Below are 66,079 nucleotides of genomic sequence, written 5' to 3' on the forward strand. Positions count from 1 at the left end.
CAGAATACATTAAAGTACCGATCAATCAATCAATCAATCAATCAATCAATCAATCAATCAATCAATCAATCAATCAATCAATCCATGATCTACTGAAACAAATCATTGATCAATGACATTCTATCTGTGTCTTGCTTGTAACCCGTCCAACGAGGGATTTCAGGACATCATAATAATTACCAACATCACTCAGAAATATATGAACTGTGTCAAAGACCCTCAGGTCAATGCACACTGTGGGGGGCTGTCAGCGCGTGGTTGGGGTGCGTTCCATTCCTGATGTGAGGCTCCAGCAGCTGACAGATGTAATGTAACCCCTCCCCCCAAAACCTCTACCTTTCTACAGTCATTGTTCAGCCAATCCCACCGGATTACAGCCATCCCTAAATATTCTCTCTGCCTGAGCGCTCTGCACACAAGCTGTGACCCGAGATCCACCGGGTTCTCAGGGAACGGACGGCCCGTTTTCAGGAGAACTGATTGGTCAGTAGGTGGGGCTGTTACACCTGCTGAGCTCTGATTGGTCAGTAGGTGGGGCTGTTATACCTGCTGAGCTCTGATTGGTCAGTAGGTGGGGCTGTTATACCTGCTGAGCTCTTTTCCTGAACTTATCCTGCTCCGGAGCAGGTCAGGTGTTCAGCATAGGTTACCGCGACAATGTAGCCCGATAGAAAGTCAGCCACCTTTATGGTACCGAAAAGCCAGGGTTAAGCCTGAAGTTATCTGGCTAAACCGTAATCCAGCTTTAGGGTACAGGCCTCTGGGCTCCCTTGCAAAAGAGATCTGTAATCTCAATGGGACTCACCTGGATAAATAAAGGTTAAACAAATAAAAATAAAAATACTAAAGTAATGTCATTACTACACTAAGTACTAAAGTAATATCAAATTCTACTGTAAATACTAAAGTAATGTCAGTACTACTCTAAATGCTAAAGTTCTATTCCCTCAGAATGACCAGAAACAATTCCAGGACATTAAAACATCCCATAATAATAAAAATACAGGTTCAGGTCGTTTAGAAAACCACTAGAATTATTAACTGAAAACCTGTTATAAGCTCATAATATCATGTTACTGTACAAGAATTCATTAAAAAAATGTAATATAAATACGTGTGTATAGTTCCACTAGCTACTGTTAAGCGTCACTTGAGATTCACGTTATCACTTTAATCCAGATTAGTTTACGGTAAACTTTGTGTGGCAGAAAGAAGAACTGCAGGATGATAGTCGGGTATGGTGAAGCGCATTTGTTCATAGCTATGAATGTTTGTAAGTTGAGGACTAGCCATAGTTATGAAAACGTAGGAACCAAAAGTAGACTCTGAACAGCACACGGCTGGTTTCTACCAGAACAGAAAAGGGTTGTTGGTTCAGTTCCCCGAGTAAACAGGTGTGTTTGTGTGGTTTTGACCATATTTAGTGACCGTGAGTTTTGACGTGTGTAACTCCGCCCACTCCACCTGACACCGAGGTGACTGGCGCCCGTCACCGCTTTACTCATCCTGGGACAATCTGAGGAAATGGACGTGATGTTTGACCGAAACAAAAACACTCCTTATAAGGCGTCCTGCTGCTGCGTCCCACTCGTCTGTCCGCCTGTGATGTCACCGGAAAAGAATTCCCCACCGGCGAGACGGCGGTTAATAACTGACAGAACGTGACCAGGATCAACTCAACCTGCGGCCCTCACAGACCTGTTTCTGGCTCCGCCCACTGGCCTCAATCTACAGTAGACCATAAAAAACTTTATGGAGGCGTGAGAAACCTGTAAAAACACCTGGAGGGAACGTCTACAGGTGATTAGTTCTACAAGCATAGCGTCTGTAGACGGCGTCTGTAGATGCGTCTGTAGGCGCATCTATAGATGCGTCTGTAGATGTGTCTCTAGACGGCGTCTGTAGGTGTGTCTGTAGATGTGTCTGTAGATGTGTCTGTAGGCGCATCTATAGATGTGTCTGTAGGTGTGTCTGTAGATGTGTCTGTAGGCGCATCTATAGATGTGTCTGTAGGTGTGTCTGTAGGCGCATCTATAGATGTGTCTGTAGATGTGTCTGTAGGCGCATCTATAGATGTGTCTGTAGGTGTGTCTGTAGGCGCATCTATAGATGCGTCTGTAGATGTGTCTGTAGGCGCATCTATAGATGTGTCTGTAGGTGTGTCTGTAGGCGCATCTATAGATGTGTCTGTAGATGCGTCTGTAGATGTGTCTCTAGACGGCGTCTGTAGGCGCATCTATAGATGTGTCTGTAGATGTGTCTGTAGGCGCATCTATAGATGTGTCTGTAGGTGTGTCTGTAGGCGCATCTATAGATGTGTCTGTAGATGCGTCTGTAGATGTGTCTCTAGACGGCGTCTGTAGGCGCATCTATAGATGTGTCTGTAGATGTGTCTGTAGATGTGTCTGTGGGTTGGCTTCTGTAGGTGTGTCTGTAGACACGTCTGTAGATGCATCTACCGTGTCTGGATCTGAATCCGGCATCAGATTAGACCGACGGCACGCTGCGGCCACACGGGTCAGCGGGGCTTAATCTCCGCCCCACGGGTCAGGGCTCAGATTATAATCTGTGCCACGCCGCGGTGATGTCATCGCCAGCCTGACGTGTGACCTACATCACCAACACCCCGATTCTTCCCACTTGTCAACAGACATCCTTCTCCTCCTTTGAATTGTTGGGTTGATGGAGGCGTGGCTTCACGCCAGAGGACAGGAAGTGGGTCGCTCCATGGAAAGTGTTCAGATTGGAATTTTTTTTTATTTTTAATTTCATACCAGTTTTTCTTTTTTTTTTCTGCGTGGAAAATCTAAAACAATAAGTTAGAAATTCTGGATGTGCTAAAAGCTAAAAGCTAACAGCACAGTAAGCATGAAATTACATGGAAAAAGGAACCTGATTTATATAAATATAATTTGAAAATTTGAATAAATATTTTCAAATTTTTTTTGGCATCCAAATGCAAACTCACCAGAACTCACTAAAACTCCTGGATGATGTCACTTCCTGTCAGTGGTGTCACTGACAGGAAGTGGATTTCATTTTGCCGTAAAGTTACATGAGTGTGACGAGGTGGGGCATGGAATTGATGGAATCAGATACGTCGTGATATTTTAAACTAAAATAGTTCATTATAATGAATTAATGAATTAATAACAAACACATTTCCTATAAAATAGAAAATATTTTGAACGATTAGAACAAATAAATACAGATTTATTTGATATTTTCTAGTTTTACATAACATAAAGGACAAAAATGCTCAGGGGTGACATGAGAAAATGATTGTTTAACACAAAAAGTTAAAAATGTGGAACGATTTCTTTGTTAAATGTGTTTTGAAAACTTTAATTTTATTTGAACCAGGCAGGAAAAGGGAAACTCCGTCCTGTCGATCACATTCTGCGTCGCCTTCCTGACGGGAAGCGTTTGCTTTGTTTAGAAAAATCAGCTTCAAATCGCCGGGATTGTCCTTCATCTATGGGGGAAACCCCGACGACCATATATGGTCATCACGGTGAAGGAGTGGGCGTGGTGATGTGGTGGATAGAAGCTATTATGGCTGATTGGGTAGAAGAAGAAAAAAAACAGTTGTCATGGCAACTTATAATAAGGTTTATTTATTTCAATGTTGAATCTCAGCAGGTTGCGGGATTATTATGGGATGATCTGTCATGGGGTGTAAACACGCCTCAGGTGGAACCCAGATCCAGATTTAAATTCTCACCAGAATTATGTCATGAAATATTTAGTGAATGTGACCCAGAATTAATGGAACGCCCCCCGGAGCCGGATCGGGGCGGGTTCTTTAAGGAAAGCCGCCCCAACTCCACATGACCTGGACAATCTAGATCTAGATCTGGATCCAAATCTGGATTTGGGTCTGGATCTGGATCTGAATCCGGATGTGGATCTAGGTCTGGATCTGGATTTGGATCTAGGTCTGGATCTGGATCAGGATCTGGATCTGGGTGTAGGTCTGGATCAGAATCTGGATCTTGATCTTGATCTAGATCTTGATCTAGATCTAGGTTTGGAATTGGATCTGAGCCTGGATCTAGGTCTGGATCAGGATCTGGACCTGAATTTGGATCCGGCTCTGGATCTAGGTTTGGAATTGGATCTGAGTCTGGATCTAGGTCTGGATCTGGATCTGGTTACGGGTCTGGATCTTAATCTGGATCTGTGTCTCGATCTGAATATGGATCTGGATCTGGATCTGGGTTCAGATTTGGATCTGGATCATGATCTGGATCTATGTCCGGATTTGGATCTGGATACAAACTGTGCAATTTCCTCCAGGATTTAATGAAGCATACATCTATCTGGATCTGGGTCTGGATCTAGGTTTGGAATTGGATATGAATCTGGATCTAGCTCTGGATTTGGATCTAGATCTGGATCTAGATCTGGGTCCAGATTTGGATTTGGACCAAAATCTGGGTCTGGATCTTGGTCCAGATTTGGATCCGGATCCGGATCTGGATCTGGATTACATCACGTCAGGAAACACACCTGCAGGAGAACACCGACTGATGGAGTCACCTTGCGCCGCACAGTCGTGAGTCAGCAAGAGTCACCGTCTGGAGGCGTGTCTTAACCCCCCCCATGTTCTGTCCAAACACAAACACCCCCCACCCCCACCCCCACCCCACCCCCCTGTTTGTGCACACATTTCACTCTCGCTCTATTTTTGATCGCATTCCAACGCCGTGACTTCAGGCCACAAATGGGGAGACTGGAGTGGTGTGTGTGTGTGTGTGTGTGTGTGTGTGTGTGTGTGTGTGTGTGTGTGTGTGTGTGTGTGTGTGTGTGTGTGTGTGTGTGTGTGTGTGTGTGTGTGTGTGTGTGTGTGTGTGTGTGTGTGTGTGTTTGGCCTCAGGAGTGATGAGCTTGTCGACTTTATGGACTCTTCATTGTTGAGCGTCTCATGATGGAGTGTGTGTGTTGCCCCCCACACCCCACCCCCAGCCAGAGGAAACTGCTGCATAATGATAACAGACTCTGAGACAATGGCTTAGACACACACACACACACACACACACACACACACACACACACACACATTGTGCTGCTGATCTCCAGACCTTCTGAAATTATTTATCAAATATGGACGACTCCGGACATTCCAGCCGTATTTCTGACCCCCCCCCCCACCTCCCGCATTGCCGGGTAATGGGGTCACACAGGGTTTATTTGGGGTGTTAGGGTTAAATATTAATATTAATATTAATATAAAATACTAGACCCTCATTCCAGCACTGGGGTGATAAAGTTTGGTTTGATTTTGATCCAGATTTGATTTATTCTGTTCCTGAGGGCCTCCTCAGCTGGTGTGGATTCAATCCACGGTCCAATGGCGCCTCCCTGCGTTATTAGGTTGGAATTGCAGCTGAGGAAACGAGCAGAATTTGCCTCTAGAGGGCGCCCTTTAGTCTGTTATGAACCATAACGAGACCGGAAGCTGTTCGTTAGTGGTGTGACAGAGGAAGTTGTGTTGATAAAACCCCTTCCTGCTGGGGAAACTTTATTATCGGTCATAATAAATCAATATTTAATAACTCAGTTGTCTAAAATTGGAAGATTTTGTCTGATATTTATTTTCCATTTCCTATCAACACACATCTATTCAGTTATCAATACATTTGTCCTTGTGCTGGTGGAAACAGACAATCTATCCCAGCCAATGTTTCCACAGGTAGCTTCAAGCAGCTGCAGCTGATCCAGGTCTCATCAGTCGTTAGCATGTTTCAGCTATCAGACGCTAGCAGGAGAGCTTCATGGAGCAGATGAACCCCATCAGGGGCTTAGATGGAAGTCTGAACAGTTTCTGGTGGTGATGGTAGTTTAGATAAGGTGTTGTGCATCAGAGTGAAGGTTCCTGTGTGTTGTTGGTTCTCGCCCGTCTCCAGCGGGGCGAAGCGACATCTTCTGGATTTCTCTGGTTCGGTTGGAGGTTGTTTGATGTAGTTTCATATTTTTGTCGTCTATCAGCGTTTTTTTTGCTTTTGGTCTTGCAGAAATTACTTTCCGATTTGACTTTCACCTTCCTCTTCACTATCTTCCTCATCAGCGTTCTTCAGCTTTGGTGACCGACCAGCAGATATCGCTGATATCCCTTCACCCTCACTTTGACGTCTGCCTCACTTCCTGGTCTTTAATGCTGTTAGAGTTTGTTGATTGGCTGGAACGGCTGCAGCTCTTGTGGTTGATGTGGTTGATCTCTGCAGCCTGAGCGTCAGGTCCAGGAATGCATGGGGGGGTTTGAAATATTCAACCCCCTTATCTGGTTTCATGTCCGTGAGAGTTTGTGTTGATTGACTGATTTGGTGTAAATGTCGGTGTTGTGTGGAGTCATCTGCGTACATAGAGAGTCGAGGAACCACCAGGAAGATCGACTCGTTGGTCAGCAGGTGTGAAACCCCCCACCAACAGATCTCTACAGTTTACTGGTTATCATCACCTTCATCAACCCAGACTGGAACGTTCATCAGAACCTCCTCATGTTGACGTCTGGCAGGAGGAAGTTAAGGAGCCCACCAGGAAGTAGGCGGAGCTCTGATAGAAAACACTGACCACGAACAAACAGGACAGGAGTTTGTCTTCTCGTTGTTTTACAATCATTTATTCATCAGGTTCCATCAACCACCAATCAGAACGAAGGTTTAAACTTCACATCATTTCAAATCCATCTCTTTGTTCCTCCGATGGAGTTGTGTGTTTCATTTCTCTACATTCTACATTTCATTGAGTTTTCTATTGATTGATGATCATTTTTTGGTCAAATCCATCATGTAGAAGAAGAGAAGGTCATTGGAGATAGAGTCAGATTGGAGATAAAGTCAGAGAGGCCAGACTGAGATGGTTTGGACATGTCCAGAGGAGAGATAGTGAATATATTGGTAGAAGGATGCTGAGTTTTGAACTGCCAGGCAGGAGGCCTAGAGGAAGACCAAAGAGGAGGTTTATGGATGTAATGAGGGAAGACATGAAGGTAGTTGGTGTGAGAGAAGAGGATGCAGAAGACAGGGTTAGATGGAGGACACTGATTGGCTGTGGAGACCCTGAAGGGAGAAGCAGAAAGGAGAAGAAGAAGTAGAAGAAGAGAAGGTCGTTTCCATGAGCTGCTGCTGTTAACGTGGATCTTTCTCACAAACCCAGCGCAGTCTTTGTCCACAGGGGGTGGGCAACACAAGGTATCCATTTATCCTGAAGTCATCGATTCTCACACAGTCCCCTCTGACATCGTCTCTGACCTCTGGTGTGAACCTGAACACAGAACAGTCAGTTTGGTTGGACTCAACCTGTCCTACAGAACAATTTGTCTTGACTCTGAATTCTTACCCGGGGTCTGGGATCGATCCATCCACCCACTGGAGGGTCCCTGTTGTGTTACTCAGACCGATCCAGAACTCCACAGACAGAACGTGAAGGAACACGAACTGATTGAGAAGAGAGAGAAGAGACTTTAAAGTTCTCCTTCAGCTCCCAGAAGGAGGTCCAGGAACTCCTCCAGTCCTCCTTACCACCTCCTCCAGGCTGTTGAACACCACCAGATCAGCTCCGTCTGCCTGACAGGACCTCCTGCTCTCCTGCCAGGACCTCCTCTCATTGGACAGGAAGTAACATCGTCTCTCGATCATCACCCATCCAGAAGGACACGACGGAGAAGACCTGACCTCTGGACCATGACATGAACACACCCTCCATCAGATGAAATGACATGTGGACCATCATGTCCCTGAAACTCTCTTCATCAGCTGTTTGAAATCAACCAATCAAAAACGAGCGTTTTCCACCACTAAAGTCTCTAAATGATGGAACTCAGTCCAGAGCTTCATGGATCCACTTCAGCAGCAGAGTCCAAAGGGGTTTCTGTTCAGGACTGGGTCTCCATCAGCTCCCAGACCTCCACCACTGCTGAGCCAGAAGAACCAGCAGCTCAGAACCATCTGGATCAGACCCAGAAGGTCTGGATGCTGTTCTGTGGAGCCGTGGAACCAAAGCGGACCTTCTGGGTCCTCTGGATCAGCAGAACGTCTGGAGGAGGACTGAAGCAGGAACATTCCAGAACTGGAGGAACGCTGGAGTCTGGATCTGGATCAGGTTAAAGGGTTTCTAGAAGAACTGGACCTTCAGAGACTGCAGTCAGGAAAACACTGCTGCGTTGATCTGATTGCAAACAGCTGATCAAAAGTAGATTTGATCAATAAATGAAACATTCAGAGGCTGTGGGAGAATTGTGCGTCCGCTCTTAGATGGAGTTTCATCAGTTCATGTTCAGACCAGCAGACAGGCAGATGTTTCCTCACCGCCCAGCATCTTCTCCAGGTTCTTCTTCTCGTTCTCCAGGTTCTTCGTCTTGTTCTCCAGGTTCTTCGTCTTGTTCTCCAGGTTCCTGATGGTGTTCTGAAGGTCTGTGATTTGGTTTCTCAGCAGGTCCGTCTCTCCGCTCAGGTTGTTGTTGCAGCTCAAACTGGTGGATTCTCTGCTTCCTGACAAAAACAGCATCAGAACAAAAGATTCATTTAAATGAAATAAAGACAAAAATCTGAAACATTCTTGGTTCACATTGTTGTTTTTTCACAACATCCAACATTCTGGGATGTTGTGTGTTCTGTTTGGTCAAGCTGACAGTTACACAAAGCGTCGACTGAACTCACGAGAGAGACGTAGAGAAACGTTGAGAACAGCTTGGATGATGCACAACAGGCCGAAGCTGATGAAGATGAAGTCCAACATCTTCTCTGTGGAAGCAGCACAGAGTCAGAGGTGTTAGCATTCTGATGTTAGCATGCTAACTCATATTCTACGACCGTAATCGTCTCGTCTCCAGACGCCGGTCCACCTTGTGGGTCACGGTTCTGCTGGAGCCCATCTCAGCTGGATACAGGTGAGAGGCAGGGGACACCCCGGATGAGACGCCAGGTCGTCATGGGGCAGAAATAATTAAACTTCTCTGAAAAACTCATAACTCGTTTGAAAAATGCCTACAAAGCAACCCCGCCCCGTTGTAGGATCACATCCTGTCCTCTACTGGACTACAAGAACCCACAGAGGACTACACAACTTACTGGAGGTCACACAATCAGGTGACTTTAAAATCTGACAAACGGCCTGAGAACTCTAGAGTCTCTCTATCAGCTCGTGTGTCGTTAGAGTTCATCACATGGAGTTCTGACCCTTCTGAAGCAGTCTTCTGTCTATTCTTCTGGGTTCCTGCTCAGGCTGTGGTTCATTGATATAATCGATCGTCTCCATCCCTCTGGCTGCTGATCTGATCTGATCGCTGGACGCCGTCAGAAGTGAGCAGAGACGCTCTTCACCTCCTGGTTGATGGATTCAGAGGAGGAGGAGCCTGTGAGAGGAGGTTCTAACGTCTGTTAGAGGATAATGTAGAAGAACAGGAAGTGATGGGATGGCTATTAAGAGAAAACAGTTTTCTTGATTCTAATCATGACTTCCTGTAGATTAGATTCCAGGAACAAGAGTACGTGATACTAAATCCTGTTTAAAGGAAGTTCAATCAATCAAACTTTATTTCTACATGACTTTTCAGAAAGAGTGGAACGTGATGAAAACAATCACTGATCAATGAAGAGAAATCCAAAGGATGAAGGTGATTCTCCTGTAAAAACCTTCATTTCTCTGAGCTTCTAGAGAGAATTTCCACAATATTCAAGAGGGTTGATGGGAGACATTTGTGAGGTCAGATACTGGTTTTGGACAAGGATGTCCAACATCATGGTTTTGGTCTCCGTAGTAACGCCATCCAAGGTGATGACATCAGTAGACACTGCATCGCTTACAGTCTTTGGATCGAGCACAAAAACAAACAGCAGAAAGTTGTTGGTCATCTAATCTTTAATCTCTTTAATGCTCCTGTAGTTCGACCAGCTGACTGGTTTCTTCAGGGTTCAGAAATATGTCATCAGCATAACAATGAAAGTTATGGAATGACCTGAAGGAATCATGTAGACGATAAACAGTGATGGTCCAAGAAGCGAGCCTTGAGGAGCTCCATAGCTAACTAGTGGAGTGGGAGGAGTCACTACTATCGCTAACAAACTGGAAACCATCAGTTAGATCAAACCTAAACCACACAAAGTCAAAAATTAATTCCACTTACCTTCTGTGTTCTTTGTTCCCTCGAAGTCCAACGTGTTGAAATTGGTGGAAATTCGGAAATTCGCAAGTTGAAATTCGGAAATTCGCAAGTGAAATGCCCGGAAATCGCTTTTGTTTGAAGTTGTTTGTTGGGTTTGAGAAGCTTCTTGTTTGTGTTTGACCCCGCCCACACACACACAGGTTGTCCTACCTGCTGCCCAGGGTAGGATTGGATCCAGCGTCTCCTGGCATGGAGTCTCCGTCTTTATCCACTGAGCCATCTTCAGCGCTGAGGAGCGATGAAGACCAGAGAGAGGAAGAGCTGTCTGAAGGAGCGCCTGCAGGAAAAGGTTTTCACCCGTCTGGTGTCTGACGAGGCGCTGAGGCCCATAATTTGATGCTGAATGGAGGTGAGACTGGACTTTTCTTGCCAGTGTTACACTATTAAATTATTATCATTATTATTATTGTTATAGAGATAATGCTGTGGTTGGTTGCTCCTCTGGCAGGGCGGGGCTGGAGGTGATCCAGGTCATCATGATCATCATCACCTGGATCTCCAACCGTAAGAGTTGGGTTTCACAGAGACATCATTTGGGTCTTTATTGGGGACCAGACTCTCATTCTGCCACTGAGATTATTAGATTATTATTTGATTTGATTTATTTATGTTCGTGAGGGCCTCCTCAGCTGGTGTGGATTTAATCCATGGTCCGATGGCGCCTCCCTGCGTTATTAGGTTGGAATTGCAGCTGATATTTATTTTCCATTTCCTATCAACACATTTATTCAGTCATCAATACATTTGTCCTTGTACTTAAATTAATTAATGATTAAAATCAATCCACCATCATTCTAACCACACTCCGCTGGTCTTTTTATTACCATGACCTTTACAGTCACACAACATGATTCATATGATTTGTATGTTTTTTACGGTCAGAGCGTTTTGATTGTATATTAAAGCACTGGGATTTCAAAATACATCACCAATACATCCTTTATTGATCCTTTACTCACCAGATTCACATCGGTTGTGTGAGTTGTCTTCATGTGGAGATGTTTCTGGATTCAGTTCAGGTTCTTGTTATTTCCAGTGACTTATCACCACCTGCAGTACTAAGGAAATACCAGCAGGGGGCGGTGTCGCCCTTGCCAACATCTGATCAGATAGATAGATAGATACTTTAATAATCCCGGAGGAGATCATTCAAAAAAACTCATTTTTTAATTTTCTTTTGTAAGATTTGCTCATTTACAATTCCTTAAGGGTTAAAAACTCTGCAGCCAGCTCCTGATCAATCAAATCTTTTATTGATCATGAATTAAACATTAATTCATGAATTAAGCATTACATTAATTCAAATTAATGTAGCCACAAGAGGACACAACCAGTGTCTTATTGAGCCGGTCCCAAGCCCGGATAAATACAGAGGGTTGCATCAGGAAGGGCATCCGGCATAAAACTTTTGCCAAATCAAAGATGCAAATCAAACCTATGACTTCCATACCGGATCGGTCGAGGCCCGGGTTAACAACAACCGCCATCGGTGCTGTTGACCTACAGGGTGCCAGTGGAAATTAGATTACTGTTGGTCGAAGAAGGAGAGGAGGAAAGTGTGTTCGCTCGAAGAAAGAGAAGAGGAACGCCAAGAGTATAGGACTGAGAGTAGGGACGTTGAATGTTGGGACTATGACAGGAAAAGGTAGAGAGTTGGTTGACATGATGCAGAGGAGGAAGGTAGACATACTGTGTGTACAGGAGACCAGGTGGAAAGGTAGCAAGGCTAGAAGTTTAGGAGCAGGGTTCAAGTTGTTCTATCTAACACCCAGAGATGGAACTGGAAAACTTTGCAACCATTGGGAAGATATTGTGCATGTTGTGGTTCGAAAGATGGGTGAAGAAATCCCGGTGTATGAGGTTAAACCTGAGCAGGGAAGGGGACGATTGAGAGTCCTACATCGAAATCTGTTGTCACCGTGTGATTACTTACCTTTTGAAGTCGACATCCAGACAAAGACAAAAAGAAAGACAAAACCATCAGCAGTTCCGACAGTAGAGGCAGATACAGTAGAAGAAGATGAGGGGGAAGAATTTGGATTTTTTTCTTGCACCTGTAAACCATCCTCACATAGGACCATTTTTAAGAACAAGGGAGACCTGCAGACTTGTGGCAACTACAGGGGAATAAAGCTGATGAGCCACACAATGAAGTTTAAAAAGTGTAAAAAGAATTTCCCCAAGAGGGACAATTAAAGTACTGGTTATTATTATTATTATTATTATTATTATTATTATTATTATTATTATTATTATTAATGAAGTTATGGGAAAGAGTAGTGGAAGCTAATATTTGTAAAAAGTAGTAATATTATAAGTCTCATTACCCTTATTATGTACTGAAATAAATAAATTAATCAATTACTTTTAATTAATTAATCAATTAATCAATAATACATTTTCTGACAGTCTGAATGATCACGATGTGGAACTTTATTTTTGTAACACCAACCGGAAGTCGTAATTTTTCTTCTTCGTGTTTTTCTTCTTCGTCTGTGCTTCTCATTAATAATGCTCTGGCTTTTGATTTGTTTTTATTCTAAATACTATCAATAACCAAATTAAAGCCAATCAGTGTAAAACAAACGTCAAACCAAAACTACAGTCAGAGACGACTTCCGGGGTGGAGCCTTATTTTTACAGGAAACCGGAAGTGCTCCTCGCCTTTATTTGGGCATACTTGGATCAGCGTCCGTCGCCGTGAGGAGCAGCGAACCCTCCGCGCCGTCAGACCCGCGGTCGAGTCCGCGGTGAAGGGGCCGGGGTCCGGTGGGAGCCGCCACGACACCGACACCGGTCGCGTTCCCTTCTGGGTTCGAGTGGAGCTTCTTGTTCCGGTCAGAGTTAGTTGGGAACGCTGACGTCACCGATAACGAGGTAAGATCAACAGCACCACCTGTAACTACCTGTAACTACCTGTAACTAACTGTAACTACCTGTAACTACCTGTAACTACCTGTAACTAACTGTAACTAACTCAGATACTCGTTAGCTCAGCTGTGACGTGACTAGTTGTGGAGCCGTGACGTCCACCCGGTCAGCGTGATGAGTTCTGACGTTGGTAGTGGTTGGTGGTGTGACGTCATCGTGCTGCTAACATGCTTGTGTTGGGTTGTTTCAACTAACAGCTCCCAGAATAAACAAGTGTGTGCGCAAAGTTAACAACTAGTTAGCAACTTAGACTTTAGGCGTTTTATTGAATTAGAAAAAATCTAATTTATATTAATGCACTTTTTTGTTTTTTTTTTGTTAAATATGAGTAAATGGGTTTTTTTTTATAATAAATGTAAACAATTTTTAAATGCTAGTTAATGTTGTTTACATTATGTAAATATTGTTTTTTTTCTAATTCAGGCACTAAGAATCTATAGATAAGTTTACATAACTTTAGATATCTGTATTAAATTAATTTTTTACTTCAAAAGGTATTTTTAAAAAGTGTTCATTATGTATAAGTATTAACAGCATTGTATAAAACAGCCTTTTAAAGTGAATTTAGGAGTTCATTTTTACTAAAATAGCCTTTTTGAGTATATTTAGGACTTAAGTTTGAATAAAAATAGCCTCTTTAAGTAAATTTGTGAGATAATTTTTACTGAAACATTTTTTTCAAGTGAATTTAGGAGTTAATTTTTAAATAAAAACAGCCTTTTTGAGTGAATTTAGGAGTTACTTTAGCTGAGATGGAGATGATGTCAGGTTTCTCTTTTGCCTGCAGACATCAGTCGTTTTATTCTCGTCTGTCTTCTGGACGCTGATTGGAGGAAACAGGAAATCAATTGTAATTAAACGTTTGGTAGTAAAATCATTCTGATGGTTTGAGTTTTGGCGTTGGAGGAGCTGAACGGTTTGTGTTGGGCGGTGGAGGCGTAGATGGAGCAGGACGTCTGGTTCCGGCTGATAGAATCCGTCGCCGTGGTGTCGTCCTCCACTCTGATGACTCATCAACTCAGGACAGCTGAGTCATGTTTCACCGGCAGCGTCCTAAACTTAGCCACAGCTTTCAAACGCCGCGTTCCTTCTCTAGTTTCCTTTTCTAGTTTTTCTCTCCTTTATTTTCACTCTGGAAACATTTGGGGTCGTGAACCCACAGGAGCGTCCCGCAGACATCTGAAATGCTAATCTAGGCTACACCATCTAGAGCAAGGGGCGGGGGTGGGATTGGAGGGAATTATGGGTACAAACGGCTCCTTTCTCAGCTCCCTGAGGAAAATCCGCTCGGCATGCTGGGAAGAAAGAACCGCCGATTGTGGATTAGTGATGTTTGTCGCTCGTGATCCAGGAGATGAAGCGACTTGTTGTTCAGGGAAACAAACTTGTGTTAAAAGCTCTGGTCTGGACCAATCAGAGCTCACGTAGTTCTGTTTTTGCTCCATGTTTACAGTAAACAGAGAAGCCGTCTCCGTTAGCAACCGCTAAAGTGCCTCAACGCCCGGGTTGATGGCACTTCCTGTGTGCTGTCAGGCTGACTTCCTGTTCTAGAAGAAGTTAACACTCAGCCTCGTCCGTCTCCCTGAGGAACACCTCGTGTTTGCGTCGCTCTTAGCGTCTGTTAGCTTCAGTCTGCAGCAGCTCGGCTAATGTAGATTAGCTGGATTAGAGACTACAGCAGAGATTAACCAAGAGAGCATCTGTCAGAGACTTCCTGTTAGCACCTCAACCGCAACTGCTAGTGGGTCCTTCCCTGAACTGGTAACATCTTTAAGCTAACGCCGCTACCTCTGCAGCTACATTACCAATGCTACATAGCTACGGCTAACTGAAGTACGACATTCTGCTTTTATCATAGCTACGTCAGCTGCTAATGCTAGTGGGCGTGTGGGTGTATTCACACACACTCCTGCAGTAGCGTTGTGTTTTTGCTGCCCACAGGGTCGCCTGACCGGCTGCTGTAACCTCTGTTGTGTCTGCTGTGCCCTCAGTCATGTCTCGCAGGAGTTCTCGCCTGGCGTCCGGCGGCTACTATCACTCAGAAGACGAGTCGGACTCGAGCAGCGTGACGAACATAACCTACCGGGAAAACCCCGTCAAGTATGTGTGTGTGTGTGTGTGTGTGTGTGTGTGTGTGTGTGTGTGTGTGTGTGTGTGTGTGTGTGTGTGTGTGGGCGCACAATTGTGTGTATTCATGTGTTGGATTGTCGTCATCAGCAACAATTTGCAGACTGTAAGTCAAGTCATTGTTGTCCTTCTCTGTGTGTGTGTGTGTGTGTGTGTGCGTGTGTGTGTGTGTGTGTGTGTGTGTGTGCGTGTGTGTGTGTGTGTCAGGGTTTTCAAAAAGAAGGCGGGGACCCGTAAGGTCGACCCCCGTACATCCAGCAGAGCCAACAGTGATGCTAATTCTGCTAATGCTAAGACGTCCGTCGCCGCAGACGAGTGTGAAGGTAAAACAGACACACCCGACATCACACCCGACATCACACCCGACATCACACCCGACATCACACCCGACATCACACCCGACATCACACCCGACATCACACCCGACATCACACCCGACATCACATCCGTCATTACTGTATTTTCTGCACTATGAGGCGCACCTAAAAGCCTAAAAGGTGAATAAAGACCCTCAAAACTGAACTTCCAGCCTTTTCTGAGATTCCAAGAGCAGTCACTGCTGGACAAAGGTGTCAGGTGTGCTGCATTGATTTACAAAGGTAGCTGATAGATGTGGGGGGGCAGAGGGTCGATCGAAACAATATTTAATTAATAAACGAAGACGAACGTCGGAGCTTAAATATCTGCTTCGAACTTCAGATCAGGAAATAATCCGCTCTGTTCGCACTGACTGCACTCGTAATGAATTTGACCAGTTTTTATGTCAGGTTTTTTAACATGTGTGTTGACTTCTGTCTAAGATGGCAAAGTGATCAAGTGATCAGGTTTCATTGATGAGCCTCAGAATGGTTTATTGACATAACAACAGGGGCCATTCAGAGGTAGTCAGGAAGTCATGAATGCAGTCATGACTGTCTGAGCAGCGCTGCTCCATCTAGTGGACGGATTGGGTAACTACAGCCGGTGCAGTTTATCAAATACATTTATTTATTTTTATTGTGTGCGACTTATAATCCGGTGCGCCTTATATATGAAATAAATGATAAAACAAACTGATTATTGAGGGTGCGCCTTATAGTCCAGTGCGCCTTATAGTGCGGAAAATACTGTACATCCTTCATCACATCCGACATCACATCAGTCACCACATCCAACATGACATCCGACATCACAGACATCGTTGTTTCTTCTTCTGACTCCCCAGGGATGACCCCTCCCCCCGCCCCCAGTCGAACCCTCACCTACGTTCCCTCTGTGGTCACCCCCCGTCCTGCCCTGACCCCATCCTCCATCCGTGGTCACACACCCTCACGCTGCCCCCCGGTGCCCCAGGCTGGGCCCCGCCCCCCCGTCAGACCGGGACCACCCCCCACCCCCACCCACCAGGAGCCAAGTCAGCGCGGCGTGGACAGCTCTGGGTACTCGTCCTCTGAGGGGCCCCACAGGAAACCCCCCACCGCCACCACCAGCAGGAGCAGCGGGCCCCCCAGCACAGTCACCGTGTGTGTGTGTGTGTGTGTGTGTGTGTGTGTGTGTGTGTGTGTGTGTGTGTGTGTGTGTGTGTGTGTGTGTGTGTGTGTGTGTGTGTGTGTTCGTCGCTCACCTTACTTCCTGTTCTTGTCTCAGACTCCGTCTCATCGCTCGCCGTCCGGACGCGCAAAAAATTGACACACCTGGCAGGTACGCATCCGACCTGCATCCGACCTGCATCCGATCCCCATCCGATCCCCATCCGATCTCGTCCCTCATCGGTTTCTCTCCTCCCTGCAGCGAGTTCTCCGTCCATCGGGACGGTGATGAAGATCAGCGGGCTCCTCCTCCTCCTCCTCCTCGTCGTCACTCTCAGTAAGTCTCTGATTGGCTGTCTTTGACTTAGCCACGCCCACCTCCAGCGAGCCTCCACCCCCCCACAAATAAAAACATCAACGTGACAAAGTGATGAAATGTTTAAGACAAAACAGGAAGTCATTTTTGACGGCAGCGAGAAGGCGGGGCTTAAGTGGCGCCACACGTCACTCATGTGATGTCACTGTTCCCCTCAGGCGTCTGGCTCCTCCCCCCGTTGACCTCCCCCGCCTCCAGTTCGGATGTTCCAGACCCCCCGACTCAGAGCGGACCCGTTGCCCCGACGACTCCTCCTCCTCTGGATGCCGTGCATCCCGTTGCCGTGGTGATACGCCGTTTGTGAGCGCGTGAGGAGGTCGTGTTTGGCTCCGCCCCCTCTGACCGTCTGTTCCCCTCCAGGATCCCACCGTCGTCTCGGCCGCCGTCGACGCCAAGCTGCAGGGCGTTCTGGTGAGAGACGCTAAACCACGCCCCCTGGTGTGACATCATGACCGCGTGACAGAAGGGGCGGGGCTAACAGAGGGGGGGTGCTCTGTTCCTGCTGCAGGAGGAGCTGCGGCGGCGGCAGGAGGAGCTTCTGTCTCAGGTGAAGGAGAGCCTGCAGCGCCACCTGCTGGACGTGGAGGCCAAGCTGGGGGGCGTGGCCCAGGACGGGCGGACGCGTCTGGAGGCGGAGCTTAGGGAGTTGAGCGAGCAGCTGGAGGATCGCCGGGCGGAAAGCCGCTCCGCTGCCGCGGACCTCAGCCGCCGGGTCGGAACGCTGGAGGTCCAGAACGCCAAGGTGCCCCCCACCCCTAACCCCCCCCAGCGGACCGACTTCCCTGAGTGGGTGTGTCTCTAACCCCACTTCCTGTTTCCTGCAGCTGTTGGACGAGTTGTCGTCCGTCCAGCCGACGCCCCCCTGTCCCGAGGCGAGCGTTGGCCCCGCCCCCGACCGGCTCACCCCAGAGCTCCGAGTCGCCATGGAGACGTGGTTCACTGAGCACATGAAGGTGGGCTGGGGGGGGGGGCTCAGGTGTGTTCTGAGGGCGTGTCCTTCACTGACCCCTCCCCTGTCGTGTTCAGGAGCGGGACGCCGTCCTCCTCGCCAGCGGGGGGCGCTGCTCCGACCCGGGGGGCCCCGCCGCCGACAGGATGGCCGACTTTGCTCTGGAGACGCAAGGTGGGCCACGCCCCCGACAAACGGGCCGGACGCCCCCCAGGATGGCTGTGTAACGTGTGTGTGTGTGTGTGTGTGTGTGTGTGTGTGTGTGTATATGTGTGTGTGTGTGTGTGTGTGTGTGTGTGTGTGTGTGTGTGTGTGTGTATATGTGTGTGTGTGTGTGTGTGTGTATATGTGTGTGTGTGTGTGTGTATATGTGTGTGTGTGTGTGTGTGTGTGTGTGTGTGTGTGTGTATATGTGTGTGTGTGTGTGTGTGTGTGTGTGTGTGTGTGTGTGTGTGTGTGTGTGTGTGTGCAGGAGCCAGTGTGATCAGCACCAGGTGTTCAGAGACGTACCGCAGTCGTTCGGCGTGTGTCTCCCTGTTCGGGGTTCCTCTGTGGTATCCGTACGAAAGCCCCCGCACCGTCATCCAGGTGTGTGACCTTTACCCCCCCCCACATCTCTTGTTACCCCCCCCAGTCTCTTTTTACCCCGGTTCTTCCATCTATGCTGATGACGACTGACTTTCCGTCTCTCTGCGTTTGTGGCGTTAACTTCCTGACTCCTCCCCCTCCTTCCTGACTCCTCCCCCTCCTTCCTGACTCCTCCCCCCCAGGGCCACCCGGTGCTGCTCCCGGGTAAATGCTGGGCGTTCCACGGCGTCCAGGGGACTCTGGTGATCTCTCTGTCCCACCCAATCAGAATCAGCCACGTGACTCTGGACCACCTCCCCCGCTGCAATTCGCCCACCGGCCGCATCGACTCCGCCCCCAAAGATTTCGAGGTTTACGTGAGTACTTCCTGCTTCCTGTTTCCTGTGAGCCCGCCGCTCCGGTCTGATCCAATCAGAACCGCTCAAACTGTTTTGTTTTTTCTCCAGGGGATGAAGAACGACACGGTGGAGGGGGCGCTGCTGGGGGGGTTCACCTATGACCAGGACGGACCGCCCACGCAGACGTTCCAACTTCCTGTGAGTCGGTCGGTCCACTTCCTGTCGGCGTCGCCGTCCGGACGCGATTCTCACGCCCTGTGTTTGTTCTTCCTCCCGATCAGAACCCGAGCGGCGCCGTCCATCGGCTCGTGGAGCTGCGTGTTCTCACCAACTGGGGTCACGTGGAATACACGTGTGTGTACCGCTTCCGTGTCCACGGACAGATCCCCCCCACGTGACTCCGGCTCGCCGTTTGGAGGGACGCCGGACGGATCGAACGCTAACGGAACCAGAGGTTCTGTAAAAGTTCTGGAAACTTTTTGGCTGAAGCCACAGAATCTTCTTCCAGCTTCGATGTCAGGATTTCACCGACCGGCTGGAGACAGACTGACATCAAAGGGTTAAAGGTTTGAACTCCACGATCAACGAAATTCGAATCTGAAGATTTCAAATTGAATTCACTTCATTTTCAACTCAAACCTCTTTGAAGGACGTCGTGTCGACTTCACGTCTCCTCCTCAGGTCCGTTTAGAGCATGCGTGTCAAACTCAAGGCCCGGGGGCCAAATGTGGCCCTCCACATCGTTTATGTGGCCCGTGAGAGGCGTACAAATAAATCATGATTAAAAATAAATAGGTCAAAAGTGTGCTTTGAACAAAAACTACATGTCCCACAATGCAGTGATTCGGCCCATTTTAACTTAAGACAAAAACGTTTTGAACAAAGTTGATGTTCCAACTTTGATGTCGTTTTTACAGTTTGTACTTATTCAAGTTACAAACGGTCAAGTTTGTAACTTGAATAAGTAATAAATTCAGTTATATAACATTCAGGAGTAGTTACATTTAGTTACATTTATTAGTTACATCTGGCCCTTTGAGGACAGACGCTATGCTGATGTGGTGAAAATGAGTTTGACCCCCCCCTGCTCTAGAGCGACACAACCAGGAAGTGGTGATATTTATTTCTTTATTAATGCAGTTTGTTTACGAATCCGTTGTTATCTCATCTAACCTTTTTGTAAATTATTTTCCAGAACCGGTTCAAACCGGCGTCTCCTGGATGGAGACGTTTTTATTTAAAGATACAGAATGTGGAATAATTTTGGTTTGGATGTAAAATATTTTGATATAATTTGTACAGATTACATAGAACCATAATCTGATCTGACACACCAGAACCGGACTGAACCGGTTCTGGTTCGTTTTTCTGCTTATTTTTATTAACTCCTGTTTTTAACTTGTTTTTACGATGATTAAATATTAAAAGCTTTTTTTTTCTCGTTAATCTAACGGCTGTTGAACAGCAAATCTATTTGACATGTTTTTTTTTAAAAATTTAAAAACAAATGAATTTTTTTAATGTAATGTTTTCATGCATCGGATGCAGCTTGAATCTGTATTTGATTATTGATGTCTGATTGATTAAAACACCTCGATCTCTACGTGAACGTCTTTATTGGTCTTCAAACTAGACGCTACAGAATCGATCGATCGCTTCTACGCCTATCGAACCAGATCAATCACACACCTATCTCCTTCCGGCGTTGGGTTGCTCCCGTCGCTCCTCCTGGGGGGCTCCCGGTCCGTGGGGCTCCCGGCAGCTGCTTGGTTCTGATCAGGTAGCTGAGCGGCTGGGTGACGCTCCCCCAGGACAGGAAGGTGTAGTTGATGGAGGTGAGGACGGAGAAGGGGTTGAAGTAACTGAGGTGCTGCCGCAGCAGATACTCCACCACCGGGGGGAGGTAGTGCACCAGAACCATCACCAGCGCCGTCAGGACCAGCTTGAAGGCCCGCCTCTTCGCCGGGTGGAGCTCCTTCCTGCCGGGCCCTGATTGGAGGAGCGAGCGGAGGATCCTGACGCTGCAGCAGGAGATGACGGCGATGACGGTGCACAGCAGCGCCATGATGGCGCTCCACTTGTACTTGGAGGAGATCTTCACCAACCCGCAGCACAGCGCGGTGGCCACGCCCACCGCCACGCACAGCAGGGGGCGCAGTTTGGGCTCCTTCAGCTGCAGGAAGAGCAGCGGCCGGCACACGGCCAGGTAGCTGTCCAGCGTCAGCAGGCAGAGCAGCAGCGGCCCCCCCACCTGGTTCAGCCCCCACGACAGGAAGTTGGCGGTCTGCGGCGTGCGGAGGAACAGGAAGACGACGTACTCGGTCAGGACGGCGCAGCAGAAGAGCTGGTCGAACAGCGCCAGGCTGAGCGTGAACGCCTCTGAGGTGGAGCCGATGCCCGGTTTGCCCAGCAGGAGGCGGATGACCAGCGCGTTGGCGGGGATCCCCAGGGGGGGCACCGTCACCATGGTGGGCAGCAGGTACCAGACGAACGCGTCCAGCTGCGTGTCGTTGACGCCGCCGGGGAAGCTGAAATCCAGTCGTCTCATTGGTCGATCTGGAACGAGAGGAGATGCGATGACGGCGGCGGCGGCGTCGGGGGAGGGAAACTTCTCTTTGCAAATGAGGCAAAGAGAAGTTTATTTTAAGCCAGGTGTTCTTTCGCACAATCGATGCAAATTTTCACAGTCGTGCAGAAACAAACCGCACGACTGTGAAACCAGTTTGCGTCGCAAATCTACGATTTTTCTGGCGTTATAATCCCAAAAAAATGTAAATTAATCAAAATATTGCAAAAAATGTGAACATAAAACATCCAAATGTCAGAGCAGCAGAAGTAGCAGCAGCATGGCTGATGACACAACAAAGAGAAAATAAGATTTAAATGAGTCTGAAACTAAACAGAAGCTTCAGATGTTTCATTAACGAAAAATTAATCCTTAAATTCTGTTAGAATTATCAATAATCTACCAGAGATTTAAATGATTTGAATGATCAATAGATCCATCAGATCAGACCTTCCAGTGTAGAAACTACATTTAAAAAGTTCCTGAAGGTAATTTGTGAAAGAATTTTGCACAAAAAAGCAGAAACTCTTTTTAAAAATGTTTTTTTGTCTTTTTTTACCTTCAGTTCTCAGCCGGGGGTCCAGGGTCCAGCCGGGGATCAGGTGTGTGAGGCAAACAGACCAGATCCAGACGGAAACGCCTCGTGTGGGGAGATTTGAATACCTGTCAAACAGGACGGGAGAGGAGACGGGTGAGACAGGTGAGACAGGTGAGGAGACAGATGAGACAGGTGAGGAGACAGGTGAGACAGGTGAGACAGGTGAGACAGGTGAGACAGGTGAGGAGACAGGTGAGACAGGTGAGGAGACAGGTGAGACAGATGAGACAGGTGAGGAGACAGGTGAGACAGGTGAGACAGATGAGACAGGTGAGACAGGTGAGGAGACAGGTGAGACAGGTGAGGAGACAGGTGAGACAGGTGAGACAGGTGAGACAGATGAGACAGGTGAGACAGGTGAGACAGGTTCTATCCAGAACAGCAGGAATAAAGAGAAGCTGTCAGGTTTAAATATTCACTTTAAACTGAATGATGTCATCAGTCACCCTGATGACATCATCACGGCCCGTCTCACCTGTTACCACCTGAGGTCTGAGTTGGGGTGTAACGTTCCCCTGGGGGCCCGCCCCCCTCCCGGTCTGGACCTGCTGGTAACTCCTCGCCTCCCGTTTCTCATCCTTCTTGCGTCACCTGTTTACCAAACTGGTTGCATCAGAGAGAAAAAAGCTTAGCCCTGGTGGGGGGGGGCTGCCTCCAGATCGGATTACACCTCCACCCCCCAGCATGGTGCCGGACCCAAACACACAACATCGCCACACCCTCCAGGTCGTCCAATCACGGCGGACTTCCAGGACACCTTTTGGCCCAATCGCAGCTGGCCCATTCTTGGGGGGGTGGGTCACTCCTGGGGGGTTTATAAGCGGCCCGGTCCGATGGAGCTGCAGAACTTTCCTCACAGCATCCATGTTGAACACCAGCCTGAACCAGACGGTCGGCCCCCGCGGCCCCCCGCCCTGGTACCAGTTCCCGGTGTGCGCCGCCGCCCCCTACGGCTTCGTCTTCTACTTCGGGGTGAAGGTGTTCAACCTGGCGGTGGGGGCGCCCTGTAACTTCCTGGTGATGTGGCAGATCGCGGCCCGGCGGGGGGAGGCGTGCACGTCGGACGTGTTCGTGTTCAACCTGGCGGTGCTGGACGCCTACTTCTGCCTCATGACCCCCCTGGAGATGCTGAACCGGCTGCTGCTGGACGACCGGCGCGTCTGGTTCGCCCAGAGGTTCGCCTACGGCATCAAAGACGTGGCGCCGCTCTTCCTGGTGAGTCTGGGCGGGATGGCTTTTAAACTGTTAGAAAATCTTTTAAACATCATTTTAAATTTTAAAAAAGATTCAATTTAATTTAAAAAAAATATTTTAAATTTATTTTTTATTTTAAATGTTAAAATTTTTGAATTGACATTTTTAAAAACAATATTTGACATTTAAGTCTTTTTTTTAATTTTTTTTAAAATTCTTTCAAACTTTTCATTGTCAATATTTAAAATTCTGAATTGATTTTTTTAAAGAATGACTTGAAAATTTTTTTTTAAAATTTCAATTAAAAAAAATACATTTTTTAAAATTTGACTTCACAAAAAATTCAATTTCATCTTATAAAAATTCTTTTAAATATAATGTTTTATTTCAATGTTAAAATTTTTAACTTAAGTTTTTTAAATTATTTGAAATCTAAATTTTTTTAATTTAAAAAAATTTAATTTATTTTCTTAAAATTAACTTACAGAAAAGTTTTAAATGTTAAGTTTAAAAAAAATCAAATTTACATTAAAATTTACAATAATAAAATATTTTAAATATTTTAAATTTGGATTTAAAATTCTCATCATATATTCTGATCCCTTTAAAATGAGTGAAATCAATTCATTTTAATTAGGGACAGTACATTTTAAAAATAATTTCTAATAGAATTGAACCCACCAGATTAAAACATGGGGGGGGCTCTCAGAAGCTGATTTAATGATGTTTTTCATTTTAATCTGGCTGTTGAGAATCTGAAAGACATTTCCTCCTCTGACCTCCTGGTGGCGCCACACCGCCACCCCTGCTCGGTTCTGATCCACCTTCCAGGTGTGCATCTGTCTGGACCGCTATGTGGCGGTGGTCCACCCGGTGTTCTTCGCCGGTATCCGTAACAACCACATCCGAAGGGGCATTTCCGCGGTGGTCTGGTGCCTCATCCTGGCTTACGGCCTCACCAAGTGCATGCTGGGAGTCATGAGCGTCAATGAGATCTTCAGCGGCGTCATCCTGTTCGCCTTCACCGTCATGGTGATCTGCAACATCTCCGTCATGTGGGTGCTGCGGCGCTCGGTGGCGGGGAAGGAGGCGATGCACCCGGTGAAGAAGAAGGCCTTCAGGATGGTGCTCATCATCCTCGCCATCGTGGTGGCCAATTACCTGCCCCCCGTGGCGCTCATGCCCTTCGTGTCCTACTACTCCTTCCTGGTTTTCCGCTGCCAGATCAGCATCAGCGTCTTCTCCATCATGGACCTGAGCTGCAGCATCGAGCCGCTGCTCTACATCACCAAGATGGAGGCAGGCCGCGGCGGATGCTGTGGGCGGAGCTTCTCCCAGAAGAAGCAGCGCGACGCCAAGGCGTAACGGAGATGTACGCCTCGTTCAGTTTGATTCTTCCTATTTTAATGAAGCAATGGACAAAGTGGTTTAGAGAGTTCTTAATGAGGTCACATGACCACAATGCACCCTGGGATCAGTTAGCATCAGCGTAACGACGGAGCACGAAGTGCTTTAATTAATAAAGGAACACCAACAGGACGGTTAATGAGAACAGAACACAATTTAACACAACGTTTATCTGAGAAGCAATTAAAAAACAGAAATAACAAATAAAAAAATAAAGTCTGTGTCTGATGTTTTCTTTTAAACGGTTGTGTCGCCATGAAGAATTTTTTTATTTTATTTCATATAATTTTATTTTACATAGTTTTATTTTATTAAAATTTTTAATTTTTTATACAAATTTTATATACTTTATTTTATAGTTTATTCTATATACTGCTGTATATTTTCTATACTTAAATATATATCTTTTTGTACTTTTATTTTGTATATTTTATATACTATTTATAAAAATATACTTTTATTTTATTTTATATACTATTTTGTATACACTTTTATATACTTTTAATTTTATATTTAACATACTTTATCTTATTTTACTTTATTTCATATACTTATTTTATATACTTTATTTTATTTTATATTTATTTTTATATACTTATATATATTTTACATATACAGTGGTACCTCTACTTACGAAATTAATTGGTTCCGGAAGAAATTACATAACTAGAAAATTTCGTAAGAAGAGACGTGTTTTCCATGCAAATGCCCTACTCCGTTCCAAGCCCCAAAAATTCAGACATAAATGTTTTATAAAGCATAAAATTGCATCAAAACATGTAACAAATACATGTTACGATTAGATTATTACACAATAAATGAGAGTTGTGCATAACGTAAAAAACAAAGAATAAAATGATGGTAATTAACCTTTTAACTGCTGTCCTCATTGTTTTTTGCCCTCTTTGGTTCATGCCCTCTTGCCCCCCCATGAACAACAGAGTGAATTCCAGTCCTCCTTCTGAACTTCTCCAACCACCCACGCGACGCCTTAAACTCCTTAAACTTCCTTTAGTTTTAATAACGTGGTGATTGTAGATGCATTACGGCCATATTCTTTAGTGAGATCAACCAAACGCATCCCTTTTTCAGGCTTTTCTATCATCTCTTTCTTTGTTTGTACGGACAAAAAAACTCTTTTCTTCGTCTTTTCTTTTCCTCTTTTCTCCGTCACTCTCTTGGGGTCCATAGTGAATACTCTAAAAGTTAATATATTTACATTAAACTATCAGAACACCTCATGGGTCGAGGGCCGAATGACGAGGACGCTGCATAGACACCTATCTAGCTCCACACAGAGGTCCCTCTTAGCCAGTGGGATGCCAGGATGCTAGGTAATAGCCAATGGCAGAGCAGCTATGAGAATGTTGCGTTCAGGAACCTGTGGGAGCTGGGAGTATCAGCCCATACTGTATTTTTACCTTACGTAAATCGAAATTTCTTTTGTAACTACAGGCAATATTTTCCTGCTGAGAAATTTCGTAAGTACCCACTGAAGATACATATTTTATATACTTTATATATATATCTTACTTTTATTTTATATATTTTATATACTATATATACTTAAATATACTTAAATTTGATATACTATTTTCTATATACTTTAAGTTTTATATTTTATAAACTTTATTTTGTATTTTATAAACTAATCCCCAAAAGGAAATTAAACATATATAAATCTAACACATTTTAACTGTTTTAAAGGTTTTTTAAATAATAAAATCCAGGAAATGCTTGACAGGAAATAGAATCCTTTTGTCTCATTTCTCAACTGTAACTTTATTTAAATCTAAAAATGTTCTCTTGTTTGAGCGAGATGAAACTAAAGGCTCTACCTCTGGGTTATTTTGCTGACCAGATGTTTTAGATCGTCCACGCCGGCTTCAGGTCCATCTTCTGACGACACGTATCCTGGATAGGTGGGGTGAAACTGGGCTGGTGAGGGTTTGGGGATGTCGCCACCCCCTGATGGCGGAGGGAGGAACAGCGGGATCAACTTAGCGTGAGCATAGTCGATCTCAAAGCCCTCAAAAATAAGCCCCACCCCCCAGGCGCCCAACCCCTCCTCAAGAAGGCTGCACACCTCCCTGGACGCCAGCACCAGTGCCTCGTAGTCGGCCTTCTCCAGTCGGAATATATCAGAGGTCAAAGGTCGGCGTGGGACCAGCACGGTGAAGCCGGGGGAGTTGGGGAAGGGGGTGAGGAAGGCCACGTGACCCTCGTCCTCCCAGATGCGCCACTGTGGCTCCTCCCCCCGGATGATGCGTGGAAACAAGCCGGGGTGGCCGGGGTCGTCCCCGAGGAAGGTCAGATTGGGCGGAGCATCGGAGGAGGGGAGCTTGGCTCGAATCCGGGCCTGGATTTGGGTCAAGGCGGGGTCGCTCCACCTGGGGGCGGTCCTGGAGGTGCAGTAGCCCGGGTCGTGGGGGTTGTGCTCCTCCTCCCCAGCCAGGTGAGGGCGCCACTCGGCATCCAGACCATGAAGGGGGAGAATGCCGATCTATGGAACGAGAAAACAGGCAGTCCTCAACTTATGAACATTCGGAGATATGAACAAACACGCAAAACCCTATCTGACCTAAGCTAAGCTACATTCTACAGTAGCTACAATGGACCATCAACTGCTGAATCTAAAGCTAAGCTACATGCTACAGTAGCTACAGTGGATCATCAACAGTAATTTTAATGATTACATGATTTATTCTTATTTATTGTACAGTAACATGATATTATGAGCTTTTAATGGTTTTGTGGTGATTTTTAGAGTCCAGTATTTGTTTCTCTGGACTAAATGTTTGTCCGCCACAATCTAAATTTGATTTTTGTTTGTATCGTATTTTTCTGAAAACTTTGTGGACCTCACCTGCGCAGGCCTGTCTCTGTGAGGCCTGCTGACCAGTGCACACCTCCGGACCCCCAGCCGCTCACACAGCAGCTCTGCTACAACTCTGGCCCCCAGCAGCATGGAACAGAACTCCTGCTTCTCCAGGTGGAAGACCCCGACTCCCGGGCTTCCAGGGGGGTCGCACTCCAACAGGACGGCGCCTGGGGTCCAGGGCCGGGGGTGGAGGTAGGCCACAAGCCCCTTCGACTCCCACACGACGTGACGGGGAAGGGCAGACATTCTGAGGAGCGAATCCGAGGAGAACATTTGTACTCACAGATTTAATATTTTACATGTGAAAACATTCCTGTAGCTTTTTACACGTTAATCCTAGTAAACAATAAATAATCTTCATCTTTATTCATCTTTATTCATCTCTTCTGGTTCTGAAAACATTCCACGTTATTTTGGAAGAAGTTCAGCAGCTTCATCGTTCGCAAACCTCTTAATTGCTTTGGTAATGTATTATATTGATAAATGTAAATATAATAAGTAAAAACCTGCATTCTGATATATTTGATAAATTAGCATATATTAAATTATGTGTACCATATAATTAATACCCGTATCAACTATAAATTATTTGAATGTATGTAATGTTAAACAATGTTACCTCCTGTAATTATTTTGTTTATTTTACACTCTTTGTTTACGATTATTCGTTTTAAATAAAGTTTTTTTTAAATAAAGGACTTCCTTAGCCAAACACGAGCCTTTTCTACGAGTTTATCGTCACAAACTGATTAATTTGAATTGATTTAACTGTTAATAATGATTAGTAACGACCCACCTTCTGATGACCGACTTTATAAACAGCATAAAGTCACGCAGGAAGTGAACAGATCTACTTCCTGTTTCCGGTTTCCTTCTTTCGGCTCGCGACTAAAAGTCGCGCGACAAAACAAAAAAAGCGAGCGAAACAAAAACGCATCGCTGCGTCCTCACGTGCGAATAAAAACCCGAGAAGAGCTGAATTAGTTCAAAGAATTCTGACGCGAATCACCGAGGAATCCAGCCCGCTAGTTCCGTGTTTTAGTCACGTGACTGCTTCTTCTGTAGCTCCGCCTCTGATTTAAAGGTACAGTACCGCCACCTGCTGGACTGGAGCGGTAGCGCCGCACATGAGTAGCGACTGGTGTCCAATTCAGTTTTCATTCAAACTCTGTCATGTTTACACCTCCAAAGTGAATCTGATTTGAATCCGGATCCACTGTAACGAGTGAAGGGTTCATTGTCCACACATCCCCGGCTATTCTACTAAGTTTGATCAAAGTCTGGTAAGTATTTACTTCATAACAATCAGAAAACATGAATTTAACGGAGATATCTATTATCTCAATAATAAATAAATGACAATTAGTAATTAGAAATAAAATTGTAGATCTATAAAAACCTAATTTATAAATCAGTAATTGTCATATAACTGATGACCAAAGAAGTAACAGCTTGGACCACATGTGTCAAACTCGAGGCCTGGGAGCCGGACGTGGCCCTCCACATCATTTTATGTGGCCCCCAAGAGCATAAAAGGACAGTGGAAAAATAAATAGGTCAAAAGTGTGATTTAACCAAAACTACATTTCCCACAATTCAGTAATTCAGTCCATTTTAACATTGACAAAAACGTTTTGAACAAAGTTAACGTCCTTACTTGTATTTGATGTTATTTTTCTTTATTAAGTGATAGTTTGATCCTTGATTGATGGAGTTCTGTGGGTTTAATAACCTGATGAATTAAAAGGATTTATGTTAGAACAGAGAAACAAATAAACATATTACAGTTTGTACTTATTCAAGTTACAAACTGTAGTGTTTGTAACCTGAACAAAGTAATAAATTCAGCATTAGTAGTTACATTAGTAGTTACATTTGTGTTACATTACATTTAGTTACATTTATCAGTTACATTTGGCCCTTTGAGGACAGCCGTTATGCTGATGGGGCCCTCAGTGAAAATGAGCTTGTCTCCCCTGGTCGAGAGACATCCTGTTTGAACATGAATGAGTAACACCAGGGGGCACCGTTGAGCCGCAGACAGAAAAAGGAAAATAAAAGGTTCAGAAAATGAAGAAAAAAGAAAAGACAACAGAAAAGACCCAGAAAATAAAGTTATGGGGGAAATTCATGAATGTTACTGAATTTATCCGTCGGAGAAACACGAGGATTCCTGTGATGAAGGAATGTTAAAATGAGTCACACCCCAGAAATTATTCAAAGATAAGAAACTAGTTCGACTCGAACAACTTTCATTTCATGATTTTAATCTCATGTTCAAAGATCAAAGATTTTAAATGTGATTTTCGGTCATTCACACTCGATGAGAACTTTCTGCGTTCTTTCTCTGCCCTGGGCGTGACTTCTTCTTATTGTTGGTTTTTTAGTCACCAGGTTCCGTCCTCTTTCTGAGGAATGTACACACCAGAAACCAACGGTTCTGAACACGCTCCCAGTTACTACGAAATGAGTCACGACACACACCCTCGTTCACACGCCTACACGCCAGTCTGCGCCGTAAAGCGCCGGACGGAGGAAGTGAAGTCAGACACTGCCGCCCCTCTGGTTCCAGTCCCACAAAACTCCCTGACAGGAAGTTCGACCACTAGTGAAGAGACGTTCACCAGCAGCGTTCAGACCATCTCACCATCGTTACTTAGACGCCTCCGGGGGGGAATATCTGAGCAGGTCTGGGGTAATTAAAGGTCTGGGGTAATAAAAGGAAGAGGAAACGAGAACACTAACGGCTTAAGACCCTCCCCAACCCGACAGTCTTATGCAATCTGGAGACTGTTGTAACCCCCTGGAGGCGACGTCCAAGCGCGGTCCAGACCAGCTGGACGCCTGAGAGGTTGTTCATAAGTTGAATTGTTTGTATGTCAGAATTTATTAGATTTCAATCTATAATCTAAATCTGAGGTCATTTATACGTCATTACTACTCTAAAAACTAAAGTAATCTCATTACTACTCTAAAAACTAAAGTAATCTCATTACTACTCTAAAAACTAAAGTAATCTCATTACTACTGTAAATACTAAAGTAATCTCATTACTACTGTAAATACTAAAGTAATGTCATTACTACTCTAACTTGGAGTTCTTCTGAACTTCCTGTTAGCGTCCTCGTGATCGTCACGCCGGCGTCTCGTCCCACTTTCTGGTGTAAATCTGTCTCCTAATCTGCAGCCCATGACCTCAGTAATGAGCTCAGCTGCTCTGCAGAGCGCATCACTGGACACCCCCCTCCAGTCCCTCGGTGAGTCACCCGGCTCTAGCGGGTGGGGGGGTGTCACTTCCTTTGGGGGGAACCCAAGGAAGACGTAAAAGAGACTCTCCGCATCGACAGCTGTGATGTGATTTAAAACGGGTTCAGGCAAATTCAGAGGGGCCTAAATAGTCCTGGAGGCGTGACCCCCCCCCCCCCCCAGCTGTCGTCAACTAGAGAAGAAGAATGTCCAGGGGTCACTTCAGTTCAGCGTTATCGGCAGCCTTTCAAACGGTCACGGTCGACCTTTGCAGGGAATCAGAACAGCGACTGTCTTGCGTTTCCATGACGACTGTCGCCAAGGACACTCGGGACGGAAACTCGACACCAATCAGGCGGCTCGGTTTCACCTGGGAAGTAACGTGAATCCCTGTGATGGACGCGTTCCTTTATCAGCAGACAATCATCTGGATCTCCGCCCAAACCCATTGGATTGTGGGTAGGCTGACCACTAACCTGTAGCTGCGTTCCGATTGGTCGGTTTGTGGTCACCTTCCCTTTCCCGAATCAATGACGACCACAAGTTGGCATTCGTGAGCGTGAGTCGATCAGGTGCTGCGGTTGTGTCGCCGTTAAAAAGCTGCCAGGATTGGCCCCGCCCACCATCACAACGCCACCCCGTGCCAGGATTGGCCCCGCCCACCATCACAACGCCAACCCGCGCCAAAAGGAGTACAGTAGATCTATGAATAGCACTGCAGCCTTACTAGGTTTCACCTCCCGCGGGTCACGTGACGCCCAGTCGTTACTGTCACGACGGGGGTCAAAGGTCAACCTGTATACCAGTCCAAACCGGTGTACAGGTTGAAAATCAATCAGGAAAAACTTCAGCTGCTTATTAAAAGGAGATTCTTCTTTCAAAATGTTAGAGACCAGATAAAAGGAGACTTCCTGTTTGAGAACCAAACAGGAAGTTGGTTTATCACAAACAGGAAGTTCACAACCTTTCGTCCATAGTTTATATTGCAGTCCTTATCAGACGGTTTCCACCATCGGCCGCCGCCCTCAGCTGCTTATCTGTGACCCCACCCCCCCCAGGAGGCAGAGACCTCGCTACTGTGGAATCTGTCAGTTGTGTGTGTGAGTGTGAGTGTGTGTGTGAGAGTGTGTGTGTGTGTGAGAGTGTGTGTGTGTGTGTGTGTGTGTGTGCACTCAAGGGGTTTTACTGGATCCACACAGCTGCTCTCCTGCAGGAGGATCAGCTCCTGAAACATTGGTGTTGCGTTCAGGGACACGTTCAGCTCAGTTCCAGCTGGAATCCCCGTGAGGACAGGGAACAAAGGGAACCGTTCCCACCCTGCACTCACCCCCCCCCCAGGTTCTGATACACACCTGTGAAACCTGTGGGTGTTGTCTGGTTTCACCGTTTACGGGTTTTTCCCACAGGAACTGCATCCAGGTGTTTTTACCGCCTTCCTCTAGTGAAAAAGTAAGTTTTGTTGCCACGGCGATAACCCTTGCCCCTCCCATTCAGCTTGAGGAACTCAAAATTCAGAGGGGGCTGATAAGCGATCGCTCAGCACTCCCGCTCGATGGAACATTGGATTTTAAAAATTGACGTCTCATTCTGTTGATCTAATAGTTGCCCCCCCCCCCAGACTAAATGTGTAAATGTAGGCGGGGGCTCACACTCAGCATCTAGGATTTCTCGGACCGTTCCGTCTGAATCGGCTCCCGTCAGACAACCGTTTGTAACCCGACACCAAACAGCTGATGGCGTGAACGGCGTCCCCCGTTCATGCCCCAGGGGGGGGGCAGGAGGTGGGGGCAATTAAAACAGTCCCAACACCTGACGTGAAGCACTGATAGATATTTATTAGAAAAAGAAACGCTTTGTACAAGCCAACGTTTTGCGCTAAAAGACACTCGAGTTTAATTCAGGCTCAACTAATCCAGCATTAAATAAACCAATCCATCATCTGCAAAGCGGAGAAACCTATGTACAGGAAGTGACATCACAACTCATAAATATAGGCCGAGGCCCCTTTCTGGACTCAAAGCTGTTAAGAGGAAGATCAGGGTCAGGTGACACCGGGTCAGACGGGGTGGGGGGTCACGTTATGGACATGGGGGGGACTTCCTGTTTGGGTTCTGACACTGCGTGTCCTTTGGGTGTGGGCTCTAGGGGGCGCTGCTCTTCCCGCGGTGGTGCTTCCTCACCTCCTCCATCAGGTCCTTCAGGTATTGGATCTCGCGGCTGATAGACTCCGCCCTCTCGCTCAGCTCGCGGTTCCTCCTCTCCAGCCCCTCCAGCTCGGAGCTGCGCTGCTCCTGCTCCACCCGCTTCTTCTGCCGGTAGCGCGTGGCGGCCGTCTTGTTCTGCTCCATCTTCTTCAGCTTCTTCTCCACCACTTTGGGGGCGCCGGACACCGATTTGACACGGGGGGGCGGGGCAACGGTGACAGCGGGCTCCGCTTTGGAGTAGGGTTTGGTCCTGGAGGAGCCAGCTGTTGTGGGGGGAGGAGGAGGAGAGGGGAGGCGGGTGGGCGAGCCGCTGACCGACTCGATGCCGGAGTCGCTGTCGCAGTCGCTCGCCAGGGGGGGTGGGGTGTGGGACGTGGGGGGGGACACAGGGACGGGGGACGGCTCGCTCTTGTTGGCGAGCAGCAGGACGATCTGGCCGGCGGCGGCGGGGACCGACAGGACCAATGGGCCCCCGCCAGGTTCGGGAATGACGGCGAGGGGCGGGGGGACGTCAACCTCGCTCCCCAGGTCCAACGTGTAGGCTGGGGAGGGGGGGGACGGCGAGGGGACGGGGGAGGGAGGCTCCGACTTCAACACCACCTCCTGGAGAGTCGTCGTTTCCGCCTCCTCAGACGCCGGCGGTTCCTCCTCCGGGGGGAGGGCGGGAATACCGGGCAGCAACAGCGCCAGCTCTGGGATGGCGGGGTCAAAGGTCGCAAAGTCCAGGTCCATGTGGGGGTCCAGGGAGGGGAGGAGCTCCTCGGGGGAGCCGGGGGACTCGTCGGCGGAGGAGCACGAGTCGATGAGGGAGTCCAGGTCGAACTCGCTCAGGTCGATTTTCTCCGACATCCAGTCCATGTCCACGAACGCATCGTCTGCCGAGAGAAAGACACTTATTGATAACCGATCAGAACATCGATTGATGAACTGATAGACTTCTTCTAGGGGTTTAGAAAGTCCTCAAACAAGAAAAAAACTACACGGAACGTTAACGACACACTAAAACCAGCCTGAATGCTCTGAACTTCTCCATTGTGAAATAACAAAACCAGTTTGAAGCAGCCCTGTTGCCACACCCCCTGGCTGCCGACCAATCAGGGCTCACCACTCGCCGCGCCTAAGGCATTTACCGTAAGTGTGTTGTCTTCAGAGGAAGCTTTTCTCCTCTTAAAAGGACGTCGCATTCGCTAAACAAAACATGACGGCGAGTTTAAAACACCCCGGACACGTGGTTGCTAGGCAACCAGACGGTTTTTACGAACGTAAACGTAACGTTAAAGTTTACAACTTTAGATTAGAATATCAATCCTCACCTTTGCTGTCGTTGGCCCCCACCTGGGCGTCGAGCCACGCCAGGGGGGGCGAGTTCACGCCGGCTTTGGTTCCCACCAGGAACGAGGAGGGAGGGGGTGGGAGGGGGGAGGGAGACGGGGGAGGGGAGAGGGAGGCGGGCGGGGACGACATGGCGCGGTAGGGGGAGAAGGAGGGCGACCCCTCCAGGGAGGAGGAAGGAGAGAGAGCTTCATCTTCATCTTGGTCCAGAAGGGGCCCCAACGGGTCAGCCATCAGAAACGAGGGCCCTGCAGACGGGGGGGGGGGGGGGGGGGGGCATTTACGTTAAAATGTATTTCAAACATTTTAATATTTTACTCAACACGTGTGTGTGCAGGGGGACACTCCCGTCGTGGCGCCACCCACCTAAGTACAGGGCCTCCACGTCCTCCAAGGCCAGCGGCGACAGCGTCATGGCTGCTGCTTGTGGGGGGGGTCAGTGATGGTGGCGAGGCGGGGGGCGAAACAGGAAGTGACGACAGGAAGTCGAGCGGTTGGGTTCTGCTGTCCACTGCAGCAAAGCTGAGGGTGGTCGCTGAGAGAGACCTGGGGGGAACGCAGGCGCCGTCAGACATGTTTTTTCCTACACCAACGGGGGCCCTGAACGCCACGTGGATGATAAACTAGATTTATTTGAGTTCACACTTCCTGGATCCGGTGAACAGATGCCAACTACCCGCGCTAACGCCGAAACAACCACATCTCACCATGCTAGCGCTCCCGTGGGGGGAGGGGAGGCTAAATTTGGCTAATCTCCCCAGGCTGTGTTGACAGGAATGGCCACGCCCACCACCGGGGGAAAATACTTCCTAATTTGGTCACGGCTTTGCCGGTGGCCCCGCCCCCTTCGGTGAGTCACCGTGGAGACTGGGGGAGAGGGCGGGGTTAAGCGCCATTTTCACAACATTGCTGTCTGTGTGCGCGCGAGAGCGGAGCGACAAGGCAGCGCGCGCCATTTTGGACCCGCCACGTTGTCAATGTTTAATAAACACACGCGCCGCGAATGATGACGTCAAAAAGATTTGGTTATAATAAACTATTATTAATAAGTGACGTCACAATATTTCTCATTAAACGGGACAACTGTTAGCATGTTGCTACCGAACACGTAGACAACAAGCTATTGTGCCGGCTAGCTTGTAAACTAGTAAACATCCGGGTACCTAACGCCTAAATGGGACATCGAAATCTACTTAAAAATATTTAAACAGAATTTATTTATCATTAAAGTACAAAAAAAATGTCTTTTTGTGAAGTCACCGGAAGTAAAACCGAGTAGAAGATAAATAAATACTTACGCCATTTTGCCAGAAATAGCCAGTGCACTTAGCCGTTGCACTGCCGGGTTGTCGCCGCTGCAGGAGAAGCCGCGCGCCTTCACACCGCCATCGTAGCGCGAGGGAGCTTCACGAGGAGTGTCGAGAGTCACGTGCGCTGTTTTGGAACGAGAGACGGGCAGTGAGTGTCACGCGGGGTTATATAGAACCTCAGCACCGCCGGCGGCATTCCTCCGCCGTGTCCCTCCGCCGGAGCGATCGCCTCATTGGCTCAAACCAGCTGGGACGACTGGAGCTTCCGCTAAAGTAAAAAAAAAAAGAAAAGTTTACGAGCAGTAATTAAAAAAAAAGCTCATCTGGGTGGAAGTACCAGTAAAACTATTAGTAATAATACTAGTAGTTCTATAGATCCAAACACTGATTAGTTATAAATACTGACAAAGTAGTTCCGTCAGCTATATGTAGGTCAAACACAAAATGTAAACATTATGAATGAATTGAGCTGTTTTACTAAAATCAACCATAAATGAGACACAGAATACAATACATATATATATATATGAAAAACTTCTTAAAGATTTTTTTTCCATTCGATAAAACACGTTTTAGATCCAGACTTCATTTTATTTTGGTCTTATTATTTTACAATTGCTTACAGATATTTTGAAAATATGATTTTAATCTGTATTTTTTTAGCCATATTTTTATTCTTAAACTCCCTGTCTGCCTGCATCAGAGTCTGTATTCAAGGCAGACGCTGGTTAAACCTGATGAACCTGTCTGTGGTTCAGTCCAGAGCTGCACCGCCCCCTGGTGGACAACTGAAGTAACAAACGTGCAAATATCTCAAGGTTTGCACATTTCACGACCTTCTACAATAATTGAAGAAATTTGTGAGGAAGAGGAGGCTCAGACACTCCATATAACCTTATTTCTTCTGCTGGGATGTAAGATGCACACTCCACTCGGGGCAATAAGGGCAATTTGTGGAACATCTGCAAAAGCCAGTAGTAAAACATTCCTGTCATAAGCAGAAAGTAGGTCTCCAGCCTGGATTGTTGACATAGCTAGAATCTACTACCTAAAGAAGGGACGGTGTTTGTGGTTGTGTCACCTGAGCAGCACGAGAGCGTCGCTCTGATTGGTTGAGGCGTGCCCCTCCAGGATGTTTAACCAGATTGTTCTTGCTGAGTCAGCAATGTGTCCGATCCAGTTTGAGACTCAGATCGTCGTCAGAGCAGCGAATTCACATCTGAAATGACTCAGCTGGTATTTTTACTCAAGCATTAACATTCGTGTTGACGTTGTGAACTCACCTGGTGACCGTGACGACCAGACATTCAAGATCTGACGGCTAAAACAAAAGATCCTGACGTCTTCACTTAAAAGTGAAGTTTGCACGCAGATAATTTTGATGTTTCATAGCAAATGTAAATAAAGACGACCCTTTTGAACAATATAAAATCTATTCAAGTAAAAAACAATCAAACTAAATAAATTTCATACTGGTAAAACGGGACAGTTCAGTTTGGACGACGACACCAGAGGATAAAGAAAACCAACAACTTTGATTTAAATATATTTATTGTGTGAATCTAATGTAGATTCCAAATTGAAAATATACAGAAACATGAAAATCAGCTCATAAAAAAATGATTTTTGTTCCATTATTGGGTGACGTGAAACAACACAATGTGGTCCAAAAATCCACTTTACTCCACGGATTCCGGTCCTGACGTTTCCACCGGGGCCCCAGTCTCTTTACCTTTTGGTGCGCTTCATTTCTTCTCCTCGACAGTCCTGCCAAAGTACTCCTGCTGGAACTGCAGGAACTCCTCCTCCGTGAACAACGACTGTGGCTCCTTGGTTTTCTTGGGGGTGTTGTCGGGGCGGTGCCTCGACTGTCGTCCTGAATGTTGGTGCAGGATCTAAAGGAGATGGAGATGGTGTTAGTGTGATAGAAGTTAAAACATCTAGACAAACTGTCACATACCATAAGGTTGGATAAATAAAAATACAGAATCTGCGAGACGGGTTTAGAAAACACTTTAAAAACTGTGGATTTCTTCTTCTTCTTTGGCTGTCCTCACCACTGTCTATAACCAGACTAGGAACAAGTATTTAAAGTCCTCCACCTTCACTTTTTCTTGAAGTCCTCACACCTGTAACACACCTCACACGTGTCCTGGACTGTTCTAACTTCTTTGTCCCTCCAGAGTTCCTCATGCAGAACTACTTTCTGTCGAACATGATTAAAAGCTGACTCCTAACAGCTGATAGAAGAGAAAGGTCCTGCTGACCGACCTTCAGCGTGTCAGAACTGGATGCTTTGCAGCTGGTTTCCATGAAGTACTTGAGGTTAGCCGTCATGTTGCTCTTCTTCTGCTTCTTCCTGTACTCCTCTGCAGTGAACACCAACGAAGAAGAGAATGAATGTAGACATATACAGACAGCATCGAGGGCTGATCCTACCACACGCACATAAACTAAAACCATCAAGATAAAAGAGTAAAATTATAATAAGAGTAAAAAATTATAATATTTTATAAATTGTACATAATTACACGAGAATAAGAAGATGAATTGTACATAATTATTTATATTATATTATTATTAATATACTTTATATAATATATAATACAATTTGACATAATGGTGTAATTTTATAAAATATGATGCATATTTATACTACTATAGTATACATATTTTTTATATAATTTTATATTATAAATTTATAATAAGAGTAAAATTAATATATTTCATACATTTATTCATAAAAAATACAGTAACAAGGCACGAATTTCCAATTTTTATATACAATTCTGTATTAATCTAAAGACAGTTTTTAATGGTAAACAAGAAGACTCGACATCCGCGGTTAGCATGTTGACCGGACTCACCCACCGCTGACCGGACCCGCTTGTCTTTGACCGTAGCTTTGCTCCTGCCGGGCCCCGGGCGGCCCGGGGGCCGTTTCCCCGGCCTGCTGACCCCTGAGTTGGGTGTCAGCTGCTGCTGCCTCTCCGGGACTTTAAAAACAACGAAACATGGAGGAAAAATGAAATGTTTTTTTTTTAAAAAAACAGCAACATGGGGGGATTAAATAAATTAAATAAAGTTTTGCTATGTAAAACTTAATTTAAATGTTTTTAACAAACTAACGACCGGGCTGGAGATGCCAGCAATAGCTAACTGTGTTTAGCTAGCTTTAAGGCTAACCTGACCCGGAGATGCTAGCATTAGCTCAGTGTTTAGCTATCATTAAGGCTAACTGACCTTTGACATCGTCGCTCAGCAGCTCCAGGCTTCTCTTCAACAACGAGGCCGACATTCCGATCAAATCTGAAGTCGAACTTAACTTTAATGTCGAGCCGAACCTCGATTACCGCCGGAAAACGTGTAGCGCCGTCAACATCCGCTGAGCTCCGGATGTGCGTCAGTAAAAAGAACCGAGTGGGAAACAATGAACACGAGAAAAGTTCCACTCTTGGTACTAAATTTAGTAGATAGATACACTGTACTGTACTTTATTATAAGTGGATAAAAATCCACGTATACCCACAGCTTTTATTTATTCACACACTTAAATGAACAAATTCTCATAATTGACAGATAGAACAGCAGATATTAATGTAAACAAATAAATAATGGATAACCACAAAAACAGAAAATTAGTGTCAAACATTGACATTAAGAGCATAAACGACACAACAAACTTACAAAAAATTCTGTAGAACTTCTCTATTACTACGAATATTATAACTAATTACTGATTATTACTACTATCACCACTACTGATACAACCACTGCTATAATTATATTACACCTACTCTTTCTCCTACTACAATTACAAATATTACCACAACTATTACTTTGACTACTCCTAATATGATAATAATAATTGTAAAACGCTAATAATAGCCTGATAATTGAATGTTAGTCAGTAAATCAGGGTAATGTATTTACATTCATACACATAAACAAACAGAATGTTTAATCCTTATTTCTGGAGTGAACCTGAGATAAACCCTGAGGCGGAATAACAATCACATTTAAATAAAGTTGTTCCAAAGTAATCAACGAGGCGCGTGACCGTCCCCACTCACGAACAGCTGTCGGGCGTCGGGAGCGCGCAGCCTCTCGTTCAGACGCACCGTTACCGGTTCAGGTGAACGTCTCCGGTACGTCAGACCCCCCCCCCCACACCTGTAATCTATATGAATTAAAGAGAGCTTCACCTTGAATCCACATCTTTGGTTTTTTCATAGATTTTTTAATTTTAATTTCACAAATTATGCCCAGATTGCAGGACATCACTACAATCTGTATCCATGTAAAATACCAGATCTTATGATCTTTAATGAATTATTTTCTAAAACATTCATGAGTAGCGCGAGTATTGAAATAAAAATATAATTATGAGCTATTTCAGACAACAGGAGCTGAAAGTAAAAACAACAGTCAGGTGACAAAAAATAATAACATGGTCCCGGTTCACAAATGAAGTGAAACCTCTGGATTCCCACCTTCCTCTTTTGATTTAAAGTAGAAATAGCTGTTTTGTTCCACAGATGTCATTTCTGTAAAACGTCGTAGAACTGAACGAGCCGGAGGGAGCAGCCGCCTTGTCTCGGCCCTAGCCGGTGAGTTGGGTCTGATAAAGACAGTGTCTGTTATCTGTCGCTGGACATGGGGTTCGCTGGTGGTTTTGAGACATTGGGCGTGGAAGCAGATGCCGACTGAATCGTTTAAGAGGCTAAAATCAGCGAAAAAAATCTCCAACAACAAATTATTTATGTCAGGGTTTCAGCCCTGATTCCAGATCTTCAGATCGTTACAAACGTTGGTCGTTTGGCGCTAAATGTAGAATATATTCACTGTTTCTAACAAGCACATCTTTTAATTGCCTGTATCTTAACCGTTTTACTAACTTCCACCTGAGGGCAGCAAAAAGGCTATATCTTATCTGTCTGAAAGAAAGGTCCTGAACTAATAACGTAATAATTAGGTGTTGGAGTTAGGGCTGGGGTTAGCGGTCAGGTTTAGGGGGTAGGGTTAGGGTTAGTAACCCCAACCCTACCTTACCGGTTCTGGACTTTTATTAGTTATTGGTCTTTTACATTCCAAAAATAGGCAAATTTGTTACGTTATGAGCTTTAACAATACTTTTATAATCTTAAAACAAGACGTCAGCTTCCTCATTTGCCGGAGAGAATGTGCTAACCTTTCTGTGAAGCTCTAGAAATGTTCTGCAGAAATTCGTCTGACTTTGCCACTAGCGTTGGGGTGAAGAGGTCAGAGTACGAACTCCTACGTCCTCCTATTGGCCTCAACTCAACTTGCATTGCCTTGTTGCTCCGAAATTTAATTAAAAGACCTGAAGGAGTAGAAAAGTAGAGGGAGAGGACTTGATTCTGATCTTTATCAAAACGGGATGTTCTAGCTCTAGAGAGGGGGTCTAGACCAACACCAGGAGGTGGTTCCACCAGACAACTGAAGGATCCGGCTCCCGTTCTACTTTTGGAGACTCTCGGATCGCAAGTAATCCTGCATCCTGGGAGCAGTAGTCCTACCTGGATAGGTATTGAGGCACCGGATACTCGAGTACCAACCTAAGAATCATCTAAGAGGCAGGCAATCTCAGTTCCTGGAGTTTCCTTCTAAGCTGACGTTGGGTTTTGGTTTATTTTGTGTGCATTTAAAAGGGAGTTTAGGACCCAGAGTGGGAAAACACACACTTCTCCCCACATGTGAGAGAAACACAATGACTCTCATGAAGTCCACCGAAACTTGAGTTTCTGCTGAAACAGAGGAAATCACAAAGCAGGCGGACAAAATGAAAGAGAGGCGGCCCCGAGGGATTTCCATAATGTTGCTTCAATTTTGTTCTTGAAACACGAAGATCTCGTCACCCAGATAAAACAGAGGAAAACCACACAAACCCAAGGTTTTTTTTCCACAACACACATTTCCTACACGTCACTTTGGCACGTTCCAGACCGGACAGACAGTCTTCAGTTGATGGAAACGGCTGATCTGTTCGAACGTGTTGCCCTGAGGAGGAGAGGTGTCCACTGACAGGTGAGACGGAGACGGACTCAGAGAGTCTGTCTGAGGACGATGATGGGGGACGATAGAGAGGGTCCGGTTTCTCTGAATCAGATTAGAAAAGGTTTCGTAATGATTGCAATCGTTGCCTTTGGTCTGACGATGATGAAACGCTAAGACCTTTTCTCTGAAGTCGTCGTTTCTTCTTTAGATTGTGACACATGAGGTTGTTGTAGAGGCTATCGGTGAGATGAGTTGAACTAAAATCCTTTTTTTCCTGTTTTTTTGCAGTCAAGGACATTTCTTCAGTTTTAGGTGAATATTTGAGTTAAAGGACTTGAGTGTTGAAGAACGGTTTTTAGAGGAAGTTTTGTCGTTGGCTAGAAATAAACCATTTTTGATATTTTATTTGTTTATAAAAATTATTTTAATGGAGGAGGTTTGGATGGACTGTTGTCACCTGGTCTGAACTGAGGATTGATCGACAGAATGAAACCGAACTTTTTAAGTTAGATGTGTGGGAGACAGAGGTGAGGGTGAGGAAGGGTGAGGCTGATTGGTAAAACAAGTAATTATAGAGATGAATTTACCTAATAAAGAGTCTACAGCTACACCAGAGACTCTGTTGGATATGAAGCTAACCCTAAATCGCTAATACGCGAACAAGACAAATCGAAATTAAAAACATTAGAAGGTGAAAAATCAGTGGGATATAAAAAATATTATTTGAATCCTGCTTAAAAATTTACATATTAGAGAAAAAATCTTACCAAAAATTTCAACTATTGAATCTATAATGTGCCACGCCCTCACACCTTCACCCACGTCTCATTGGGGAAGATGGAAACAGACGTTCAGCACAGCTCGTCACGTATAAACGTGTTAACAGTTTCTGTGTAACCGGGTTAGATAAACAAACACAAAACTTTATAGCACAAAACAGATCAATAATTACAGCCAACCCTCAGGATTACATTCATATTTATGGATATTTATGGCTGGAGCGATCGGATCCTCGTTGGAACAGAATTCTGATGAGATTTTCATCAGTAAATACGAATAAATTTAAATATTTTTATAGAAATAAAAACGTGCAGAAAAAAATTATCTTTACTGGAAGAAAACAGCAACTTTCTGAGAAGAGAAATGGGTTCGGAAGTGGTTTTCTGGTTGTTCATAGTATGTGGTCGATTCCACGCTAACGTCTGTTTGAAATGGAGAGCATAAAAACAGAGAGAAGAGAGAGAGAGAGAGAGAGAGTCTCAGCTCTTTCTCTTAAATTGAAACAGGTTTGGGGAAACCCAAATGTCAGATGACGGCCGACGGAAAGGAAAACTTTTCTCGGTAGAAACAGAGGGATGTCAAGAAGATAACGGTTGACGGAACGAGGCCAGGAAGTCGTTTAAGTTAAACCAAACCCGAGTCCAAACCTCCAGTCTGACTGGACCGTCTTCACCTCTGGACGTCCGGATGGACGTTGGCTTGGAGATACCTGAGCAGGTGGCGCAGCAGCACTGGTGACCCCAAACTGACCGGCTGATTGGTTAGTTGGGGTCAGGTTGGGTTGTTGAGGGTGAACCCTGCCTCCCACCTAATATCAGCTGACATTGGCTCCAATCCACCAATGAATGAATGAATGAGCGATTAGCTCGTGACGCCGTGGTTCTAAAGGGTTGCGATGCTAAGACCTGCGACGCCGACCCGCAAGGTGACGGACGGGATGAGAACCCAACACGACTGAGGTAGAGGAGGGTTAATGAGATACGATTGGAACTTGGATACGACGGAAAAACCGGCCAATCGGAGGCTCTGTTAGATGTTTAAACCACATGTTCCTCAACATGTGCAGGAACACGTGTCACGCGGTGCAGACAATCAGTTCGGTTCCCTTTTCTCACCTTTGTTAAACTCTTTTACAGCCTGTTAAATAGTCCTCACTGTGGGAACTTCCTGGTTGGTTGCAGACATTTTTAAAAGAACACTTCAGCTTTTTGAGCTCCGTTCTTCCACAAACTCTCTGATTATATTCGCTGAGATCCTGAATTTTGTTCTGATTAATGGGGTTTTAAGAACAGGAAGTGTCTAGAGCAGGAACTACACCTGAAAACCCCCGCCCCCATAAAAACCCCTCCTAGGTTGACCTTTATTAGTCTGCATCAACAGGTGATCAGAACCACCCTAGAATAAAATGTAAAAGAGGTCATGTGTGCTGTAGGAAGAGGGCGGGTTCCTGTGTTAGCACTTGTAGGCCATTAACCACAAACCACACACAAACACACACACACACACACACACACACACACACACACACACACACACACACACACACACACACACACACACACACACACACACACACATGTTTTGAACTTTTCGAGCTGTTCGACAGGTTCGACAGATATAAATGTCAGTGTGGTTTGCGTACAGAGCAGCGATGGATCAGCGCAGAATGATTGGAAAACAGAGGCTAAACGCGTCGACGCCGGGCTGCGAACACATACCCTGCTGCTTCGAGTGAGGTCTGAACACATAAAACATTAGAGGAAACTGTTGTGGCTTCTCACCTCAGAAAACCACAGTTCACACCTTCTACTGCTGCTGGAGGGGGGGATTCAAACCCAGAGAGGAGCGAGTAGATCTACATGAAGGTTCCTGAGCATCTTCTGTCTCTGTCCTCCATCAGGTCCTCACATGGAAGTGAAAGAACGAGCCGATCTCCAGCGCTGAAGGTAACCAGCGTTCCCTCCTGAAGAGAGAACATGGAGATGATGCTGGTCCTCCTCCCGGTTCTTCTACTGATGGTCTCGGCTTGTCCAGAACTCCCCCATGAAGGTGTGTGAAGCGTGGACTGGTCCCATCATGAACACACACACCTTCAACTCCGTCTCTTTTCAGATCTCACCTGCTTCAGCGACTACAACCGGAACATCACCTGTATTTGGAACCACTCGTACCCGTCGGACCGTCCGGACGCCGTGTGCACGCTCCACGCCTGGAACCAGTAAGAACCAGAGGAAAGATCTGATCTGGAGGGATTCACCTCCGTCATGACTTCAGTTCTTCTGTTCGTCTACAGAAGCTTTGGCTACGCTAACTCCTGCAAGCTGGAGCCGGTGGACGGATCCAGACCAGCGTTAGCGAAGTGTTCCGTGGTCTTTGAACACGAGTGGACGGTGAGTCACGTCAAAACTTCGAAGACAGAATTAGTAGAAAGAAAAGGAGTAAATCATTTAGATTGAACTTCAGCTGTTAGCTAGTATTTAATCTTATTTATTTATACAAAAATATCTGTTCTTTCCTTTTTTATTTTTTACACAGTGGCAGAAGATTCCCACGCTTTGCTAAACAATTTAAAAAAAAAACAGAATTTCACAATAAAATACAAAGTTTTTAACAAAAATTCTTGTTAGCGCTGGTTCTATTTTTCTTTTTCCGAGCATTTGATTTATTATTGACTATTGGTGGGATGTATTGTACAAATAAACCCAAATTATCTACCGATGCTCAATCCAAGATTTAATCCGGTGGGATATTATTTCCACATGCTACGCTAAACTAACTAGAATTAGAATGATTTGAAGTGCTGGTGATGAAAACAAAACATAAAGTGCTAAATATGTCCCCACCTTTTTTACAAACCAGTGTGAATGTGTTGAAATGCTTTCAGTTCCAGTCCTTCCACCTGGTGAACATTAGCGTTAGCTGTGACGCTACGCGGCGACGCGAGAGCATTCTGTACCAACCGTCGTGTCACAGTGAGTCGATCAAACATCTGGGGGGTGGGGGCTCTCGCTGCTCGCGAAGCCGATAAAACAAACTGTTTTAACTGTCGCTGCAGTAAAGCTGAGTCCCCCCCCCAAGCCGGACATCAACCGGACCGTCGTCCACTGGAGGCCACAGGCGGTGGAGCACCGACGGCTGCGCTCCGCCCTCTACCAGACAGAGCTCCAGTGGAGAGTGGGGGATGGGCCCTGGCCTGTGAGGGTCTATTTACCGTCCACGACAAACGGCGTGAACGTCAGCTGATCGAAAACGTTTTCTCGTCTCGTCAGGTTCGAGCTCATCACAAGGAGTGTCGATGGAACTGCGACTGGATGACGCCGCTTCCGGACGAACTCAAGCTAGCCGAGAAGTTCGACGTCCGCGTTCGAGTCAAGATCGATAAACCTCGATATAAGTCGGTCTGGAGCGACTGGAGCCCCGTTGCATCGTGGGTGTCGCCCAATGGAAGGGCAACGCCAACGCCACCAAGTGAGGATTGTTAAATGTGGAAAGTGGAACTGAAATTAAAATACAGTCAAACGTCGAGATACGAGTTTAATCCGATCTGAGATCGCAAGTCAAGCAACATTTAACCGATTAAAACAACTAAAATCATTTCAATCTTGAAAAAAGTCCCCAAACCCCATAAATTATAAAATAAGAACATAATTTATGCAGACTATACCTGTGTATAATCAATTATATATAAGTTACGTAAACAATGATAAAGAATTAAAAGAAACGCAAAAATCACGAGAACACACAAGCTACGTCTTTACTACACCAACGAGAACGAGATCCGGTCTCACTGATGTTGTATCCATCCGCCAACACGTGGTGAAGAACGAGATCTGGTCCAGAAGCGGAGCGACAGCACGCATCTCAAATAACTCGTATCTCGAGGTTCGACTGTATACAAATACATAATTCAACATAACATCATAGTATTGATAACATGAAAACTTATGCTACCATTTATTTAGCATTCTGTCAAGTTTGATGAGGTCTAGCTAATTTAATGTACCGGTAACTAAACGACATTCCTCTTTGGTGTCTTTCAGATGTTTCTCAAGTTGTTTTGGTCACCTCTGCCTGCGCTGTGTCATTCCTCTTGTTCCTCATACTCTTTAAGATTGATAAAACCACCTGGTAAGCAAGAACACCTCCCCAAGATCTGGAATAAAGAACATCCAGATCTTTGATGGTTGGAGAGCAGGGTGTCAACTTTCCTGAAGTCTCCCATCCTGTCTTTAAGGGTTTATATAGTAAAGAAAATCAGAGGACGCCCCCTTCCGAACCCAGGGAAGTCCTTCCTGCAAGACGGGGAATTCCAGGTAGAGCAGTTTACTGAAGCACAATGCTAACAGTGGGAATATTAAATCTACAACACACTAAAGCTGAGTTATACTGTATGTTTTAGCTACTTGGGGGCAGTATAATCTAGTATTCTTTGTTCCACCAGTTTTCTTTGCGCTGATGTTTCCATGTCCTCCTGTGTTTTCAAGAACTGGCTGGGCCCCCACTTCACCAGCGAGTCCTTCCATTCTTTCCTGAAACCCGTGGAAATCGTCTCGGTGGAAGTGACGTCCCTCGTCGACGCAGTCGGCCCCGGTGGTTTGGAGGCGACGCTACGAAAGACTATCAGAAGCAAACTCATCGACGAGTTGACGACTCCCAGCTTCTCCAATCCCATGTATTCCCATCTTTCCCCCGTCGCTGCGCCTGTGTTGCTCACCGCCGGGAATCTGGAAGCCTGCGACTCCGACGCACCGTATGGACCGGTCGGTTGTCACGTTGAAGGCCAGCAGGAACAGGATGTAGGTGAAGCGGGAGGTAGAAGAGACGCCGTCCTGAGGTGGTTCTCCGAGGGCAACACGAGCAACAGCGAGACGATACCGGTGATCTCAGACTATAAGAACACGGAGAAACCCCAGCTGGAGCATCCCCGGCTCCAGAGCGTGGATTCAGGCCTGGGCAGCAGCGGACCCTTCGGTCACGACAGCCTGGAGGACGACAGCATCGACCTGACCGATGACCAAAGTGAAGGGTCCGACGGAGGGCAGGGGACGGATGGGGACGTCCAGAAGCTGCTCCGAACCGGTGGAGGTTTCAATGCTATCCAGGTTTGCTCTGGATACAAAGTTCTCAAGATAGACCCTGACCGACCAGACCTCCAGGACCACCAGGACCACAAGGACTACCAGGACCATCAGAACCACCAGGACCCCCCGGACGATCAGTACCTCCCGAGTCTAGATTCAGGCATTAGCAGCGGGGAGCAGGTGAGTCAGGAGGAGGAGCTTGACTCCAGTGACTTCCTGTTTCCTCCTGTCGGAGCTCCTTTCAGACTTTTAGCCGGCTCCTCTTTCGCTCAGGTGGGGTCGGGTTCGAGGGGACGACCTCTTCCTGGTCATATCCTGGCGACAATCGCTCTGGCGTCAGCTGACAGTTCACTGGCGCCCTCTGGTGACGGGTACATGCCAGTGAGGCAGGAGCAAACGCTCCAACATGCATAAACATCTCACGTACGTTTCTTCAGGGCTGATGCTCAACTTTAAAACGTTTTATGTCAATATTGATGGATATGAGGAAAACATTAGGAAACAGAAATAAGAAAATTCAGACTTTTAACTTCATTACTGCTGATTGTGACATTTGTTGAGCTTTGACCTGACTGCACCCCATGTTTGCTTTATCAATTGATTTATTTATTTGCATGTTAACTTTAAGGAAATTACGAACTTCTCTCGATGCGACACAATGCAACCAAACCAAGGATTCCTGCAGCTTCTGCAACACCAAGCTTTCATTTGGAGGATGAATAAAACTGATTTTCTCCAGATTCCTCTCAGAACTTTATTCCAACGCTGTCCCGTGTGAAACGATTTAAGCGTTACCAACAGCGATACTGCAGACTTCAAGGTTCATAAGTTGTTTTTCTCTAGAATCTAGATCGTCTGTACGATGTTTAAACCGTGTGATAGATAAAAAGATGTTGTCAAAGAGTTTGACCCTTGAACCTTTTCTCCAAACAGTCTTTTGGTTACAGTTCACCGCAGGAGGATAAAACCTTGAAAACGATCGGAATAACGTTTCTAAAATCGTCCCTCTTTATGTTTCCGTTGCGTTCGGTTCGCTCTCTCTAACGCCTACTGGGATTTCTTGTTTTCAAGTCAGGTGAAATGAACTCTGGGAGTCTACAACCAGCCCACGCCCCCTGCTTCAATCCCATCAGGCCACCTGGAATAGGGGAGTGGACTGGGAGCATCAGTGTTGCTAGGCGACAATTTCTTGCATCAGCTCACCTGTAGATCTGACTCACCGATGATTCATTTAGAACACGTTAGCCATGATGGTAGCATCAGCTTTGAGACTACAGATGCTAATCCATTAGCAGAGCATAGAGAGACCTCCATGGAGCGCCAGAAGATTCCTCAAGAAAAGATGGATGAGGACTGACGCCGTGGCGCCCGGCCACGGCTCCAGGAAGTCGATGACGGGTGACCAGGGCGTCGCTCCTGCTCCCAACGATGGGGTCAGTATGCTAAAAGCTACGTTAGCTCAGTGCGTTCAAGTGAATGCGTGCGCGAAGGATTAACGACTAGTAACTGAAGCAGGTGGGAGCCGTGGGTCCGTCCACCAGGAGGAAACGGTCCCGTGGGTGTCTCCCAGCCCTCTTCATCATCTTCATCATCCTCATCACTGCAGCAGCTGTGCTGCTCTGGTACTTCCTGGGTAAGGAGTTCGCCCTACGCCAAATTCGATTCAAGTTGTTTCCTGTCCTCTTTCTGTATGGCTACCTTTAGATGTTAGATCGTCCTTGCCGCTGCTTCCTGCATGGCGTTCCTTCACATCGCATTGACCTTTAACCCTCCCTCCCCAACAGAATACCGGGTGTGGACGTTGGAGCGTCGCGTCCGGCAGCAGTTCACCGCCTCCCTCTCCATCCTCAACAGGAACTTCTCTGCTGCTCTGGCCTCTCAAGACAGTCCTGCCTTCAAGAAGGAGGCCAAAAACATACAGGAAGTGGTGAGCAGGAAGCGTGAATCTGATGGTGATCACATGACACACGTCCAGTGCACCTGAGAACAGGTGACGCTGTCTGTCCTCGTCTTTCAGGTGCAAACGGCAATGAAGGACTCGAGTCTTTCTCGATACTTCAACGAGACGACAGTCTTTGCCTTTGGGTATGTCGTTTGAGTTCGTAAGCATGATTCCGTGGTGGATGTGAGGAAGGCGGGGCCTGTCTGCGTGTGGTGACATCATTTTTGGGTGTGGCTTCAGGAGGTAAGAATCGTATACATCGCATGCAGATTTCTGGTCTTTCACATAGGGAGGGGAGTGTTGTGGTCCACTTCTGGGTGGTGATGTCCGTCCCCAGCAGCCATGTTGGGAGGGTCACCCTGGAGCGGGTCACCCGGAGCCTGTATGACGGCTTGCGGCGCAACGTAGGGTCCAAACAGGAGGCGGCATGCATCAACGGATACCTCCTCCACCTCCCCTCGCTGTCCGTCAGTGGTGAGCGCAAAGAGAAGCACGTTGGGGGAGTCATCAGCAACGTGGCCAATCTGTCTGCTGATCTCTGGACATCTTTCCCTCTAAGACTGTGACCATGCCCTGAGGGTGGTGTCCAGTCCCCTGGTTCTCCCTGGCCCGGACACGAGGCACTCCTACTGCATGTGGCGACTCCAGGCGGCCCCAGGCTCCCAGCTGGAGCTCCAGGTGGAGTGGTTCCAGCCGGGGTGCGGCGACAGGATGTGGGTGTACGACTCCATGGTCCCCAGGGAGGCTCATCTCATCACCTCGTGAGTTTCAACCAGTTAGAAGGAGCTGAATGTCGGAGGGGCTGGGTTTAAAGACACAACCTTGCAGCGTTTGTTGGACTTCGGTAGTCTTCATTCTGGCATCTTCCTGCCTCTCCTCAGGGCGTCCGGCTGCAGACGCCATCATGTGACGCAGATCCTGTCTTCAGGTGAGTTCATGACAGTGGTTTGGAAACGGGGTCCAGGTGACTATGAAGATCCCTTCAGTCTGTCAGCACGAGCCTGGGACCAGCAGGGTAAGACCGCCCAGACCAATGGGGTCCAATGAATTGAACAGAACCATGTTGCTAACCATTGGTATTGAGATCGGTATGGACTGATTCCAGCGCCTCTTTCTTTCTCAGAATGCGGGGCCACCATTGAGCTACAGGAGGTTTCGGGGGTCCAGGGGACCTTAAGGACGCCGTTCTTCCCCAGCTACTATCCCCCCAACGCCAACTGCACCTGGAGGTTCATTGTAAGGAAAGTCTTCATCCGACCGTTCCACCTTGAGCCCGATCGGATAATCTTGTTGGTGGTTTCAGATGTCGGGTATGGGATTGGGCTTGTCTCTGGAATTCGAGGGCTATGAGCTGAGCGTAGCGGGCCCCGACCAAACCTGTTCCCAGGGACAGTGGCTGATCCAGGACCGCAGGTGAGGTGTATTCAAGATGAGTCTCTCAGGGCCCCCTCCCACTACACCCGTATCCACCTGAGATCCAATCAGAACCAGTCGTAAGAAAGTTTTTATTTTGGGTAAAATTGTTTAGAGTAAGCAACGTGTGATAAATGTCCAGCAGGGGGCAGCAGCGTCCCACCAGAACCCCCTGTAGAGGCGTTGACACACACTGTAAATGTGAGGGAAGTTTATTTTTCAGCTCAGAAGCAACTTTGAAAGCCGTGACAAAAAAGTTGAGTCGACATGTGATAACAACATGACTGACCTTTGACCCCAGTGTCACCCTTTCTCAGATTGTGCGGAACCAGAAGCTTGCAGACGTTCAACCAACGCCTCCTCCCGCTCTCCACGACGACCACGGTTGTCATGACGTCAGAGGCGTCACTCACCGGGCCGGGCCTCCAGCTGGGATACAGCGTCTTCAACCTATCAGAGCGTAAGCTGCCAGTCGGTCGACGCCCCCTGCTGTGTGACCCATCAGTGACCCGTTTGAAGGTTCCGTTCTGTACAGCTTGTCCAAACCGGTTCCTGTGCCCCACCAACGGTTTGTGCGTCCCCGCCTGCGACGGCATCAGCGACTGTCCCCACGGGCTGGACGAGAGGAGCTGTGGTATTTATCATCCTTCAAACGCTTTAGTTAAAACTCACCACAGAAATGGCGCCGGGCGCTTTGAGGTGAGTCTTTTGGACGCTGATTCCAGCGCCACGCCCAGCTCCAGGTTCCAGGTGTGCCCACCGGTAGGGATTGGGAATAATTGATGAACCATTCCATGACGTTCTACAGGTGTCGTTAGCGTTAGCGCACATTGCTAAGTAGGCGTGTGATTGGTCAGCTGACATCGGGGTGTGTTTCAGTGTGTGTGGCGCAGCACCAGTGTCCAGAGGACGGTCAGTGTGTGGACAACCACAGGCTGTGTGACGGACAGCCTGACTGCCCCGAAGCAACGGACGAGATGAACTGCACCGACGGTAGCACACACACACCACACACACACACACACACACTCAAATCACATGACCACATATGCAGCCATGTGTGTGTGTGTGTCCAGGCGTCCCGTGCACAGACATGACCTACGTGTGCGCCGACGGAACCTGCCTGAAGAAGACAAACCCAGAGTGTGATCTGGTCAACGACTGCCCCGACGCTTCCGATGAGGATCAGTGTGGTGAGATCATGAGGTCATGAGAGCATGATGTGATGAGAACATGAGGACACGTGGACATAAGGACCGAAGAACATGAAAACAGAAGGACATGATAACATGTAAAATGAGGACATGAGGACATGAGTACATGAGGGCATGAGGACATGACAGTATGAGAAAGGGGAGGACATGAAGATATGTGACCATGAGAACAAGATATGAGAACACAAAGACATGAGAACATGACAATATGAGGAAATGAGAACATGAGTTCATGAGAATATGAGAACATGAGGTCATGAGATATGAGTACACATGAACATGAACTGAGGACATGAGGACATGAGGACATGAAGAAATGAGAACATGACATGAGGAAATGAGAACATGAGGACATGAGAACATGAGAACATGAGAACATGAGAACATGACATGAGGAGATGAGGACATGAGAACATGAGGATATGAGGACATAAGGACATGAACTGAGGACATGAGGACATGAAGAAATGAGAACATGACATGAGGAAATGAGAACATGAGGACATGAGAACATGAGAACATGACATGAGGAGATGAGGACATGAGAAAATGAGGATATGAGGACATAAGGACATGACATGAGGACATGAGGGCATGGGGACATTAGAATATGAGGACATGAAAACATGAGGACATGAGGACATAAGGACATGACATGAGGACATGAGGGCATGGGGACATTAGAATATGAGGACATGAAAACATGAGGACATGAGGACATAAGGACATGACATGAGGACATGAGGGCATGGGGACATTAGAATATGAGGACATGAAAACATGAAGACATGAGGACATGAGAACATGAGTATATGAGAAAATGAGAATAGAAGGACATGAGAACATGACATGAGGACAGCAGAACAGGAACTAGATTGGTTAGCTATGACCCCCCTCATATGTCAATACAAATAAAAATGCTAGTTCCTGACCATCAGCTGTGTCCCAATGCCCCCCTGTGTGTTCAGAATGCGGTCTGAGGCCCGCCCCCAGCCGGATCGTGGGGGGGGCAGATGCCGGGGAGGGGGACTGGCCGTGGCAGGCCAGCCTGCAGACTCTGGGGGTCCACATCTGTGGTGGAGCGCTGATATCCAGCCTGTGGGTGGTGTCCGCCGCCCACTGCTTCCAGGACGACCAGTAAGAAGGAAGTGGACGTAGAATGTCCTTTCAAAACAAAAGCATGTCAGCGTGCTCCATTCACAGGAATGCTAACCTGCTTACCGCCCCGTGTCTGCAGTCTCTACCCCCCCTTCCAGTGGACGGTCCATCTGGGTAAGGTGCAGCTGGACTGCTGCGGCCCTGGGGGGGGGGTGGTTCCGGTGCAGCGGATTCACATCCATCAGTACTACGACGCCGTCTCCCAGGACTACGACCTGGCCCTGCTCAAGCTGAACCGGACCGCGCCCACGCCGCCGGCCGGACACGCCAGCCCCGCCTGCCTGCCGCCACCAACCCACCAGCTGGAGCCGGGCCTGCTCTGCTGGGTCGCCGGCTGGGGGGCCGTCGAGGAGGGGGGTGAGGAGTCAGAGAACTGCCACAGTTCACAGTTTAACTCCTGGGGAGATCTTCCCATCCATACGACGGTCTCACATCTATTTATTACACATTTGTTTTTCCTTACATTCTATTCTGACTTCCATCTGACCTCGTCTCTGACCTGAAGGAACACATCCTCACGCCTCGCAAAGTGCAGTTTTACAAACATAAAACATCTTAATGCGGACTTTTATTTGGTGCTTTTCGAGTTGTCGGTTTATTCGACGCAGCGTTTGTGATGTCATGTGGTTTTATTTTAGTCACAAGAGCAGAAGTTCATCGTTCTGTGTGACGCAGAGTTGTCTATAAAGGACTGGTCAGCCTAAACCCAACCCTAAACCTAAACCTAACCTCTAACCGTAAGCGGAACATAACCTTAACCTAATCCTAAACCTAACCGACCCCCAAACCTAACCCCAACCATAAATCTAACCCTAACCCTAAACCAAGCCTGACCCCTAACCCAAACCTAACCTGACCTGACCTAACCTACCATAACCCAACCTAACCTAACCTAACCTAAACTAACCTAACCTAACCTAACCTAACCTAACCTAAACTAACCTAACCTAACCTAACCTAACCTAACCTAACCTAACCTAAACTAACCTAACCTAACCCAATTTAATCTAGCCTAACCTAAACTAACCTAGCCTAAACTAAACTAAACTAAACTAAACTAAACTAAACTAAACTAAACTAAACTAAACTAAACTAAACTAAATTAAACTAAACTAAACTAAACTAAACTAAACTAAATTAAACTAAACTAAACTAAACTAAACTAAACTAAACTAAACTAAACTAAACATCATCTATCATTTAAGCATCTTCGTTGGCTCACCTTCCTCTTCCTGTTCCTCTTGCGCCCCCTTCAGGCGGCGCCGTCAACGCGCTCCAGGCGGTGGGGGTACGTCTGGTCAGTGAGGAGGCCTGCATCCGCTCGTATGGTCATCTCATCACTCCCAGAATGCTTTGCGCTGGGTACCGCGATGGAAACAAAGACGCCTGCCAGGTACAGAGAGACCCGTGAACAAAACCAGGAGACGGTTAAGTCCGTTTTTCCACCAGGGGGGGTCGGGGCCTCGACCCCCACGGTGGTTAACCCCTTCCACATGAACGCTTTAGCATCTCGTCTGTTGCCAGGGAGACTCCGGCGGTCCATTGGTGTGCCAGGAGCCGTCGGGTCGCTGGTACCTGGTGGGGGTGGTGAGCTGGGGGAGGGGCTGCGGACGCCCCGACCAGTACGGCGTCTACACCCGCATCACCCGGCTCAGCGGCTGGATCAAGGAGGTCATCGGCGGCTCCTGAGCCGGCAGCGGTCTCCATCATCCTGGGCAGCAACCTGATGAACCATAGCCGGCTTTAATTCAGAGCTCTGAAGTCCCAAGGGGGGGCGCTAACGGAGCGAGAAAGCCCCCCCAGTCCAATTTAATTACATTAAACTCTAATCCCAATCCCAATAGGACGCAAATTGGCGTCCCTCAGGGATCTTCTGGAAAGAGAAACAAACCGTTTTTATCCAAACTCAGTGTGTCTGTCTTTGTTCGGATCGTTTACGATCGTTTCTCTGAATTATCTGTGGGTTTAAGTTCATAATTTAAATAAAGTTCATAATATAGCAAATAAAGTTAATAATGTAGCAAATAAAGTTTATAATGTAGCAAATAAAGTTTATAATGTAGCAAATAAAATGTGAGTTTTAAGTTAATTAACTTCAACACAAAAAACTTTGAGGCCGTTGGCGCTAAATGCTAACGTTGTCGCATTAATGTTTATCAATGAAAATCCGGTTGCAGGTCAAAACGCTCGCCGTCCCAGTCGTAAACAGTAACGGTGATGTCATCAGCTTTGACTGCATTAGCTTTGATGTCATTGGTTTAGATTTCAGCAGCTTTGATGTCATCGGCTTTAGCGGCAGGTCGATGATGACATCATAACAAATCAAATATTTCTCAGCGGTTGAGGTCGTTTCATTTTTCCAGACGCTTCAGTCGAGTCTTTTCATAATAAACTAAGTTTAATCTTAATAAAGTTTAATCTTCTTCCCATGAGGAACCGCTCTGATGTTCTCAGGAGGCGGAACCTCGTCCGTCGGTTTGTGTACGTATCGCCGACGGCAACCGGCTCTGATTTTCTCTCCTGAATTGCCGCCAAGCTCTCCGCCTCCACCCATCCATCACGAGCGATCCGTCTGCAGAGCAGCCCGACCATCGATCTGCATTAATCGGGCGAGCGAAGCGAAGAAACGAGTGGAGGAACAAATCCTAAAAAGGAGGGAGGAAGAGGAGGAGGAGGAGGGCCGGCGGCGCCGGACGCTGATTACCTCCTGGACCGCCGCCATCTTCCTGCTCCTTGCAGATGAAAACCAGGAGGACAGCTGAGGCTGATTTTTATTAGACGCCAACCAAAATATTTACATCAGGCGTGAGGAGACGCAGCGCTAAAACGACCACATGCTAACAGGAAGTGTAGCAGCAGGAGTCGGCTCCTGGCGCTTGGCGTGTTTCTCATTCGGTCCAATGCAAAGAACAACGGAGCTAACGTGCTAAAAGGACTCCTGCAGGAGTTCTATGATCGAAGCGTGTATTTCTACCACAGACGATGTTAACGGTATAACATGAGGTGTTTGTGTGTCGGACTAGCGTGAATGGAAACACGACAGGGACGTTTAAAATGAAGTCATCCAGAAACCACGTCCAACACGAAGACGCCCCGGGACGGGATTCAAGCCCGAACGGCCTCTCTGACCCCCAGACTCTAAAACAAGCTCCAAAACACAACGACACGAATTAAACACAAATTAATCACAGTTAAACACGACTAAACACAAACTAAACACGACTAAACACGACTACACACGACTAAACACGACTAAACACGACTAAACACGACTAAACACAAACTAAACACGACTAAACACGACTAAACACGACTAAACACGACTAAACACAAACTAAACAGGACTAAACAGGACTAAACAGGACTAAACACGACTAAACACAAACTAAACACAAACTAAACACAAACTAAACACGACTAAACACGACTAAACACAAACTAAACACGACTAAACACGACTAAACAAGACTAAACACAAACTAAACACGACTAAACACAAACTAAACATGACTAAACACGACTAAACACGACTAAACACAAACTAAACACGACTAAACACGACTAAACACGACTAAACACGACTAAACACGACTAAACACAAACTAAACACGACTAAACACAAACTAAACACGACTAAACACAAACTAAACACGACTAAACACAAACTAAATACGACTAAACACGACTAAACACAACTAAACACGACTAAACACGACTAAACACGACTAAACACAAACTAAACACAAACTAAACACGACTAAACACGACTAAACACGACTAAACACAAACTAAACACGACTAAACACGACTAAACACGACTAAACACGACTAAACACGACTAAACACAAACTAAACACGACTTAACACGACTAAACACGACTAAACACGACTAAACACGACTAAACACGACTAAACACAAACTAAACACGACTAAACACAAACTAAACACGACTAAACACAAACTAAACACGACTAAACACGACTAAACACAAACTAAACACGACTAAACACGACTAAACAAGACTAAACACAAACTAAACACGACTAAACACAAACTAAACATGACTAAACACGACTAAACACGACTAAACACGACTAAACACAAACTAAACACGACTAAACACGACTAAACACGACTAAACACGACTAAACACGACAAAACACAAACTAAACACGACTAAACACAAACTAAACACGACTAAACACAAACTAAATACGACTAAACACGACTAAACACGACTAAACACGACTAAACACGACTAAACACGACTAAACACAAACTAAACACAAACTAAACACGACTAAACACGACTAAACACGACTAAACACAAACTAAACACGACTAAACACGACTAAACACGACTAAACACGACTAAACACGACTAAACACAAACTAAACACGACTTAACACGACTAAACACGACTAAACACGACTAAACACGACTAAACACGACTAAACACAAACTAAACACGACTAAACACAAACTAAACACGACTAAACACAAACTAAACACGACTAAACACAAACTAAATACGACTAAACACGACTAAACACGACTAAACACGACTAAACACGACTAAACACGACTAAACACGACTAAACACAAACTAAACACGACTAAACACAAACTAAACACAAACTAAACACGACTAAACACGACTAAACACGACTAAACACGACTAAACACGACTAAACACGACTAAACACGACTAAACACGACTAAACACAAACTAAACACGACTAAACACAAACTAAACACAAACTAAACACGACTAAACACGACTAAACACGACTAAACACACACTCCTCCGCAGCGCAAATTCAAATCTGAAATTTGAATGATTCCAAATTCTTCACGCGATCCGGTGACCTTTGACCGGATCGATGCGTGCTCAGAAAGCTACCGACGCTTTCCAATCAAACCGGGGTTACAGCAGGAGTTTGTGGGTGTGTTGGCGAGCGTGTGTGTGTGTGTGTGTGTGTGTGTGTGTGTCCACAGAAACACACAATCTCCATTCAGAGGTCTTCTTGGCGTCCTGAGGGAGGCGGGATCAGAGCGTCTTCACACTCGCTGCACCGTGAATCGTCGCTGTGGGATCCGTAGAGGCGTGGATGTGGAGGAGACGAGCTGCATCCGTCTCCGTCAGCCAAACAAACGCCAGCGCTCCAGTCGAGTTCGTGCTCTTGTTGAGAAGAACCGAGTTTGCAGAGGAAGCTGGAGCTGATGACCTTCACTGACCTTTAAAGAAACAGCAGAACGAGTGGAACAGGATGTCAGCAGAGGAACACAACCGTCTGTTGTGTGAGCCAGGAGGTCAGAGGTCACTAAGCTGGTTTCTGACGGAGGATTAAGTTTATTTTGCTTCTTGACTTTAATTGTTAAATTATTTTGAGACTGAATCAGAAATTATTCTAATATTCTATTTAAAGGTGTGCATCCCATAATCGGTTTCAGTGCATACTTGACCTCATGCTGTTGCGGTTGCAGCACAGACTGTTTTTCCAGTGTGGGGGGGTCTGTGAGTGACAGACCAGTGGAAAACACTCCCAAAGGAAACAAACACTCCTGGAATCTGGGAGAAAGGAGGAGGTGGAGCTTCAGCAGCTGCAGCGCCGGCGACGTATTCATCCCTTGTTCACGAGCTCCTCCCACTTTCTGAGGCGCTGCTGTCTCACTTTTCTCCGTGGGTCCCCTGGGCTCCCGCTGCCTCGAAGCCGAGCGCCTGGATCCGTCTGGGGAGTCGCGGTTAGAGAGGGAGGACGTGGGAGGGGGGCGTTCAGAGGGAGCAGAGGTCCGGCAGGAAATGTGGAGACAAGAGGGAGAGGGGAGGGAGGCCACAGCACATGTTCCTCGTCACGCGTGTTATGTGTGGCGCTGGGGGGGAGCTGCTCGCCGTGTTGTCACGTGATGACGTGGGGTCCTCCTGACATGTTCATTAAAAACCACGGCCATCCCTCGCCGAGTCGCGCTCCGAGACGCACGGCTTCCCTACATGGTAGATTTTTAGTAGGAGGTCACGTGATACCGTACACGTACGCTATTGGCTGACAGCATCAGGAAGTGTGCTGCGTTCTGAGACTCACAGGAGTCAGAGAAACACTTGAAACCGCTTTGAGCAGTCAGTAAGAGAGGGGTGGGGTAAGACGGTGGGGTAGCATCTGTAATCTGTGTTGTACTGCCTGTTGTACTGCCTGTTGTACTGCCTGTACTACCTGTTGTACTGCCTGTTGTACTACCTGTTGTACTACCTGTTGTACTACCTGTTGTACTGCCTGTTGTACTACCTGTTTACTGTGGGTCAGACCTGCAGTCTGTCCTGTACATACTTTATTACTAGACAGTAAAGCTGACTTTAACTCTGCCTTTGGGGGGGGGTTAACAAACCTTTAAATTATTGTAAATAATAAGACAACTAGTTTGTCGGCTTATTGCAGAATTTTGTTTTTCACGGCTAGTCCTGGAACACGTTAACCGCGAGTAACGAGGGATTAGAGCCACGGAGAGCTGTGATTGGTCAGCGTCCATTACGTCAGATTTTAGTGATGACCCAAACTACGCAGCAGGTCGTCGACCTGCAGAACCTGCTGAGGACAAAACTGCTAAGAACAGCCAGAAACCTGGGCACAGACCCCGCCTCCAGGTGGGCGTGGCTCTACAGAAAGCATTTTGGGTCAGCCAGGCCTCAGGCGTGGGATGAACTCAATCCAAAATGTTTCCTGCCTGGGAAATGAAGACAAAGAAGGGGGGGGGGGCGGCCGCAACCCTGAAACCGGATTGGACCCGTGTTTATACCCGGTAACGAGTGTCATGTGACCCGGGTGAACCGCCTGGAACGGGATCCGTCCGTTTCGGATCACAGGAAGCATCGGAGAACCTCACGACTAGTGAAGGAGATAAGATAAGATTAAAAAAAGTGATAACGTGAGTCACAGAGTCATAAATAAGGATTCAGTTACTCACATGAAGGTCAGATGAAGGTCAGATGAAGGTCAGATGAAGGTCAGATGAAGGTCAGATGAAGGTCACATTCTCTCCGTTTCAACGTGTTTATTGGTGCCGTTCAGCGTTTCTGAGTCAAATCGAAACGAAGGATGAAGGATTATCATCGCAGCAGGAAATAGACACGTCCCAAAACTTTCACGTCTTTGAGGACAGAATAATTGGTCTTAAATAAATCGGTGAATTTTGGCCCAGAACCACACGGGTGGTCCAAAACCGGGCTCCGAGCCACGAACCACTTTTTAACAGGAACTGGTCCTGATGGTCCTGGTTTGGAGCAGAAAGCGGCTCCAGGACTCTTTGGTTTATTTGACTCATAAAAACAGAATTAATGGGGGAAGCGGATTTTTCCTTGTCCTCAGTCCGGGTTCCAGAACATCACCGGGACTCAAACGTCTCAAACACGGAGCCGGATCCGGAGTGGACGGGATGATGAACCTAATCCCTGCTGATCCGATGCAACACGGGACCCGAACCCGTTTCCACCCCCAAACATCTGGCTTCCATTCCCAGGTTGGATGGGATCTGCGTTGGTTGCAGATATTTTTTGGCTCCAGCTCTGATTGACAGGAATGAAAACACAACACCCGGGAAAAAGGAGGGATTTTCACCCCTTCAAGACCACAAAGTGGGCGGCGGCCAATCCCCCCCCCCCCCATCTGTCTCCATTTAAACCTCCATGAACGTCTGGTTTTTGCTTCTACATCAAAATCGTATCTCCAAAAAAAATCTAAAGTTACCATCGCTAATTAGCTTTGCTAGCTGGGGGAACTGGGACCCCTTAACCATCCAGACCTTCACCTTAGAGGGGAGGGCCGCTGACACCTCCAGGGACCCCAACCAACAAACTCCAGATGTGGAAAATCCCATCAGAGAGGGATCCCATCTCGATCTGGATCGGATCCGACGCCATTAAAGACACAAAATTATCCAAACCTTCAGTCGACGGAAGAAGTTGGACGACGGCTTGATTGGATGTTCTCATCATCGTTGGGAAATCGTCCAATCAGATGAGGAGATTCCTGGTTGGTTTCAGAGCGCTTTCATGAGGACGGGAGGAGTTACGAAAGGTTCCTCTTTCTAGACATCAAAGCCAACGTCTCGGTTTCCCGGAAACATGCGCCAATTAATTTGCCTGTCACCATGGCAACAACAGGTATGAGGCCTTGACTTTCTTCACACGAGATTTATCTGTCTAGACATCAAAGCCAAAGTCTTGGTTTCCAGCAAACACACCATCAAGTTGCCACCGTGGCAACCCGTTTAGACGACACGCAAAGAGCCTGACTCTCTTCATGGGGGGGTGGAGGAGTCGTTGCCGTGACGGCTGGGATGTTTTGTTACTCTGCAACGAAAGCGCAAATTACGAAGGAGACAGAAGAAGAGTTTCCAACCGCCGCTGTGGTGATGAAGGTATTTCAGGCGTCAGAACATTCCTCCTAACTCTGTTTTGATGACGGGTGGCGTTTCTGAACCCCCCCCCCCACACACACACACACACTTCAAACTGAACTGGCACTTCCTGTTTCCGTTGAGTTTTTAATTGGTCCCATTTCGTCGTGTTGGAGTTTCTTCGTCTCTTTTTCACCTTCTGCGTTCAAAGTCGACGTCATCTAGACTCCAAAGCCCGGATCAACAGAACCTGGTTCAACAGAACCCGGATCAACAGAGCCCGGATCAACAGAACCCAGATCAACAGAACCTGGTTCAACAGAACCTGGTTCCACAAAACCCAGAGCAACAGAACCCGGATTAACAGAACCCAGATCAACAGAACCCAGTTTAACAGAACCCAGATCAACAGAACCTGGTTCAACAGAACCCGGATTAACAGAACCCAGATCAACAGAACCTGGTTTAACAGAACCTGGATTAACAGAACCTGGATCAACAGAACCTGGTTTAACAGAACCCGGATCAACAGAACCCAGATCAACAGAACCTGGTTCAACAGAACCCAGATCAACAAAACCCAGATCAACAGTACCTGGATCAACAGAACCTGGTTCAACAGAACCTGGTTCAACAAAACCCGGATCAACAGAACCCGGATTAACAGAACCCAGATCAACAGAACCCGGTTTAACAGAACCCAGATCAACAGAACCTGGTTCAACAGAACCTGGATTAACAGAACCCGGATCAACAGAACCCGGTTTAACAGAACCTGGATTAACAGAACCTAGATCAACAGAACCTGGTTTAACAGAACCTGGATTAACAGAACCCGGATCAACAGAACCTGGTTTAACAGAACCCAGATCAACAGAATCTGGTTCAACAGAACCTGGTTTAACAGAACCCAGATCAACAGAGCCTGGTTTAACAGAACCTGGATTAACAGAACCTGGTTTAACAGAACCTGGTTTAACAGAACCTGGATTAACAGAACCCTGATCAACAGAACCTGGTTTAACAGAACCTGGATCAACAGAACCTGGATCAACAGAACCTGGTTCAACAGAACCCGGATTAACAGAACCCAGATCAACAGAACCTGGTTTAACAGAACCTGGATTAACAGAACCTGGATCAACAGAACCTGGTTTAACAGAACCCGGATCAACAGAACCCAGATCAACAGAACCTGGTTCAACAGAACCCAGATCAACAAAACCCAGATCAACAGTACCTGGATCAACAGAACCTGGTTCAACAGAACCTGGTTCAACAAAACCCGGATCAACAGAACCCGGATTAACAGAACCCAGATCAACAGAACCCGGTTTAACAGAACCCAGATCAACAGAACCTGGTTCAACAGAACCTGGATTAACAGAACCCTGATCAACAGAACCTGGTTTAACAGAACCTGGATTAACAGAACCCGGATCAACAGAACCTGGTTTAACAGAACACAGATCAACAGAACCTGGTTCAACAGAACCCAGGGGGTTCGAGTGCAACTCCAGTTCAAGTCGGATTGTTCACAAGGTTGACGCCCCCCAGGGGAGACACACCCACCCACGTCCTGGGATACTGTGGAATTTTGCACGACCGTTAAAATGAACAGTTTTAACAAAAGTATCTCAATAAAGTCCAGATTTGTTTATTCACTGCTGACGCGTCAGGATTCATGTTCCTGTTAGTTTTGCTGCGTCGGCACGTTTCTGTGGACCCGTTCCTCTGGACCCGGTCTGGTTTTTCTTTCTCACCCCCCCACATCCCCTTCTTATTGGATACGGGCCCATTGGCAGTCGCAGCCCCCAGATGTTCTGTAATTACTGTATATTCATCATTACCGACCCCCCGGGTCTGGATGGGGCTGGAGAATCCATTTGTAAGGATAAAGGATTTAAATAAAGTTTTGTCTGTTTGATCTGATGAATAAAGTTTTGTCTGTTTGATCTGATCAGGTGTTCCTGGAGTGAAAACAGGAAATCAATTTGGACCTGGGGCGACCCGGTGGCGAGGGAGGGGGGCAGGTCTGACTTGACTCTCCCAAGCCAGGGTGATGGATGTGGAGCGGGGGGGGGGGTGGTAGGGTAGGAGGGGGAGGTACAGGGGATGATCACAGGAGTGTGTGGGGGGGGGGGGGGGACGCTGGGGGGGGCATCATGGGAAAGTAAGGCAGACTGTTGATGGTTTTTCATGAAGGAGTCGGCTTGAGGCGTGTGTGTGTGTGTGTGTGTGTGTGTGTGTGTGTGTGTGTGTGTGTGTGTGTGTGTGTGTGTTTGTGTGTGTGTGTGTGTGTGTGTGTGTGTGTGTGTGTGTGTGTGTGTGTGTGTGTGTGTGTGTGTGTGTGTGTCTGTGTGTGTGTGTGTGTGTGTGTGTGTGTGTGTGTGTGTGTGTGTGTGTGTGTGTGTGTGTGTGTGTGTGTGCAGCAGAGGGAGGGGGAGACAGAGGGAGAGGACTTCTCTCCTCGTTCTTCTCACACCAGCAGCTGTTCTTCCTCCTGCGCGGCGGTGAAGCCCCATCAGGTAAGAACGGCGACGTGACGTGACGTGACGTGACGTGACGTGACAACGGTTTTCCGTCAGAACTAATGAACCCCCCCGGCGGTGCGTTCACGTGTCAGCGGAGACGCGGAGGATTCAACTTCTGCTCAAGCCGCCAACTCAGCAGCAGCTGCAGTGTTTTTAGTGTGTGTGTGTGTGTGTGTGTGTGTGTGTGTGTGTGTACAACAGTCGGATGCTGTACACGTGGCTTTTTAAACGTTTTCACGATTTTGCGGGTTTGTTCATTCATCAGGCTGCGGGTCGATCTTCTGGATGGGGGCTGGGGGGGGTCCCGCTGAGGTGGGGGTCCGCTAGAATTCAGAGGGCTGCAGGTTGGTGACGTCACTGCGCGTTATGTTTGTTTAGTCGTTTGGTTGAGTTGTGGGGGCTTTGACTTCTTTGACCTCTGATTGGTTGAGTTGTGGGGGCTTTGTCTTCTGGTTGGTTGCCATGGCGAGGGGCTTTCAGACAATAATGGTTCCTCCTTTCCGTGGGCGAAAAGGATGGAGACGGAGCGCCAGTGCTTTCACCTTCTACTCGTCTACCTCTGCTCCATCCATCACCTCCAATCCGTCGCCGTGGAGAACAGAATGAAACCAGCATCCAGCATCTCCACCACACGGTTTCCTTGGTAACCGACATTCTTCGCGCGGATCTGAGACAGTTTGACCAAACTTTTTGTTTTTTTGAAAAAAAAACATAATTTCAGTAATTGTGAGTTTTCCTCTTCCTGCGTCAGCCTCTGTTTAGAAACCCTGGTCTTGGTTTGCTGCTTTAAACTCTTGCGGTTGGATTATTTCTGAACACGGTTGGTCTTCCTGCCACATGAAGCAGTTCCTGAGCTGAACCCGGGCGGTTCTGCTCAGGACGTTCCACCCAAACCTCCAGCGGACCTTCACGACTCCGGGAAAAAAACGCTTTAAAATTAGTTTTGCTGAAACTCTTTGAACCGGTTGAACTCCAGGTGGAGGGGCCCCTGGGTGTCAGAGTTCCTGGGGCCCCCCTTTTTGAGACCAGCAATCCCAGAACCACATGCCTCCATGTTTACCAGGAGTTAGTCTGGGTCGAATCATCAAACGTGTTCATGTCGAGTTTTTTCCCAACCGTCTGCAGGAGTTATGGGATTTTCTGGATCCCGGGTCCGGATCAGGGAACCAGTTCCTGGTAGAGCCTACATTTCCCAACATTCCCAGTTGGAGAACATGATTCCTAGTTGTTCGAACTCCTCTGACAAAACGTGTCGGCCGCATTCCATTCCAATCTTTTGACACATGCGTCTGTGTATGTTTTTATCTGCGTTTCTTTCCGTCTCGCACGTTGACGGGATAACGCTCCGACTCGGAGTTGTTTTCACGATGACGCGCTGACGCTCGGCCAACTGGAAGGAAAATCGACGCCAAAAGAACAATTAATCCCAGAAACGCCTGCGCCTGCCAAAGACGTGTTGCAAGCGTTGCAGGAGAGTTCAGAACACGCCATCGGATCCGGATCTCGTGATCCGGATTCATCGAAACCCGTTACGTTTTCATGTTTGCAGATCCATTAAAGTCCACTTCCTGTTTCATTCCCCTCCCAGGTGCTGACAGCCATGTTGGCGGCGTGCGTGCGGCTCCTGTTGCTCCTCCCCCTGGTCTGCTGCGTCCCCTCCCCCTCCAGACCCTCCAGGTACTGCCGGCGGTGCTGCGACCACGTGGAGCCCCCGTCGGCCCAGTATCACGTTCCCGAGGTCCGCACCGTCATCAACATGACCATCCTCAAAGGTACCCCAGCCTCGTCTGGAGGACGGGACACTTTTATTTTGGCGGGGCTTCCTG

At 46.9% G+C, this 66,079-nt stretch overlaps 10 protein-coding genes and 1 long non-coding RNA gene across 24 annotated transcripts in view; 6 read left to right on the top strand and 5 right to left on the bottom strand.

The window, feature by feature from the left end:
* Window positions 1-5,595: 5,595 nt before the first annotated feature.
* LOC137600306 (C-type lectin domain family 10 member A-like) lies at window positions 5,596-9,374 on the bottom strand. Of its 2 annotated transcripts, none has more exons than XM_068321859.1 (6): window positions 9,072-9,315; window positions 8,661-8,744; window positions 8,310-8,492; window positions 7,524-7,678; window positions 7,342-7,439; window positions 5,596-7,266 (listed from the first exon to the last, which is right to left on the bottom strand). In XM_068321859.1, exons 2-6 carry the CDS (start codon window positions 8,737-8,739, stop codon window positions 7,131-7,133), a joined length of 651 nt encoding a protein of 216 aa, XP_068177960.1. In that variant the 5' UTR covers window positions 8,740-8,744; window positions 9,072-9,315; the 3' UTR covers window positions 5,596-7,130. The 2 variants fall into 2 exon arrangements, with proteins under 2 accessions (XP_068177960.1, XP_068177959.1); XM_068321858.1 differs by having other exon boundaries at window positions 5,597-7,266; window positions 9,180-9,374.
* Window positions 9,375-12,769: 3,395 nt separating this feature from the next.
* LOC137600672 (SUN domain-containing protein 1-like) lies at window positions 12,770-20,585 on the top strand. 3 transcript variants are annotated; one of them, XM_068322411.1, is made up of 15 exons: window positions 12,770-13,042; window positions 15,038-15,196; window positions 15,431-15,546; window positions 16,428-16,723; window positions 16,849-16,903; window positions 16,994-17,068; window positions 17,266-17,393; window positions 17,468-17,518; window positions 17,616-17,849; window positions 17,932-18,060; window positions 18,134-18,230; window positions 18,529-18,644; window positions 18,827-19,000; window positions 19,091-19,180; window positions 19,264-20,585. In XM_068322411.1, exons 2-15 carry the CDS (start codon window positions 15,090-15,092, stop codon window positions 19,378-19,380), a joined length of 1,785 nt encoding a protein of 594 aa, XP_068178512.1. In that variant the 5' UTR covers window positions 12,770-13,042; window positions 15,038-15,089; the 3' UTR covers window positions 19,381-20,585. The 3 variants fall into 3 exon arrangements, with proteins under 3 accessions (XP_068178512.1, XP_068178511.1, XP_068178513.1); XM_068322410.1 differs by having other exon boundaries at window positions 12,772-13,042; window positions 15,088-15,196; XM_068322412.1 differs by lacking the exon at window positions 12,770-13,042 and adding an exon at window positions 13,826-14,857 and having other exon boundaries at window positions 15,088-15,196.
* Window positions 20,586-20,652: 67 nt separating this feature from the next.
* Window positions 20,653-22,760, bottom strand: LOC137600676 (allatostatin-A receptor-like). Of its 2 annotated transcripts, XM_068322420.1 has the most exons (3): window positions 22,622-22,760; window positions 22,108-22,211; window positions 20,653-21,538 (listed from the first exon to the last, which is right to left on the bottom strand). In XM_068322420.1, the coding sequence occupies exon 3, from the start codon at window positions 21,528-21,530 to the stop codon at window positions 20,664-20,666; it is 867 nt and encodes a 288-aa protein (XP_068178521.1). In that variant the 5' UTR covers window positions 21,531-21,538; window positions 22,108-22,211; window positions 22,622-22,760; the 3' UTR covers window positions 20,653-20,663. The 2 variants fall into 2 exon arrangements, with proteins under 2 accessions (XP_068178521.1, XP_068178520.1); XM_068322419.1 differs by lacking the exon at window positions 22,622-22,760 and having other exon boundaries at window positions 22,108-22,242.
* On the top strand, window positions 21,324-22,513 carry LOC137600677 (uncharacterized). Its single transcript, XR_011036967.1, has 3 exons — window positions 21,324-21,461; window positions 22,114-22,446; window positions 22,495-22,513. It is a non-coding gene; the product is annotated as an uncharacterized lncRNA (long non-coding RNA).
* Window positions 22,630-28,644, bottom strand: LOC137600675 (uncharacterized). 3 transcript variants are annotated; one of them, XM_068322417.1, is made up of 5 exons: window positions 28,425-28,643; window positions 27,614-27,875; window positions 26,834-27,250; window positions 26,586-26,715; window positions 22,630-22,749 (listed from the first exon to the last, which is right to left on the bottom strand). In XM_068322417.1, the coding sequence occupies exons 1-4, from the start codon at window positions 28,451-28,453 to the stop codon at window positions 26,614-26,616; spliced, it is 810 nt and encodes a 269-aa protein (XP_068178518.1). In that variant the 5' UTR covers window positions 28,454-28,643; the 3' UTR covers window positions 22,630-22,749; window positions 26,586-26,613. The 3 variants fall into 3 exon arrangements, with proteins under 3 accessions (XP_068178518.1, XP_068178517.1, XP_068178519.1); XM_068322418.1 differs by lacking the exon at window positions 22,630-22,749 and adding an exon at window positions 24,600-24,738 and having other exon boundaries at window positions 28,425-28,642; XM_068322416.1 differs by having other exon boundaries at window positions 26,586-27,250; window positions 28,425-28,644.
* LOC137600674 (G-protein coupled receptor 35) lies at window positions 22,831-24,943 on the top strand. Its single transcript, XM_068322415.1, has 2 exons — window positions 22,831-23,361; window positions 24,172-24,943. Exons 1-2 carry the CDS (start codon window positions 22,831-22,833, stop codon window positions 24,703-24,705), a joined length of 1,065 nt encoding a protein of 354 aa, XP_068178516.1. The 3' UTR covers window positions 24,706-24,943.
* Window positions 28,645-32,689: 4,045 nt separating the features above from the next.
* Window positions 32,690-35,874, bottom strand: atf4a (activating transcription factor 4a). Its single transcript, XM_068322414.1, has 4 exons — window positions 35,709-35,874; window positions 34,777-34,956; window positions 34,392-34,658; window positions 32,690-33,953 (listed from the first exon to the last, which is right to left on the bottom strand). The coding sequence occupies exons 2-4, from the start codon at window positions 34,823-34,825 to the stop codon at window positions 33,016-33,018; spliced, it is 1,254 nt and encodes a 417-aa protein (XP_068178515.1). The 5' UTR covers window positions 34,826-34,956; window positions 35,709-35,874; the 3' UTR covers window positions 32,690-33,015.
* A 1,379-nt stretch (window positions 35,875-37,253) lies between these two features.
* Window positions 37,254-39,132, bottom strand: rps19bp1 (ribosomal protein S19 binding protein 1). Its single transcript, XM_068321118.1, has 4 exons — window positions 38,964-39,132; window positions 38,588-38,716; window positions 37,992-38,089; window positions 37,254-37,615 (listed from the first exon to the last, which is right to left on the bottom strand). The coding sequence occupies exons 1-4, from the start codon at window positions 39,016-39,018 to the stop codon at window positions 37,466-37,468; spliced, it is 432 nt and encodes a 143-aa protein (XP_068177219.1). The 5' UTR covers window positions 39,019-39,132; the 3' UTR covers window positions 37,254-37,465.
* Window positions 39,133-39,944: 812 nt separating this feature from the next.
* LOC137599890 (uncharacterized) lies at window positions 39,945-48,014 on the top strand. 4 transcript variants are annotated; one of them, XM_068321117.1, is made up of 11 exons: window positions 43,462-43,477; window positions 44,163-44,254; window positions 44,419-44,567; window positions 44,631-44,736; window positions 44,812-44,908; window positions 45,403-45,490; window positions 45,574-45,713; window positions 45,788-45,986; window positions 46,559-46,646; window positions 46,753-46,831; window positions 47,003-48,014. In XM_068321117.1, exons 3-11 carry the CDS (start codon window positions 44,495-44,497, stop codon window positions 48,011-48,013), a joined length of 1,881 nt encoding a protein of 626 aa, XP_068177218.1. In that variant the 5' UTR covers window positions 43,462-43,477; window positions 44,163-44,254; window positions 44,419-44,494; the 3' UTR covers window position 48,014. The 4 variants fall into 4 exon arrangements, with proteins under 4 accessions (XP_068177217.1, XP_068177215.1, XP_068177218.1 ...); XM_068321116.1 differs by lacking the exons at window positions 43,462-43,477; window positions 44,163-44,254 and adding an exon at window positions 39,945-40,330; XM_068321114.1 differs by lacking the exons at window positions 43,462-43,477; window positions 44,163-44,254 and adding an exon at window positions 41,581-41,768.
* An 890-nt stretch (window positions 48,015-48,904) lies between these two features.
* LOC137599889 (transmembrane protease serine 6) lies at window positions 48,905-55,015 on the top strand. 4 transcript variants are annotated; one of them, XM_068321112.1, is made up of 17 exons: window positions 48,905-49,032; window positions 49,115-49,232; window positions 49,384-49,526; window positions 49,617-49,684; window positions 49,831-50,015; window positions 50,101-50,302; window positions 50,423-50,556; window positions 50,665-50,777; window positions 50,845-50,954; window positions 51,272-51,414; window positions 51,490-51,588; window positions 51,834-51,947; window positions 52,031-52,147; window positions 53,137-53,305; window positions 53,406-53,683; window positions 54,583-54,719; window positions 54,833-55,015. In XM_068321112.1, exons 1-17 carry the CDS (start codon window positions 48,946-48,948, stop codon window positions 55,013-55,015), a joined length of 2,400 nt encoding a protein of 799 aa, XP_068177213.1. In that variant the 5' UTR covers window positions 48,905-48,945. The 4 variants fall into 4 exon arrangements, with proteins under 4 accessions (XP_068177213.1, XP_068177214.1, XP_068177211.1 ...); XM_068321113.1 differs by having other exon boundaries at window positions 54,851-55,015; XM_068321110.1 differs by having other exon boundaries at window positions 51,272-51,588.
* Window positions 55,016-64,104: 9,089 nt separating this feature from the next.
* c1qtnf6b (C1q and TNF related 6b) overlaps window positions 64,105-66,079 on the top strand; it is a 5,986-nt gene continuing 4,011 nt past the window's right edge. Inside the window, exons 1-2 of one of the 2 annotated variants that reach the window (XM_068322258.1) lie at window positions 64,105-64,247; window positions 65,842-66,025. In XM_068322258.1, coding sequence (XP_068178359.1) covers window positions 65,854-66,025 — 172 coding nt within the window. In that variant the 5' untranslated portion in view covers window positions 64,105-64,247; window positions 65,842-65,853. Of the gene's footprint in view, window positions 64,248-64,277; window positions 66,026-66,079 lie in introns of those variants that run through there. The other variant, XM_068322259.1, reaches the window with a different exon arrangement.

The sequence above is a fragment of the Antennarius striatus genome, chromosome 8 (genome assembly GCF_040054535.1).
Source record: "Antennarius striatus isolate MH-2024 chromosome 8, ASM4005453v1, whole genome shotgun sequence".
NCBI lineage: Eukaryota > Metazoa > Chordata > Actinopteri > Lophiiformes > Antennariidae > Antennarius > Antennarius striatus.

Excerpts from the sequence above, each read along its gene's own strand:
- rps19bp1 (XM_068321118.1), bottom strand. The coding sequence starts at position 39,018 with ATGTCGGCCTCGTTGTTGAAGAGAAGCCTGGAGCTGCTGAGCGACGAT. Across the intron at positions 38,717-38,963 it reads GCTGAGCGACGATGTCAAAG|TCCCGGAGAGGCAGCAGCAG; the intron begins GTCAGTTAGCCT and ends TTGTTTTTAAAG. Across the intron at positions 37,616-37,991 it reads CCAGTTCTGACACGCTGAAG|ATCCTGCACCAACATTCAGG; the intron begins GTCGGTCAGCAG and ends CATCTCCTTTAG.
- LOC137600672 (XM_068322411.1), top strand. The coding sequence starts at position 15,090 with ATGTCTCGCAGGAGTTCTCGCCTGGCGTCCGGCGGCTACTATCACTCA. Across the intron at positions 17,394-17,467 it reads CCGTGCATCCCGTTGCCGTG|GATCCCACCGTCGTCTCGGC; the intron begins GTGATACGCCGT and ends GTTCCCCTCCAG. Across the intron at positions 18,231-18,528 it reads CTTTGCTCTGGAGACGCAAG|GAGCCAGTGTGATCAGCACC; the intron begins GTGGGCCACGCC and ends GTGTGTGTGCAG.
- LOC137599889 (XM_068321110.1), top strand. The coding sequence starts at position 48,946 with ATGAGGACTGACGCCGTGGCGCCCGGCCACGGCTCCAGGAAGTCGATG. Across the intron at positions 50,778-50,844 it reads ACTGCACCTGGAGGTTCATT|ATGTCGGGTATGGGATTGGG; the intron begins GTAAGGAAAGTC and ends TGGTGGTTTCAG. Across the intron at positions 53,684-54,582 it reads GGGGGCCGTCGAGGAGGGGG|GCGGCGCCGTCAACGCGCTC; the intron begins GTGAGGAGTCAG and ends CGCCCCCTTCAG.
- atf4a (XM_068322414.1), bottom strand. The coding sequence starts at position 34,825 with ATGACGCTGTCGCCGCTGGCCTTGGAGGACGTGGAGGCCCTGTACTTA. Across the intron at positions 34,659-34,776 it reads CGTGGAGGCCCTGTACTTAG|GGCCCTCGTTTCTGATGGCT; the intron begins GTGGGTGGCGCC and ends CCCCGTCTGCAG. Across the intron at positions 33,954-34,391 it reads GGGGGCCAACGACAGCAAAG|ACGATGCGTTCGTGGACATG; the intron begins GTGAGGATTGAT and ends TTCTCTCGGCAG.
- LOC137600676 (XM_068322420.1), bottom strand. The coding sequence starts at position 21,530 with ATGAGACGACTGGATTTCAGCTTCCCCGGCGGCGTCAACGACACGCAG.
- LOC137600306 (XM_068321858.1), bottom strand. The coding sequence starts at position 9,258 with ATGGAGACGATCGATTATATCAATGAACCACAGCCTGAGCAGGAACCC. Across the intron at positions 8,493-8,660 it reads CGTTTCTCTACGTCTCTCTC|GAAGCAGAGAATCCACCAGT; the intron begins GTGAGTTCAGTC and ends TGTTTTTGTCAG. Across the intron at positions 7,267-7,341 it reads GGATCGATCCCAGACCCCGG|GTTCACACCAGAGGTCAGAG; the intron begins GTAAGAATTCAG and ends TTCTGTGTTCAG.
- LOC137600675 (XM_068322416.1), bottom strand. The coding sequence starts at position 28,453 with ATGCTGTTTATAAAGTCGGTCATCAGAAG. Across the intron at positions 27,876-28,424 it reads ATAAAGTCGGTCATCAGAAG|AATGTCTGCCCTTCCCCGTC; the intron begins GTGGGTCGTTAC and ends TTCGCTCCTCAG. Across the intron at positions 27,251-27,613 it reads ACAGAGACAGGCCTGCGCAG|ATCGGCATTCTCCCCCTTCA; the intron begins GTGAGGTCCACA and ends CTCGTTCCATAG.
- LOC137600674 (XM_068322415.1), top strand. The coding sequence starts at position 22,831 with ATGGTGCCGGACCCAAACACACAACATCGCCACACCCTCCAGGTCGTC. Across the intron at positions 23,362-24,171 it reads ACGTGGCGCCGCTCTTCCTG|GTGTGCATCTGTCTGGACCG; the intron begins GTGAGTCTGGGC and ends TCCACCTTCCAG.
- LOC137599890 (XM_068321116.1), top strand. The coding sequence starts at position 44,495 with ATGGAGATGATGCTGGTCCTCCTCCCGGTTCTTCTACTGATGGTCTCG. Across the intron at positions 44,568-44,630 it reads TCCAGAACTCCCCCATGAAG|ATCTCACCTGCTTCAGCGAC; the intron begins GTGTGTGAAGCG and ends GTCTCTTTTCAG. Across the intron at positions 46,832-47,002 it reads TGCAAGACGGGGAATTCCAG|AACTGGCTGGGCCCCCACTT; the intron begins GTAGAGCAGTTT and ends TGTGTTTTCAAG.